The 72,089-nt window shown below is 45.8% G+C and overlaps 1 protein-coding gene across 1 annotated transcript; it reads right to left on the reverse strand.

Moving 5' to 3' along the window:
• Nucleotides 1-18,891: 18,891 nt before the first annotated feature.
• On the reverse strand, nucleotides 18,892-54,943 carry C13H8orf74 (chromosome 13 C8orf74 homolog). Its single transcript, XM_045799388.1, has 4 exons — nucleotides 54,896-54,943; nucleotides 53,085-53,277; nucleotides 21,483-21,886; nucleotides 18,892-19,131 (listed from the first exon to the last, which is right to left on the reverse strand). Exons 1-4 carry the CDS (start codon nucleotides 54,941-54,943, stop codon nucleotides 18,892-18,894), a joined length of 885 nt encoding a protein of 294 aa, XP_045655344.1.
• Between the last annotated feature and the right edge of the window lie 17,146 nt (nucleotides 54,944-72,089).

Genomic DNA, 72,089 nt, shown 5'->3' on the forward strand with positions numbered 1-72,089 from the left:
CATTCTAATTCTGTGACCTTGAAACAAATCATGGAGGTCAGAGCTGGAAGGAATCATTGTTATCATGCTGTCAACACCCAGGTTTGATGAGAAAGGAAATGGAGGCCCAGAGAGGTCAGGGGACTTGCCTGAGAGCAGGCTGTGAGAGTAGAAGCGAGTGCAGGGCTGTCAGGGGAGGGTAGCGATGGGGAGGTGAGGGGTGAGACCCTTCAGAACCGAGGTGGTCAGTCTTCCTTAGCCAAGCAGGGGGGCTAGGACAGGGCTGTGGGCGAGGGTGCCCCCCACAGCTCTCTCTGATGGATGCGGGGGGGTCTCAGCAGTGGGCAGGGGCTAGTGGCATAGGTGCAGGGGTGCTGGGTAATGGGAAGAAGGAGTCCTGGGAATAGGATGGGAGGGGAGGCAGGAGTACTGTGGGTTAGCAGGCCTTCAGAAGACCTCCGAAGTTTCTTCTTGTGCTTCTTGAAACCCAGCTGGTCTTGGTGGGTGCTGGCCCAGGAGAGGGAGGCTGGAAACAAGCCTCCCAGAGGACAAAATCCCAGTGCACTCTGCTGGGAGGCAGGCACACAACCCTAGGGTTCCCAGACACTTCAGGGGACAAGTGGTGGCTTCCAAGGGCCAGAGGCTGGCTCAAAGGGGCCCAACAAGCCCACCCAGACCTGTCTGGGAACAAGTAGAACCCTGTGTTGTGTTTCTGCCATCCCTGACTACACCCCCCCACACTCCCTGCCTGTGTCCTGGCTGTAGGGGCCCTGAAAGGCAGCAGGGGGGTCAGGGGTGGCAGAGTGGCTGGGAGGCCAGGGTGCCAGGGCACAGCTCCAAGGGCAGCAGGCCACGGCACTCCACGCCACCTCTCCAGTGACTGGATGATGAAGAGAGCAAAGGCGTGGAGGAGGGGCTTTGAGAGGGCGGAGGAGCAGCCAGGCTGCTGAGTATTTTCCTGCCCATGGGAGCTGCTGTGACCAGGAGGAGGAGGAGGATGTGGCCCAAGCCCAGTGTTTCCTGCCTGATAAGCCAGCCCCTCCCTGGGAGCCCTGGCTGGGCCTACCTTCTCGCCCAGAGCCCTGCCCAGGGAGGGACTGGCTGAGGAGGAAAATCACTTCTCCAGATTAGCTCGCCCAGGCTGAGCCTTCCTCCCCCGCCCCTGTCCCCACCGCAGCCACAGGAAATGAGGCTGGGGCCCAGCAGCCCAGAGGTTCCCACCTTCAGAGCACTCAGGCTCCAGGCCCAGGGACTCTGGTCTGTCTCGGGGCCCCACCGTCCAAATCCCCCAAGAGCGGAAGCCTTCTTGCTCCAAAGTCAACCATTTCCAAGGGGGGCAGTGACTGCAAAGCTTTCATGTGTTTGTCAGATCTCATGCCTGGAGTTGGGGCCTAGGAAACTCGTCCCTTTACTCACGGTCAGTCCATACAGCAGCCCCCTCCCACCTGGCCAACTGTCCAAGGGCACCGAGTGTGGAGGGCTTGGGAGGCAAGATGCCAAGAGGGCCCCAGAGACTCAGCCCCTGCCCTGCTCTGCCCTGACAGGCTGTGTGGCTGCGGTGAATCTCTGACCCTTTCTAAGCATGCTCCCCGCCTGTAACTAGGAGGGGCGAGCCATGTGGGAGCTAAAGGCCTGCCTCCCTCCCAGCATTCATTATCGAGGCCTGGACTCTGGGCAGTCCTGGAGCAGCAGGAACAGTGGCCATCGCTGAAGAGGGTTGGGCTCCCTGAGGGCAGTCCATCCCCACTGAGGGAAGGAGGGGACTGGAGGGAGAGCACCTACTCTTCAGGGTCATCTTGGGCTGGCCTGGCTTCATGTTCTCCTCTCTTCTGCCCATAGAGAACATCCTCTTCTTGTTTCCCACCCACCATCCTGTCCCCCGAGGCCAGTCTCCACCCTAGGAGCCTGGGTACCTTGGCTCCAGGTTGGAGACAAGGGTTGTGCGTAGGCTCCCAAGGCAAGGGAGAGATGCTTTTCAGAGAACACTGTTTCGAAATAAGGACAGAGTCCCAGAAAGTGTAGGGGCACTGCTCACAGACACATTCACAGACACAGGCCACCCCAGGACTTCAGACCACCGGTACCAGGTGGACCCCCTACTATACTGATAGGCACTCCCATGGGCCCAGGCCCCAGGTGGGCCACCGCCCTCCCCGCAGCCCAGACCTTCTTCCCAACCCACTGGTAAAGGCACCCCTCCTCTCCCCCGCCCTCACTGGGAAGCTGATTCTTGGTAACCAAAGTTTCCAAAGGGAGTATTTAATGCCCAGTACAGATGAACACGCACTCGCCTAGGAGAAAACATCTATATTGGTGTGGACAGATACCTGAGTAGGCACACTCATGTGGGTGACCAGGCAGCCCCTCTACTTTCACGTTTGGGGATGCACTGCCATTTATAAAGCACTTTCACATCTGGTATTTCATGTGATCATCACAGCAATCCCGACAGAGGTGCGGTGATACCCCATCACAGGTCCCGGAGCTGATGCTCGGGTAAGGCAAAGGGGCTGAGTAAGGTCACATCGCGGGTACGTGGACAGGGACACTGCCCGAGGATGCTCCCCGGGGCCTGCTCCCTGGGGTGAGCATCTACACAACCACGGCCGCCGAGCCTGAACAGCCCAGGGATAGCACAGGAAGTTGTGGAATTCCCTGGGCAGCAAGACTGCCTGCATCCTGGCTGAGCTCCCACCTGAGCTGTCAGGTCTCTGTGGTCCTCCCTGATAGGTGGTCTCCTGGTCATGGGATACCCGGAGATGAGAGAGGTGGGGGAAGGGAGAAGATTGGGGTTTATGCCTTTTTATTTTATGCTCTGCAGGGCTGGCCTGCTGTGTTGCTGTGTGACCTAGGGTAAGTCACTTTCCCTCTCTAGACTTCCATAAATTAGGAGCTTATACTCAACAGTTTCCAAGCATCAGGATGCTCTGTGTCTCTGGGCCTGTGAAAGAGAAGCAAAGGAAAGAGGGGAGTTCCCCTCCTTTCTGTTCCTGGCCTCAGCACGGGGAGTGGTCTTTAGGGAGGTGGTCGTGGTGGGCTGTCCCTGGGCAGGCATCACACTGAACAGAGACGGAGCTGTGGTTCTGATATCCAGGCCCTGAGCACCTCCTACCACATCATCCCGTCCTGTCTCAGCTCCCCTGGGGGGCCCCCCAGCCTCTGTCACCAGGCTACATCATGAGGCCCCCAGACACCTGATCTGGCCCTATTCCCATATGTCACCTGGCCCCACCTCCTTGGGACTCTGCCCCATCATAGTCATATCACCTGATCTTTCTACCTCTCCACACAGGCTATTGGGTTGGACAGGATGAGGTAAGGGGCCTCTGTCATCTGAGCCCGGCCTGGCAGGTCCTCACGTAACCCTGACACAGTAGCTGCTCTCCCCCTCAGGCATGATCTGATGCAAAGGCTGCAGCTGGTCTCCATACGGATGCTGGGATTCCTCCATAGTTCACGGAGACTTCTGGGCCCTGTGCTGTCAACCCCACTCCAGGCTCTCACCACTGTCACTCACTGGCTATCACCCTGAGCCTCTCCCCCTCCAATCCTGCTAGAGGTTCTGTAAGTCTGGAAATGTCACCCTTTTCCTTAAGGTTTTGCCTACAAAATGAAGCCCAAACTTTTCAGAGAACAAACTTTTCAAGCTCCACTCTCCTGGCCAGCCTCTTCTCCTCTGACTCACTCCCCATAGCACAGCCTGTGTTCTGGGCACAGCAAATTTCCAAATAGGACCTGTTTCCTCATACCCCAGTGCCTTTGCACAGGCTGTTCTCTCAGGCTGGAAAGTCCTTCTTCTCATCTTCACTCTGTAGATCTGTCCTTTATGTCTCAGGACCCAGTTCAAGTGTTCCCCCTCCCAGAAAGCCTTTTCCACACGCCCTCCACCCATCTGACCTACCCTGTGCCCAGTCCTCACCTCAAGAGAGTTTGCAGCCCCATCTTCTGCATATTCCCACAGCCCTCTCACACAGCCTCTATGGTATGATGAGGCACTTGCTCTGTTTTTGAGCCTCTAATCCTCCCACTAGTCTGGGAACGTGTTTATCTGGGAAGGCGTCTTATTTATCTCTGACTCCATGGGACCTACTTTGTGTCAGGCACATAGTAGGTGTCCCATCAACCTCTGTTGGATGATAGGACAGCTCTGTATGGTTCAAACACTTACAGGTCTGTCCTCTGCCCAGTGTTTGATCTTAGACAAGTTGCTTCGTTTCTCTGTGACTCAGTTTTTCTGTCAGTTGGTACTGGTTTATGTCGAGTTTTCAGATTAGGGTAATAAATAGAAGCAATGGGAATAGCTCAGGAGATGATCAATGGTGAGATAGGAATTTCTATGACAATCACCTTTTGATGATCCCTGGAAAAATTTAATTCTACACTGGCTCTCTGCCACCTCCTAGCCCGCGTTCATACCCCACCCTTGGCCATCAGTCAGGAATGAAAACTATTTGTAATAGTGTCCCTACCAGAGCAGATTAGGAAGAAAATTGGTGCTGCATTGCATTTGGGAAGATTATATATATATATATATATATATATATATATATATATATATATGTATATATATATATTTATATATATGTGTGTGTGTGTGTGTGTGTGTGTGTGTGTGTGTGCATGCATAGCATTTATCACAGTAAGGAACTGGCTGTTAATTCCACAGTAATAAGGATGCTAAGTTCACTTTGGAAGTAAATTCAGCCCTTTGGTAAGTTACCTTTCTAGGCCTAATTTAAAAACCTTTTATTATTTCCTCTTTTAAACATGCTGTGTAGGTACATACAGAAAACTTGGAAATACACAGATACAACGAGAGAGAGAGAGAGATTCCCCCCTATAATCTCCATGCAAAAGACACCTGCTGTTAACATTGTGTGGTATTCCTTCCAGACTTTTTTTCCTCTAGATGTATATGCGTGTTCACATGAGTATTTTCATACTTTATTTTAGAATGTTGGGATTACGTTGTTTGGTAACTCACTTTTTAAGAAAGTGAAAATGTAGCCTGAATATGTTTCTGCATTAATGCATGTCTCTTACTGGATGATGATCTTTCTGTTGTGGGCTCTTCTAGAAGTTGCTTTTCCATTGCCTATGTTACTGGGCCCAGTGAACACCCGGTGGTCTGCTGAAGAAGTCTGAGTTGCCCTAAATGAGGACCTACCTCTTCCACCAGAATGAGCAAAGTACACAATCCCCACCTTTCGAGGTCTCCAGCCACCCCTAGAACTCCCTCCCATGCATGTTCCCAAGCAGTGTGTGGAGCTTTCTTTCCAGTGGTGTGTATTATGAGAATAAATAGGCATGGTTTTCACTTTCTAAGTATGGGTTTTATGTTCCCCTCTGAATGTCAGTTTTCCAACAACACATTTCCTCCTCTCCCACATCATACAGCCCTCTCCCCACACAACCAGCTGCCAGTCAGCTCTGGTGGGAAAGGCTGCTCTAGCACAGGGAGTGGAGGCTCAGATCTGGGAGGCCAGGGACACAGGGATGCCCACTTTCATTGCCATGCTGGGTGCCTGGGAGGGAAGTGACTTGTCTGGGGTTTGTTTAGTGAGTCAGCAGCTTGGCCCGGCTGCCCTGAGAGTGCTGGGAATCGGCCCCAGGCCCAGGGCTGCCAGGCCTCAGCCTCTGACATGCACAGTCTTGCTCAGGGCGGAAACCTCTCTTCCTGGGAAGGAGGGGCAAAGGCCCTGGGGTGCGCGCCTGAGGCTGGAGATGCCTCCCTCCGCTAGAATCTGCACAGGGTGCTTCTGGGTGGTATTTTCCTGTGTGCGTCTTCTCTGTCCAGCCAGACTGTGACTGGGCAGGACATGGTCTTCCTGTCTCCTGTACCTTTCCAGGTTGAACCCCTTCCAGCACATTGCTGCAGGGGAAAGAAAGTGTGCATAGAGGGCAGAGACTTGGACCTGGCTCTCAGCTCCTCCACTTGGTAGCTGTGAGAGCCAGAGTGAGTCACCTCATTTCCTTGAGTCTCAGCCTCAGTTTCCTCAGCTGGAAGAATGGGGATACTGAGACCCCCCCCACCCCTGCGCTGGGTGGATAAGTGGATTGAAATCTCATGCTGTCATCTAGTGACTCAAAGCAGGCGCTTAATAAATGAGCACAGCTCCTTTATGCTTCATCTTGCCATGGCCCATCCAGGAATCACAGTGGCTCCCTACCCTGAGCACATGGCCTCACATTTAGGGCCCTTTTCCATCCTCCTCTCCCCAACCCTTGTCTGCACCAAGACAGGCTTTGTGGAGGGAGCATGGCGCCTCAGTGAACACACAATTTATAGAACAACAGAGCTTGCTATGCAAATGCAGCTTCAGGCCAGGCTCCCCCAGTCCCCTTCTTGAACTTCGAGAACAGGAGACTCCCAGCACTCCTACACAGATATCCTGAGCCCCTGGGATTCCAGAAGCCAGACTTAGGTCTGACACTGCTGCCAACTCTAACCGTCCACCCTTCTTCCCAGCAACGAGCCTTTGCTCAGGTTGGTGCTCCACCCACTCAGATGCCCCGGCCTGCCCTCCCTCCCTCTGAAGCCTCTTCTCCCTGTGGGGGCCTGAGTCCTGCCTCTCCTGTGACCTGTCCGCCCCTGCGTGCCTCTGGGCCTGCCACCCTCTGTCACATACTGCCCTATGGTGTTTTGGCTTCTCCTCCAGATGGAAACTTTTAGAAGAGACAGATCAAATCAGTGTGATGGCTGATTTAGGGGAAAGGGTGGAGAGTTAGGGTTAGGTCAGGGTTTGAATCTCAGAAGGTTACATACCAGCTCAGGCGGGAAGCACAGGTAAGTTCCCTGACTCCTCAGAACCTGTTTCCCTGTCTGTGAAATGAGGATAACGAGATGGAGTGCCTGGCCCTCGGGAGGTGCTGAGTATCAGGGTGAAGACGGCTTTTATTGTATTATGTCTGCATTCTCCTCTGTGCCTCGCACACCCCAGGGGGTTCCTCAAATGCTCCCCAAAGGAGGAAGCAACACACTGTGGATGGGGGGTAGCTGGTGTGAGTGGCGGGGCCGTGGGGCCGTGACGGGGACACAAACTGCACAGAGAGGCCTTATTGGGGCCAGTCGGAGCTCCACCCAGGGTTGACACCCTCAGTCCTCTCACGGGCTCCCTTCCACACTCAGTTTTAGAGAGTTTTCCATAGCTGCTCACACAGATCGGAGGGTGGCATGTCCAGGGATAGAAACTGGAAAGGGACTTAGAGGCAGAGCTTCCTACCGGGAAGGCAGCCCTTCCTGCACAAGCGCACACACACGCGCACACACATACACACACACACACACACACACACACACACACACACACACACACACCTGCCAGCATCACAGTGTGGTGGGAAGAGTGAGGCTGGAAATTTTGGAAATTTGAGCCATGGGTTGGTGTTTTCCTTGCCAGTGGCCATGACAGTAACCTTGGGCAAATCCCTTCCTTTCCCTGGGACTCACTTTCCTCCCCTGTACTGTGGGGTGGCTGAATTGGATCCCTGCAGCTCTAATATTCTGTGACTCTGAGGTCAAACTTTCGGTCTCAAATAAATTAGTGTCAAGGTGATAGTTTACTCTAAAATTTCAGATAGGGTGACAGTGGCTGTGTGGGTGCAGGGAAGATTACTGTTGAGTAATGGTCGACAGCATTAATTAGTTAATTTGTTTATGTAATTATCCATTTATTTAACCCTTCATTTACCTAGTGTTCTGTGCCAATGTGGCAGATCAAATATGATTAAAAATATGTCACTTCCTATGCTGAGAGGCATGTCTATTTTCCTACTCCCTTGATTCTGGGCTGGGCCTAACACTGCTTTGGCCAATAGAATACAATGGAAGTGAGTCTCTGTGTGCTCCTTCCACTTCCTCCTGCTTGGAGCCCAGCAGCCATGTTGCGAGAAAATCCAAGAAGCCACATGGAGAGGCCCACTTGGAGGAGAATAGGGGCTCAAAGTCAACAGCATCAGCTGAGCTCCCAGTCAACAACCAGCATTGACTTGCCAGCCATGGAGCTCAAGCATCTTGGAAGTGGATCCTACAGCCCTGGTTGAGTTGTCCTTGTTGATCCTTGTGGAGCAGAGCCAAGCTGTCCACATGGACCCTACCCAAATTGCAAAATCATGATTGTTGTTTTAAGCCCCTGAGTTTGGGGATCGTTTGTTATGCAGCAGTAGATAATGGACACAGACAGAGCTAGTGCTGGTATATGGGGATCCAAAGATGAAGACAGATGTCTTAGCCTATGCTCTTCCCCAAACAGAACCTAAGACAAAGGTTCGCTGGCAGTGTACAGTGTTTTTGGGGAGTGATCTCAGTGAGCAGGAATGAAGACAAAACGGAGGAAGACAGAGAAGGAGGAAAACCAATATCGGAGGTGCTTCTGAGGTGTCCACCACTGTGGGTGACTGGTGTTTGATCCCACTGGGACATTCTGAGAAGCCCTACCAATTGTGTCTCAATCCTGCCTGCCTGAGGGATGGGAGTGAGAGGCATTTAGCCATGGGCTCCCCACTTCGAATTGGCTGGGTTGTTTCCCAGGATGTTAAGCCCCCTGTACTTTAAGGATGTGCATGCCCGAATGCTGTGCAGGTTCCTGATGGTGCCCCATGCCATGACTTCAGAGGGGTCCCCAGGCAGGAAGCAGGAGGCATTTGGCGTATGCTGGAGCTGAGGTGTTGTCAGCATAAAGTAGACAAAATCTGCATGGGAGAGTTTTTTGTAGCCTTGGCACAACTCAGAGCTGGGATCGTGAGAAGAGTAGGTGGCTCACAAGAGGTGTCTAGGATGACATGGACCTTTGAGGAGCTGGCCGTCTAGTGCCACCTCTCAGCCTGTGGTAGTGGCCATTCCATGAAGCTGTCAGCCTATCTCAGCTGCCCCTGAAGGCTGGAGTTTATCCTGGGGTTTGGGTCACAACCACCAGCTGTCTCCTGGTTCAGATTTTGAAAACGAGTGTCCTCCAGACACCTAAGATGTCCAACTGGTATTGTTCTTGAGACAGAAGCCACTGACTCAAGTTAGTGCTTCTTGTCAAGAGCCTTGAGCAGCACCACCCCACTTTCACCAAAAACTCTATCTTTTTGCTAGAAAAGTTCCAAGCCTTTGTCCACCTGCCTGGCCTAAATCGTTCACAAATGCATTAGGGACATTTGGGATTCAGAACCCAGATGCCAAGGCTGGTTTGCTCGAGAGGCTCTGGGCAATTTTGAACTGTGCCACTTCCTCTGCTGTGAGGTCATGGAGGTGGCATTTCCAGATTCTGCTGGATGTCCGGAACCCACAGGAAGGGCAACATCCCAAGAAACTCTTCTGGGATGATGGGGGGAGGTGGATAACATAGTCTTACTGTATCAGGTTCAGAAAATGATTTCCCTGTTCTCACTCTGGCCCAGGTGCCTGGGAACCTTGGCTGAGAGCCATGCTGCTATGTTCTTAGAATGTTGGAGAATGTAGGAGCCTCAAAAGGCATACGAGTATCACCTCACACCTCATTTCACACTTGTGGGAACTGGGAATGGTCTCTGTTTTCTCAACCCTTTGAGTAGGTAAAAATAACTACAGAAAATGTTAGAAAGCCCTTTCAGTTCTTTAGAGGATGTTTTACAAGTACCACTGTGAGGTGTTATAATAAGGCATTAAGAATTGATAGAAGTTTGGACTTAATGCATGTTATGGTCAACACCCTATTAAATGAGTAGAGGGTGATGACACTGCTGTTGGGGGAGACGTTTCCTGAAGAGGCAACAATGATGACTGGTGAATTCTGTGTAGTGTTGCTCAAATCCTCCATTCGCCTTTGACTTTGTGTGTGCAAGTTCCCAGGGCAGAGGTTCAATCCCCTGGGTCCTGAATGAAGAGTAGATGCAGTGGCCTCATTCTGTGTCCAAGTCCAGACCAAAAAGAGTGGCTTATACCCAGATGCCATTGCACAGGTGCACAGAGTGGTAAACGTGTACAGAGACTGTGCCCTTTGAAGCGGTGGATGAGCCAAGAGCTCTCATCTAGAGGAAAGAAGTTCTGGTTGCTTCTGCTAAGGCTTCACTACCTATTAGTTGCGTGATCTTGAGCCATCATTTTACCTCTCTGTCTTCGTGTCCTCCTCTGTCATGGGGGAAGCATTCCCTGCCCTGCCTGTCTTACTGACCTCAGTCAGATAATGGATGTGTGCACATTGGCTCAAACCATTGACAGGGGAGAGATGCCTCTAGGGTGACAAGATAAAGGAAGAACTTTTCTTTCTTTCTTTCTTTTTTTTTAAAAAAGATTTTATTTATTTATTTGACAGAGAGAGACAGCCAGCGAGAGAGGGAACACAAGCAGGGGGAGTGAGAGAGGAAGATGCAGGCTCCTAGCAGAGAAGCCTGATGTGGGGCTCGATCCCAGAACGCTGGGATCACACCCTGAGCCGAAGGCAGACGCTTAATGACTGCTCCACCCAGGCGCCCCGAGGAAGAACTTTTCAATCAATATCTCCCCCTTCTCTTTTGCTTCCCTTTGCATATATTCTTCCCTCTCCCAGGCTGGAATCATAGCTACCGGCTGCTCTGATCAGAACACTTCCTCCTCTCTAGGAAAATCCATGAATTAATCAACGAGGCTGGGGGGCATGGTGGGTGGGGTGAGAATAGAATATTTTGATTAGTCCAGCTTGAGTCATATGCCCATGCATGGCCCTACCACTGTGGCCAAGCACAATGGAGTACCATGCACCCATCCTTCAGCCTGGAAGGGAGGCACTGTGGCTAGGAACCCCTCTCAGAAACACTTGATTGGGGCAGAAGAAGCAAAATAGTTCTTCAAAGGAGCTCTTGACCTAGATAGTCAGAACTGTAAATGCCCACTGAGGTGCAGGGCTACTTTGCAAGCTCACCTGTAAGCCGGGTAACTGAAAGGTGGCATCGGTGTCTCTGTTGTTAATCCTGTACCTCAGTTTCTTTTTTTTAAAAGATTTTATTTATTTATTGGACAGAGAGAGACACAGTGAGAGAGGGAACAGCAGCAGGGAGAGTGGGAGAGGGAGAAGCAGTCTTCCCGCTGAGCAGGGAGCCTGAGGTGGGGCTCGATCCTAGGACCCTGGGATCATGACCTGAGCCCAAGGCAGACGCTTAACAACTGAGCCACCCAGGCACCCCAAGTACCTCAGTTTCTATGGGAAGGAAGAGGGACTGGGACCCTGCTCCACTTTGAGTACCCTAGCCAAGAAGGATGAGGATTTAATTTCTTTCCTGTCACTGAAAATGCTGATGTCTTTTAGATAAAACAGTTCTCCCCTTTGAAACAGAGAACACAGGATGAGTGCTTTTTCCCATCTTCTCATCGTGGTTCTTCTTTCCTAATCCATCCATGCAACCACCCTGAACTGGTGGCCTTTGGCAACACTCCAGTCTCTGAGCCTGCAACATGCCCAGATGTGTGAGGTGGAGAAGACACAACAGAGGTACAATGGCTCCTGGCTCTCATAGGAGTTGCAGACTAGCTGGTGGCACAGCTGGCCAGCAAGCAACAACAGTGCAAAGGGATGAGTGCTTGAGAGCTGCTGGGCTAGAGGAGCTTGGGATGCCCGGTCTGGGGAGATGCAAGTCCCCGCTTTTGTGGACTTCTCCTCCTCACCCCCTGTCTTTGCCAGACTGCCAAGCCTTGAAAGGAAGTAAAATATGGACGTGAAGAGTATGAACGCTGTCTATAATGCCTGGTATTATTTAACCCCTGCTCATCAGTTTTCTCATTTATGCAATGGGCATCATAGGATTGTCATGAAAATAAATTATGTGACTACGTAAGAAGTGCTTACCAGAGTGCCTGGCACACAGTGTGTGTTCAACGCATGTAACTGGTTACCATGTGTCACACCCAATATTTTTACTTGTTTATTCATTTTCTCTCACTCTTTCTCTGTCTCCCCACTAGATTAGAACATTCCTGAGCAGGGACTTTTTTACTGTTTGGTGAAGTATTCTTAGGGCTCAGAAGAGTCGCTAGCACACAATAGGCACTTACTAAATATTTGTGTATTGCATACGTGATAGCTAATATTATACTTGGCTTGAATTATTTTAATAACCTCCTTCCTGGTCTCTTTCCAGCCTCTATGTCCCTCCAATAATTTTGCTCCCCTGCCTAAGCCTTTTTTTTTTAAATATGAGGTATTTTCTTTTTTTAAAAAAGATTTATTTTACTTATTTATTTGAGAGAAAGAGAGTACGTGAATGTGCATGGGAGCGGGAGGAGGGGCAGTGGGAGAGAATCTCAAGCAGACTTCCATGCTGAGTACAGAGCATGACACGGGGCTGGATCTCACAACCCTGAGATCAGGATCTGAGCTGAAATTGAGAGTCAGATGCTTGCCAACTGAACCACCCAGGCACCACTCCCCTGCCTAAACCTTTTCTTTTTTCTTTTTTTAATTTTTATTTAAATTCAATTAGCTAGCATATAGTATATCATTAGTTTTTGGTGTAGTGTTCAAGGATTCATTAGTTGCCTATAATATCCAGTGCTCATCACATCACGTGCACTCCTTAATGTCTAAAACTTTTAAAGGCTCCTTTCCTCACAAGTCGAGTCCACAGTCTCTCCCTCTTTGTATAACCTCCCCACCCCCATACCCTACGTGGATGGCTTTGTCACTTGCCCTTGTGCTATCCGTGTAGCCACCTGGCACAGCCCACTTGCTGTCCTGGCTCCTGCTTTTCCTCTTCCAACCACAGCCTGTAATATGCTTTTATTTTCTTGCTGTATAATGTGCTTTCTCCTATTTCCCCTTCACTTAGAATCTTAATTATCTTTCAAAGCCCATTTCACATTGTCCTTCATTTGAGAACCTCTCCTTGATCCCTCCTTTAATACTCAATTTCTCCCCCTTTCTGTGTCCTTTTTAGCATTTTTCTCCTTCTTCCTAGTGGTAGCATTAGCGGTGTATGCATCTGCCTCCTGTTTGGACCGCAAGCTCATTTAGGGCACTAATTGCCTTTTTCGCATCTTTATATTCACCACCTATCCCAATGTCTGGCATATAATGGCCACTTAATATGTGCCTGTTGAACAGCCTCAGTAACAAAGTTCCTGTCACCCCAAAGTTACTTGAGTTCTGCACCTGCTTATGGTCTTCATATCTGGCATGCCAGCTGGTGAATATCTTGTTTATTTAATCGCTTCTCCATGCTCTGCATTTGAAACTGAGCTCAAGGATGGCAACCTTGTCTATCTTGTTTACTCTTGAGTCCCTAGTGCCTAAGAGCATCCGGAATGAACAACTAGTCAAGTGATATTTGGGGAATGAACAAATGAATTCCAACCGGCTCTGAAGCGCAGTATGTTTGTGGGAGAAGTCTGACTCTGTCCTGTGGAGTTGTTCTTCACTTTTTCCAATCCCTCCTCCACCCTCATTTCTACTTTCTGACCTTCTTGGTACAGGTCTGACCTCTGTATGCCCAACAACAAATTCGAGGTATATTTCTGCTCCATGTTTTTTTTTTATTTAGTAAGAACATTGATTTTACCAACATTTATATATTGGAAGTGATATTATCACCTCAAAAACAATTACTTGTGTCTGTCATGTTGAACTTTTAAAAAGCGAATTTCCAACGGTATTCACAATATTAAGACATGGTTCATCTTGAACAAAATGAATTTCTAAAAACTTTACTTTGATTGCCTGAATTAAATGAAAAAAAGTGAATTGTTGTTGGAATTACCAGATTTTTTTCCCTATTGATGCACATGATTCCATGAATGTAACACTGGCATCATTTCACCATGTGTGACATTCTTCTCTGGGTGGTCCTAATCAAATAAACAGTTACCACTTCACTCTTAGCATGTGTGCAAGAAAACTTGGAATTGACAAATGTACTAGGCAGGTTCCCCAGAAAAACACAACCAATCAACAGCAGATTATATATATTCATGGAAGAGATGTCTTATGAAGAGTTGGCTCACATGATTATGGAGGCTGGCTAGTCCCAAATCCTCACAGCTGATGTCACAGGCTGGCAAGCTGCCATAGAAACAGGAAATGCTCATGTTCCATTTCAAATGCTGTGAGGCAGGGAACATTCTCTCTTACTCAGGGCAGGGGTGGGGCGGGGAGGTCAGTGTTTTGTTTTATTCAGGCCTTCAACTGACTGGATAAGGCTCATCCACATTAGGGAGAACAATCTGCTTTATTTAGTCAGCCAATCCGAATATTAGTCTCATTCAAAAACACCCTGACAGACACACCCAGGATAATGTTTGACCAAGATTTTATTTTATTTTTTTTAAGATTTTATTTTTTTATTAGATTGAGAGAGAGAGAGAGAGAGAGAAGGAGCAGGGGGAGGGGCAGAGGGAGAAGCAGATTCCCCGTTGATCAGGGAGCAAGATGCAGGACTCGATCCCAGGATGCTGGGATCGTGACCTGAGCCGAAGGCAGATTCTTAACCCACCAAGCCACCCGGGTGTCCCTGACCAGGAGTTTAGACAGTGTTCTTAAAGTCACTGACGACCTTTGAGTTAGGTGCTGATGCTCCCTGAGCAGATTTGAGTCTGCTTTTTATGTAGTGATATCACCATGGTTCTCAGGGCAGATGGTAAATGTTGATAACCATTTTGGGCATGTTACAGTTTTGCCATTAACTTTATTGAAAAAGAGAAACATATTTACATTTTCATGACTCATGCACTTTCTTTTTTTGTGGAACTCATTGCTACTGAGGGTTTATTGAAAAATGAGAATGCAGTAGCAAACACTAAGATAAATAGTTGTAGATTGGTACTACATGGTAAGTAGGAAAGTAGCTGCAGCAAGGCTGCTCCCATTACTGTCTATGAGCCCTGGAGCAAGACTGCTGCCTTCTAGATCCTGCACGTGGTGCCTGTCCCTGCTACTTTCCCCACTGACCTGGAGCTTGGCGGCCTGTGGCTTCCTGCACCTTGAAGACCATGGCATAACTGGCAACAGCAGAAACATTGGGTCTGTATCTTCCATCTGTCTCAGGGGGGAATGACTCTCCTCCATTGCTTGTGTCCATGTGCATTTCAATGTCTAGGGGGAGCTGCATGTGGCAGCCCTGAGAGGGTTGCACTGGGTTGGGAAAAGACTGGGAAGGATAGGCAGGTCAGCCCTCATCATCTTCCAGATTTAACCTGGAGTTTAAGTGAAAACTCACTTGCTCACTGCACACGTCACTCACACACCAAGAGATGCAACTGTGGCAGAAGCTGGAAGTACAAGGGAGGTGTACTGATCCGATCTTGGCTTCTTTTAAAGCCATTCTTAATAGGACTCCATTAAGCAATGACAAACTAGGCAGAACACCAGGACAACAGGCAGCAACTGGCACCATCCATGACAAACAGAGCATTTGGTCACCTGACCTACAGAAGCTTTATCCTTAGGCTCTAAGGGATGATCCAGTCTCAGCCCAGTTTTAGGGTAGTTTCTCTGTTTGGGGTTTCCATGTCTGTGTTGTGTCAGCATCCAGGCCTTGCATGAGCATGGGGGCACAGGTGGGGACTCTCCCCTCCACAGTAGACTTGGGGTCCTCCAAGAGTTGCAGCAGAAGCCTGCTCAGTGCTCCTTCCTCGGGTGAGTGGGAGGGAGGGGTTTCCCAAGGGGACCACCCATTCTTACCTTGATGTCTTACCTTGATGTAGAAAGCCCAATTTTAGCTCCCAGTGTATATGGGGCCTGAGGCCTCCACTCCCATCCCCACGGAGACCTTAAATCCACTTGTTGCTGTGGCTTCTTTCCTCACTTTCTCATTTCTGGTCCCTTGTGACTTCCCTGTCCCAGCCTCCCTCTCAAATGCAACTCAGCTACCCATGAAATGGATATTTAATAAGTACTGATAGCAGAACATCTACATGTTTGAGTAGGAGCTGGGGGAGGCACAGTGCTTAGGGTGTTCCCCTCCCTCACAGACACCAAGCCCCCAGGCCTCTTCTGTTTGTCCTTGAGTAGATGACACCAAATGATTGTGGAAGTCAGATGGGTACAGGGGTGTTTGTCTTCCTTACTAATTGGGGAGAACTTTTTTCCCCCCTTTTGAGAGAGCGAGAGTGCACACACAAGCAGGACGGAGGAGCACAGGAAGGCGGGTGGATATTAAGCAGGCTTTATGCCCAGAGCAGAGCCCAATGCAGGGCTTGATCTCACAATCCTGAGATCGTGACCTGAGCCTAAATCAAGAGTCGGATGCTTAACTGACTGAGACACCCAGATGCCACTGGGAGAGCTTCTTGAGGGTAGAAACTTCTAGCACAGGGCTGAGCCCAGTGCAGGATTCCATAGGGAAGGCAGGGCAGGAGAAATTCCTACTTCTGTCACATGGTAGAGCCTACAACTCTGCTTTTGACCTTGGCAGGAAGGAGGAGTGTTTTGTGTCTGAGAAGTTTGGTAAGATTCTCAATACCTCTTTGGACAGAGAAAGGAAGTTCCAGGATTTTCTTAACATTTTCATTCATTCGTTCATTCATTCTTCCTTCACTCCCCAAACATTTTTTAACATCTACACCTCGTGTGTGGTTGAAACGCTAGCCCTGACTCCAACTGGTTAGGGAGAAGAGCTGCCCCTGAAGGAGGGGGAGGGCCCTGCAGGCTGACTGTGTGGACACAGGGCTGCAAGAGCCACTTTCTACTCCTTCACAGCCACTACAGGGAGCACCCGCCCCCTTGCTGGAGGCCTGGCTGGTGCTAGAGGAGTATTCTAGCCAGGCTGTGGGTCCACCCATGGGGATGGTGACCAGGGGCTCCCTTGGCAGGAGTGCTCCTGGGGAAGGTCCGGGTCCAGGGGAGGACAAGACCAATAGACCACTGTCCATAGCTCAGGGTCCGAGTGTCCTGAGACTGAAAGTGTTCAAAGCCTCAGGGGTCCTGCACATCTATCTGGACACCGGCAGGACAAGGCTGGGACCCTGGGTATGGATGGGATGGTTGAGCCCCCATCCATGTGGGAGGAAGGCAAGGCAAGAGGGAGCTATTTATCCTTTTATACTTGATTGACCGAGTCCAGTGTCAATCATTACTTCCTGTGTCTCCTGGACATGAAAACAGTGCTTTCAGCCCAGCTTCTTGTCAGGCTGGCCAGGGCATCTGATTCTCTGCTGCCCCAGCATCAAGGGTCTCCAGCATATGGCCTGGACTGGAGCAGTGCCCACCTGTTGCATCCACTTCCTTCCAAACACCTACACATACTCATGCACATGCATGCACACATACTTACAAGCATAAGTACACCATGCATGCACACATGTGCATACACACATACACGTCTCATCCACACAGGCTGCAGGAGAGTTTTGCGATCCTGGTCAGGCCTGGGCAGAATAGGATGGCAGCTCTCATACTTCCCTCTGGGTCACCGTGGTTTCAGCCACACAGAAGATGTGGATGTTAAAAAAATGTGAAATATGGATACATTAATGGATGAGTGGATGAAGGGATGGATACTTTAAGAAAAACCTGGAATTTCCTTCCTCTGTCCAAAGAGGTATGGGAAAGCTTATGGAACTTCTCAGCTATAAAGCACACTCCCTGCAGCATCCAGGTAAGACAGGAGTGTGTGTGTGGGGGGTGCTCCTGGTGAGGCCCCTTCCCAGCTAGGGACCTCTTATCTCCTGGACTTCTGTCAGAGAGCTCCGGGTTGGTGACATGTCCCCTTGGGGCTCCCTCTCTCTACCTGAATCCAGCTTGGCCTCCAATAGCAGGCTGATTTTGCCTGGAAACACATGGAGCCAGGCATACTTTGGTTACAAGACCCCGAAGACAGCAGTGGCAAAGGAGAGATGGTGGACATGAGATGGGTATGGTGCACGATGGCCCATCCTGTCTTCAGCAAGGACACAGGGCAGATGACAGAGGTGGGCAGAGCAGGTCACTGGCTTGGGAAGAGGCAGTGAGTGGTAATGACCTTTCCACTCTGATCCTGGAGGCCACAGTCCCCTGTCAGTTACATGGCTGCTATAAGCCAACTATTACAGGGTTTGTGCCCCTGTCGCCATGAGGCATGAGGCTGTAGGGGAAAGAGCACAGAAATAAGAGTCCAGACACCTTAGTTCTAGTCCTGATTCTTTCACTGCCTCTTGTGTGACTTTGAAGTGGGTACTTGACCTTCCTGAACCTTGAACCCCTTGAGAAATGGGAATAGTCAACCTTGGCTCATCTTTCTCCTAGGGAAGATGGGACCCTCCCAGGTTAGAGTGGGAGAAAGACCTGACACCGGCTGGCAATGCCCCCACCTGACAGAGAGAGAGAGCTGGGACCCAGAGACTAAAGGGATGTGGGCAAATTCACACATCAGACCAGAGGCAGAGCTGGGTTCAAAGTCAGGTATCTGGCTTCTAGGGCAGCACTGGGTCCCCTGCTTCAGTCTAAGTGATGTAGGTTCTTACAAAAGGAAGAGTTTTGCAGAGGCTCTAGGCAGCTCTAGGTCTTCTAGCAGGGAGATGGACACGTGCATAACAGGCTGCAGGCAGGCAGTCCTGTTGTACAAACTGCAGAATCGAAACAGAATCCCAGGTCCTGTTCCCATGCTAGCCAGAGAACCACTGTATTAGCTGGAAGGCCTTCCTGGTATCTGGTGTCACCCTCACTCTTACCCACCTAAACCCACTCTTCATGGTTCTGTCTTTAACATCTAAACTCAGCCTGAGTCAACAAGTGGTGTTTGCCTGCCCATGGAGCACGAATTCTGTGCTCAACATAGAAAGACAGCTTTCTTCCCCCATGCAAGGAAACTCTGTTTGGGTTGGATTTTCATAGGGTAGAATATGGAGAGAGAAAGAAGAGAGGGGAAATCTGATGACTGTTGTTTTGTTTCTTTTAATCGCTAGAAATCTCTGATCTACTGGGTGCTGAGCATATCACATAATGTTTTCATAATTGTCAATTGCTTTTCCTCAGTCAAAGTCTTCAGTCAATGGACACCAGGGGCTCTCTACTTCTTCTTTGCTTTTGCTTTCTTTCCTTTGCTTGCTTTGTTGAACTTAAGAGATTCATCTTGGCCTTGCTGGCCAGTGATTGCAAGTGGGAAAGGGATAGGAGCATTGAGGTTCAATGTCTTCTTCTGAAGTTTCAGATCCAAAATATCAAAAGTTATTTGTATCTCATACTGAAGCAGCTCCTTCAGGCATTCGATCTGGATATGAATGGCCTCACTGATGAGATTTTCTAACTCCTGGAAGAAATGGAACATGGCTGGTGATCAGGGCTCTGGGGAAGGCTGAGGCCATCTGCACATAGAGTCCCTCCACAGGATCCTATTCTGAACACATCATCTCCTTTTTTTGTATTCTGGAACTTTCCATTTCCACCACCAGCTTTCTTGGCCACCCTTCTCCACCCTACTCTGTGCTCTGAAAGGCTGACTTATAAGGGCTTACCTCTGGCTTTAGGTTGAGTTCAGCCAACGGGAGGCCCTGGCAGGAGATCTGAGGCTGGAAAAAGAATGAAGTGTTTCTCCTCCTTCCCGATCTGCTGTGGGTTGGCCATGGCTCTAATCCTCTACCTACAGCTACACCTCCTACCCCATGGCCCTCTCCCATAGCTCTCTTTTTGGGTTCCAATGACTTTCTTTCCTTTTCCCTTCAGGCCTACTGTGCAATAATCCTGTTTGAGTGGGTCATTTATTATTAATATTGTTCTGGGCCTTTAGGCCAGTCCCGTATACCCCTACCTTCATCAATGGATGTTCCTTTTGGATATCATCCCCCTTCCTTACCCTCCTGCCCTTATCTCATTCTTACATCTCAAAGTTCTAGTAGCAGGCTTCATCAGAAGAAACAGGGCAAGTTGCTCAGAGAGTGGGCATGTCCCCAACCAGCCAGCCATGGGAAGAATGGAAATTCAGCCCCTATCTGCCATGTTAAAAGGAGACCCTCTCTGTCATCTCAGTCAGGACAACGACATCATGGAATCCTGGAGACATGGACCACGTATCTGTGTTTTTCCAAATTCCCTGACTGAGCAACCAAACATCTGAGGAAAGTTTGTGCTGTCTTGAGGGGCGTTGGGGGACGTACTTGGAGTACCTGATTGCCTAGAAAACATCTCTTTGAGATCTCACATTCTAATTTAAAAACTCATGCAAGATCTTACATTTGTCCCAGAATATTTTCTTGGTTGTTTTTCTATAAAAATAATGTTCTTCCCCTAAGTCCTTGGGGAGGATTGTGCTCCAAGAGGGATACATCATGTTTATCCTATGGTGGTCAGTGTCCCCAGCTCAGGCACAAGACTAGAGGCACGCAGTGGAGAGGACTCTAGTCCACAAGCTCCACCAGGCAGGGACCAGCAGCAAAGTAATGAGGGCTGGCAGGGGAGATGGGAGGGGCAGGGAATAACAGCTGTGTGAAGAAGCAGGAGTGGGAGGGAAGGCAGCCCCTTGCATTTGTGGCCTTGTCCACATATTCTAGAGTAAGGAACCCCAGAGTGGGTGGAGACAGGCTGTAGTTTAGTTCTGTTGGGTCCTTCCTTGCTGGACATTTTAATGCACTAAGATTGCATGGCAGCCTGATGTGCTATTTCTCTGGAAGACTTAACTTTAGAAGAGCCTCATTTGTTCTGTTGTGTTGATTTCTCTTTAGAGATTTTCTCCATGTTTTATATATATATTTAAAGGAATACTTCATAGGACCATTCACTCTTTGGCTGCCAATTTAGAAACCTTTTGGAACACATAGGCTCTGGGACTCTCCACCACCTCCCAGCCCCAATCCCACCAACACACGCACACAGTTGTGTATACACATATGCACAGACTTGTCTCTATGTTCAAAGAAGATGCAATAGTTATGATATAAGTGCCTATGTCTAGCTTAAAAAATGAATTTGGACTCTGCCAGGCCCTTAAGAAGTTGGTTGCCCTGGGGCCATGCTAGTTACCATTTAGTAAAGACCTGGTCATTGAGACTCTGGCTCCTGGAGCCTCAGTGGTCTTAAGACTGGTCAACAGGGCAGCCCAATTTCTTAGATCCATGCCAGATTCTTCTAGGTTCTCTCTGACCCACCAGCCCCACCCCTTGGCCTACCTCATCATATCCCCACCTTGGGCTGTCCCCAGTGGTCCTTCCCTCATCATCTTCCCCCACCCCCAGGCCTTGATGGATGAAGGGCACTGAGAAAATCTGTGGTGATTCAGAGCCTGGGGTCTTCTTTAGTGGAATTTGTCACCGATGAATGTTGCAGTGGAAAGAACTTGGACTTCAGGGTCAGCCAGGCCTCAGTCCAAATGTAAACTCTACCACTTGCTAGCTTGGTGACCTTGGGCATGTTAATTAAATTCTCTGAGCCTCACTCAGAGAATACTGAAATGGGGACAGGAATAATACCTCACAGAGATGTTTTATGAAACATGCACACAAGTCCTGTGGCCCATGCTCAGTGACTGTCCCCTTCTGCCCCATCCCATGTATGCAGACAATGGTGTCCTGGCTGTGAGTGTGACTCCAGCTGCCATGTTTTCTTGGTAGGAACAGGCATCTGTATGTGGCAAGGGAGCATCCTCCTACCTCACAGGCACAGCCTTACCTCTCTCTTCAGAACCCGGCTGGGCTGCTCAGACCTCTCTGAGAACGTTCTCTGTAGCTTGTGCTCCTGCTCCAGGTGCAGCGCCTCCTTCAGGAGCAGCACATTGGTGCGTTTTTGCACCTCAGCCATATTGAGCTCTGCCACCTGCTGCTCAAGCTGCCAGATGCCCCTGTCCATGCCCTTGGCCAGAGGGAGGGGTTGGGGAGGCGCACACACTTCCAAGTGTGTAACGGTCAGGTTGACTTCCTGGTCCTGGCCCAAGACATACTGATAGAGTTTGTAGTGGCGGATGAAAGTGTTGTGAAAGTAGTCGCAGAGGGCCAGCAGGTGGGTGGTGTTGAACTGCCCCTGGTAATCTCTGAGTTTGTTTCCCAGGATTGTTACAGCCTCAGTGATGGAGCAGCCTGCGGGCACAGAGGGGCCGAGTGTTGAGTGTGAACAGAGGTAGAACTGCATTAATAGCTGATAAATAGAGGCTCTGAACCCAGGCCCTATGAACCCAGAGTCCACGTCATACCAGCTATCCTATATTAGCATTTATTAGCTCTTAAAAGCTATGGAGTATATCACATTTCCCCTTTTGCCTTGGCTTCTGGGAAGCTCAGTGCCAATTTTATGTCGTAACTTACATTTACCTCATTTTTATAGGATTATCCCACTCCTTACCTATATTTGGACTTTTAACTCTCATTTAAAAGGTTTACTTCAGCTGTGCTTTATATTGTTTCCACTTCAAACCCTTTGGAAAGGAGATGAGGGTAAAAAAAAAAAAAGGATTCTGGTAAGAGTGGAGCATGATATGACTAGAGAGAGAGATGTCCAGGCAACTGTTATCCTTGAGATGGTGTCACAGAGTTAGGTAAATATTATGTCTAACATGCAAAAATCTGCTCCAGAGTTACACCATGGGCAATGCTTTTCTGAGCAAACCGTCTTCTCCCATCCGCTCCCATTCATTCCTTTTGCTCACAACTCCATCAAAAGGGGTAGTGACTCTTCCCAGCATATGATTGGGTCTTAACACAGGGGGTGGTTCAGTAAAGGGTCATGGCTAAATGTTGTGTATGCCCTGGTGAACAGACATCAGGTAGAGTGAGAGGCAAGACAAGGGACGGAGAAAGAACATGCCCCAGTGTAAGGGTAACTGGATCCTCATACAGATGCCATCCCTGAAGTGCACTGTAAACTCAGTCAACTGTCTCTTGCCCTCTGACTCAGTGTCTACATCTGCAGAATGAGAGCTTGGACCAGCTGACCACCAAGTCACATACTTTTGAGGATTCCACAGTTTCATCTACTGAAGATAGAGACCAAACGTTGGATGCAGGGAGCCTGGCTTTCCTCCTGGAGTGGAAGCCCAGCCTATGTGTAGATCCCTTTCCTTGTTTCTCTTGTGTGAGACCCCCCTGGGGCCCTGGAAGAGTCTCCCACCTTCCTAGCCAGAGGGCTCCATGCTCCTGTAGGAGGGGCAGTCTTAGTCTTGCCCACGTGGTTGTTTGTAAAGTTCTCCATACCCCACCCCCATTGTATGTTCATTTTTGTTCCTCAATCTTGGCTCTGTATGGGAATATTTACCTTAAATCTCCCCAGATTACTGAGATGGTAGGTCACCACTGTCTTAGAAAATAGTAGTAGATGGAGCACTACTCCACTTTGAGCCTCATTAAAATGTGCTGGGAAGCATGACTTGGACGTAGACTTTACTGTCCTGTGGAAGAGATGAAGAGGGGCCTCCACACTGTGCTGAACTGAAGGTTGGTGGGCTGTGTTTTCCCCTTCTTTCAAGGCAAATCAGTAGTCTCAGAGCCCCAAAAGAGTGCTTCTGTTTCAGAGTGGTGTAGAGGAAGGGTTTGGAGGCCTGGGACAGCTCTGTCCCTTTCTAGCTGTGACACTTGGGCCTTCATTGCCACAGATGTAAAATGGGGGATAGTTATATTTAGTTGATAGGATTGTTATGAGGATCAAATGGGATGATATGTCCAAGTGCCTTGCACAGAGCCTGCTACAAGGTAGTAATTAAAAAATGCTGTAGGAAAAAAAGAGTTTGTTTCTGCACTGTGAGAAAAGTCTCTTCTAGCCACATCTATAGTTCCTTCCTTCCATCTCTCCATCTATCCATCCATCCACCCATCCATCCACCCATCCCTCTATCCATCCATCCATTTACCATCTATCCATCCATCCATCCATCCATCCATCCATCCATCCATCCACTCATCCACCCATCTATCCACCTACCCACCCACCTACCCATCCACCCAAGATTAATTTGTCAACTGTTACTGAGTGCTTATTAATTACTAGGCACTATGCTAGGTCTGGCAATACTATGATAAATGAGACATATCCCTTGCCTTCAAAGTGCTCACAGGAGAGACACACAGGTAAATGTTACATGTGTAAGAGAAACAGAATCAGGTGAAGGGGAAAGTTCAGTTGAGGACAGGGATTCCCCCTGAGAAGATAATGCACGAGCTGCATCTCAGAGGCTTAGTGGGACTGAGCCAGTAAAGATAGGGAGGTACTTCTTGGGTACAGCCTGTGCGAGAGCACTGGGGCAAGAAGCTGCAAGGCATGGGTGGAGAACAAGACCGGGTTTGTTCTTGTTGGCACTTAAAGATGGAGGCAGAATATGGCAAGCACTGAGTGGAGAAGTAGGTGGAAAACAGATGGGTGGGACTTGGAGGCTGTATTCAGAATCCAGCGATTTGCACTATAGGCAGTCCAGGGTCTGCCCAGTGTTGTAAGCAGGTTGTACACATGGCTAGGCTTGCCTTGAACAACTGATGGTCATGTGGTGCTGGTGCATGGTGTGGCCCAGTCCAGATGGGAGTTGCTGTGGCCTGAGAATGCCAGGTCAGCAGGTGTGGGCAGGAGCAGATTGAAGTGGCAGGACTGATGGTCAGACATGGAGTGTGGTAGAAACCTGCACAACTCCCAGGTGCTTACTCTGGGATACTTGGAGGGTGGTGGGGCCACCAATAGAATATGATATAGGTGGGACATTTACCTCTGACATGATCCCTGCCCTCAGAGAGCTTCCAGTTTGTAGAAAAGGTAACAATTACACAAATGCTTAACCCCCAGCACAGGGCTTTGTGCACAATAAGGGCCAATGGGTAGCTAGCAAGTAAATGGACAAATGTTGATATTAAGTGTGTTGATGGAACTGTTCATTAACCACCCAACAAGTATTAGGGGCCTTCCACACGTCAAGAGCTCTTCCAGGTTCCAGGGAGGCAATGAGGGGCTAGGAAGAAAACACACGGAGTGTAACTCTGCTCAGGGCTACACAGGCTGGGTGGGCACAGAATAGAAAGAAGTGACTTTGTCAGGGAAGTCAGGGAGCAATTCTCTGAGGAGGTGATGAAAGAGATGAGATGAGCAGTGTCAGAGCAGTTACTGGGTAAAGAAAGGTAAGAAAGAGTGAAGCAGGCAGGGACAACATCATGTGCAAAGGCCCTGTGGTTGGAGAAAGCATGGCCCATTTGAGGAACTAAAAGGCTGGAGGTGAGGGGTTAGCAGGTTAGAAGACAGCTGGTGAGAGGTGAGGTTGGATTCTAGATGAGATTGGGAAGTGGATAGCTGCCTGATGGTGCTGGGCTTCCTAAGCCCCTATGGGAGGAGTTTGGTCTTCAGCCTAAGAGTGGTGTTGTGAAAACAATGCCCCTTCCACAACATGAGTCAGATGGTGGTCCTCCTCTTTCCCCCTCTCCCTCTGCTCCTGCCTGACAAGCTGGCCTTCCCCTATTTTTCCACCATACCCTGTATACCCTGGTGCCAAGCCTTGGTCTAGGATGCCCTTCCTGACTGTGGACGTACTCCTCACTCCCACGGTGCCAGCTTCTCACAGACACCTCTGGGACCATCCTACCCCCACCCCATCTTTTCCATAAACTAGTTATTTACTGTATGAAGCAAATGTTGAAAGTTAAGTTTACTGAAAATAATTTTAAAAAATTAATTTTGTAAATTTTTTTGTCAAAGAAATGGCAGTTTTGCATGACATTTTAAGATTTGATTGCATTTCTATTATCATTATGTATCAATATAAATTGCTTCTTTGAACATGTAATTTGATAATTACAATTTGATAAATTACTTTAAAATTACTTAGAAGGTACAATTGTAATGTTAAGTTAGATGTGATAGCTTTTTATTTTTTATTTTTTAAGTTTTTTTAAAAATTTATTATTTGAGAGAAAGAAAGAGAGAGAGGGAGCATGAGTGGGGGGTAGGGAGGGACAGAGGTGAGGGAGAGAGAAAATTCCCAAGCAGACTCTCTGCTGAGCATGGAGCCTGTAATGGGGTTCAATCCCAACCCTGAGATCATGACTTGAGCCAAAATCGTGTCAGATACTTAACCAACTGAGCCATCCAGGTACCCCCATTGATAACTTTTTAATTTTTAATTTAACTTAAAAATTTTAGTAATCTTTAAAAAGTTTTTTTGAATTTTTAAAATTTAAAATCAATTAGCCAAGGTATTTTTGATATAATGTTCAATGATTCATTAGTTTAACTCTGAATTAAATACAAAGAATAAGCTTTATATATGTATAAAGCAGATGTACATACAATATGTAATCAGAATATTTATGATGTTAAAATTTGAAAGGGTGGATCATTAGGGAAAAATGTCTAAAATGCCTCCTCAGTATGATCCAGCAATTCCACTTCTGAGTATATACCCAAAGGAAGTGAAATCAGGATCTTGAAGAGCTGTCTGTCCTCCCATGTTCATGGAAGGGTTATTCACACTAGCCAAGACACCTAAGTGTCTGTTGATGCATGAATGGTTAAAGACATTGTGAGACATATATAAATATAGATATAGAATATATAAAGAATATATATATATAAAGAATATATATATAATATCTCTCTACCTGTATACATAGAATATTACTCAGTCTTAAAAAAGAAGGAAATCCTGTCATTCCCAATGTGGATGGACCTGGAGGACATTATGCTAATTGAAATAAGCAAGACACAGAAAGACAAATGCTGCATCATCCCACTTACATGTGAAATCTAAAGAAACAGAGAGTAGAAGGATGGTTGCCAAGGGCTGGGGGGAGGGAGAAATGGGGAGATGTTGGTCAAGGAGTATAAAGTTCCAGTTATGCAGGGTGAATAAGTTCTGGAAATCTACTGCATGGGATAGTGCCAAGAGCTAGCAATACTGTTTTGCATATTTGAAATTAGCTAAGAAAGTAGATCTTAAATGTTCTCACTACAAGTGAAAGTGGTAACCATGTGAAATAACTTATTAGCCTGATTGTGGTAATCATTTCACAATATATACGTATATCAAAACATTACATTGTACACTTTAAATATTTTTCAGTATTTTTGTCAATTATACCTCAATAAGGCTGGGGGTATTTCCCACAGAAAATACTCAGAAAATAAATAAAACGGCTTCTAGGGGAACGAATAATGGAAAGAAAAGAGATGTTGTTTTAGCATGCTGCAGTGTGCAATGCACTTTTCCCCCATTTTCTGCTTTGATTCTCAGACCTTCTCACCTGTGTCACAGAGAACCAGTAGGCACTGGGACAGTGGCCCATGTGTTCCTTGGCCCGTCTCTTGTGCTGGGAACTATCTGGCCAGGCAGCTGATCCTGTGGAACCCTTCATTCCTGAACTTGTGTCCCAGGTCAGCAGTGGGGAGGGGCACAGGGCCAGTGGGAGCTCTGTGTTCCGTAATCACTTGGGGCTTTCCAAAAATACAGACCCCTCCCTGCCCACCACACACACACCTCAAAAAAGGAAGTGCTGAGTCCAGAGTAGGGCTGGCTTGGGAATGGCTGCTGCTCAGTTATGAGCCAGATTGAGCCCAAAGAACTCAGACATTGACATGCAAGGAGTCATGAAATGCCCACGTGGTAGAAGGATGAAGCCAAAACCCCCAGATGCCCCATTCTGCTGAGTGACCTTTACACACGGCACCTGTTCTCAGGACCTCAGTCCCCTCACCTGTCATATGGCCACTGGGTCCCTTCCTGCACTGGTATAAGCTTTGTGCTGCTTGGATTCGGTGGGCCTTTTGTTCTGTACTTTTTTTGCTTTTGGAGAGGACACAGAATATGACACCGAATACACAAGTCTCCACTGGTTTTTTTAAATAGTGCTCATGTCCGTTACATAATGACATAATGAAAGTTGAAGACTCCTCTAAAAGCAACATGCAAACAAGTGCCCCGGGTGGAGGGCAAAACCGGCACCGAAGCGCAGAAAGGAGGAAGGAGAAACACAAGGAGAAGGGGTAAGTGCTTGCATTGGGAAGGCATCCTGACCCAGGACGCTGGGTGGGGGGGCAGGAGCCATGGAGGGCTTCCTGCAGAGAGGACACTGGAAGCCCAGAGTGGAAGAACGGGGAGGTTGGCAGGAGATGGTGGTGAAGGGCGCTCCTGGAGAAGGGACCGCAGGGATAAAGGCTGGAAGCAAGTGGGGTATAGTGTGGGCATGTGCATGATTCACATGGCTTAGAGTTTCTGGGAGGAAAAGTTGGAGTCTGGGGGACTCGCCTGGGGGCACAGAAGGGCTTGGTGATGTCTTCAGTTTGCAAAGGGCAAACTCGTGTATGTCACATGAAAGAGTTGGACTTCAAAACAGAAGCTGGGCTCCTCAACCAGAATTCATGGACCTCAAGAACATCCAAGGATGGTCCTCGGGACCCACTGGCACCTTCTGAAATTGCATCCAGAATTTCACATGCACTTTTTTTTCCTGCTGGGGAGTGTGCGCATAGAAAAAATCATCACATTTCTGAAAGGAAATGAAGAACCGTGGCCTAGAGCTGCAGAGCCACTCAGAGGTCTTAAGCCAAGCAGGGAGAGGTCAATTGGGCATTTCAGAGGCATTGGTGGTGGTGTGCAGAGGAAGGCAGGTATGATCAGTAAAGGAATCTCAGAGGCTGGGGGCCTAAGGTGAAGTCATTGTTTTCTGATAATCAAAGCCGAACTCCAGGTTGGTGTAGAGGCGAAGGTGTGTGAAATTCCTGAGGTGGATCATTGCATCTTCTCTGGGCTCCGTGGAACCAAATGAACATACTGGCAAGTGCTCTGTCCCTCCTCCAGCCTGGCCTGGCATTCCATGGGGCTGGGATCACCCGCATCTTCCAGATGTGGGTGGCCACAACTGCTTGGTTTGTCAAGGCCTGCCCTTGGTCTTCTCTGTTCGGCTCCCTGCAGCTATGCACAGAGCTCAGGTATGAATCAAAAAGTCTGAGGGTAGGGCACCTGGGTGGCTCAGTCAGATAAGCGTCTGCCTTCAGCTCAGGTCATGATCCTGGGGTCCTGGGATCGAGCCCCGCGTTGGGCTCCCTTCCCAGTGGGAAGCCTGCTTCTCCCTCTCCTCTGCCACTCCCCCCTGCTTGTACTCTCCCATGCTCTCTGCCCCCTCTCTCAAATAAATAAGTAAATTCTTAAAAAAAAAAAAAGAGGTCTGAGGGCCCAGTCATGCTGAGTGACCTCAGCAAACGTTGGCAGGTGCTCCCGGCTACCTGTCATCCTGGCAGGTGCCCTGTTATGGGCATGGATTATAGCCTTAGCCTTAAGGTCATAAAGCCCAAGTATGGACCTCCTCCAGGGTCACTGAAGAAGGAGTCCCTGGGTTGGATTCTAACTTCCAGTCCCAAGCCTCTTTTGACCAGCTCTGGTTTTCAGCAAAGATCATCCCAAGCTGGCTCCTAAGACACACTTTCTTGGCTCTCAGACCATTCTCCATTTGCTGCAGGTTGAGGAGGTTCTGATGACTCAGAAAGCCAAGGATTAAGTCTCAGAGAGAAGCCTCTGGCTGCCAGGGGACAGATCTGTACGTGCAAGTTGCTCTTCAATAACAGGGAGTGGCTTTCATTTGCATTGGCTGATGGAAACTTCCTGAAGATGGTCCCCAAACCCCTGGAGGCCAGCACCTGCACGGGGACGCAGGCACGGGAGTGGAGGAGAGCAATGAGCAGGGATAGAACGGGGTGGGGTGACAACAGCAGATGCCCCAGAATCAGGGCAAAAAGGCACTGAGCTTGGACCAGGCACTGTGGGTGCCCTCCTCCCACTGTCCCTCATAGGCGAGGTCTGGGGCTGGGTGAGAGCAAGGGAGATGCACCACGTCCCAGAAGGGTTGGGAACAGTGAAGAGGTGCTGCTACTTCTGGGTGGGAGTGAGGGGGAGGATCTAAGTGCCACCAGTGCCCCCTGACAAACCAGTTTGGTTGCCCCTGCCTTGGCTTGAAGGGGAGGAACCAAGTCGGGCTGCAGCCTGGCTGGTTACCTTTCTGAGCACCTACCAGGGCTGGCCTGGAATGGTGGGAAGCAGACAAAACACAGGACCTGCCTCTCTGCCCCCATCCTGCATCCTTGAACCCTGTCCCCTGCCCATCTCTCTGCTCATAGTAAGGTTCTGCCAAACTCATTTACACCAAGGTGCTAATGACAGTGACAGCTCAGAAGACAGGGTATGCTTTCCTTGAGGCAGCAGAGGACTCTTGTTTGGGGAGTTCTCACTGGGACTCGTGTGCCCTGGGTCATCTCAGGCTCCACCCAACCCCTCCTAGCTCTGTGAGGAGAAGAGTAGGCACTTTACCTGTGAGAGAAACTGAGTCTCAAGGAATCAAAGGATTTGCTTAAGAACATATAGCTGGTGGTGTGGGGAAGCCAGAATCCAAACCCAAGCCTGACCCAGCCATCCACTTCCAAGCAGCCATGGGCTCTCTCTGTAGACCCTTGGAGGTGGACACTGGAGGGGACCCCCCAATCCTTTCCACCATGATTTTCCAAAGGATGTTCTGCAATCAGTATTACATAGAAATGAATGCTCTGCAGCCAGAGACTTTGAAGATATGTTGAACAGAAAGAAATCAAACAGAGCCCTTAATATGCTAGTGGACTCAGCAAATGGCCAAAAAAGGTTGAGCATATGCAAAATTTCTCAAATTTATTTGAGGCAAATAGTCTCTCAGACCAAGGAGCCGATTGTGGCAACTATTGAACTAGTCTAGCCCTCTCATGCTAGAGATGGGAAACTGAGGCCCCTTTCTGCCTCCACGAACCTGACTAGAAGTTCTAGATACCTCATGCAAGTGCAATCCTATGGTACGTGGCCTTTTGTAGCTGACTTATGTCACTTAGTCCTCAAATGTCATCCAGAATTTCCTCCCGTTGTCAGGCTGAGTAGTATTTCTTTTTATGCATACATCCCATTTTTTTATCCATTCACCTGCTGACGGGCATGTAAACCCATATGGATGGGTTGCTTCTGCCTTTTGGCTGTTGTGAACAATGTTGCCATGAACATGGATGGACATGTATCTGTTCAAGTGCCTCTTTTCAGTTCTTGGGGGGTTTATACCCAGAAGTGGCGTTGCTAGGTCACATGGCAATCCTATGTTTAATTTTTTGAGGAACCTCCCTACTATTCTCCTGCCTACCAGGTGTTTTGTTTTTGTTTTTAAGATAAACCAATAGTCACATTAAAGAAAAAACCTACCCCAACAGCAGGATTAGAAAGATTTTGTTGACCTTGTGAAGATTTCCTGACTCTTCACTATCCTGGAACTCAAAGGGCAAATACAGGGCCATGTATTTTAGACTGTCATGGGCTTTTGCCGAAACTCTTCTCCTTACCTAAAGTGGTCCCCCAACCTCACCTGCTTAGCATACGCACCCCCTCACTGTTTCACACCCCCATTCCTCAAGAAGTTGATGTTCTTTAATAAGGAAGTGTTTTTATTTTTTTGAGGTTTTTATTTAAATTCCAGTTAGGTAACATACAGTGTTATATTAGTTTCGGGTGTACAATATAGTGATTCAACACTTCTGTACATCACGTGGTGCTCGGTGCTCATCACAAGTGCCCTCCTTAATCCCCATCAGCTATTTCATCCAACCCCCACTTACCTCCCCACCGTAACCATCAGTTTGTTTTCTATAGTTGAGAGTCTGTTTAAGAAGTTTGCATGCTTAGGGGCGCCTGGGTGGCACAGCGGTTAAGCGTCTGCCTTCGGCTCAGGGCGTGATCCCGGCGTTCTGGGATCGAGCCCCGCATCGGGCTCCTCCGCTATGAGCCTGCTTCTTCCTCTCCCACTCCCCCTGCCCTCTCTCGCTGGCTGTCTCTATCTCTGTCGAATAAACAAATAAAATCTTAAAAAAAAAAAAGAAGTTTGCACGCTTAATGCTAAAGAGCTTTGGCAGAAAGAACAAACTCCGGGGCCAGAAGATCTCAAGGTTAATGATGGTTCTGTCCTTTACTGTGTGATAATTTGCAAGTTACCTAACCTCTCTGAACTTCAGCTGCATCATTGTGAAATGGGTACAGAGTACCCACCCACTTACAATTACTGTGAGCATTAAAGAGATGATTTATGAGGAGAGCTCAGCACATAGGGACGGCTGAAGGGACATCCCATCTTTTCCATCCTCTAGCACAGTGCCCTGGCAATGTTTGCTGCAGAATGGCTGAGTGAGTGGGATGGATTAGACCGATTCAGGGAAGAGGCTTTGGCGGGCAGAACGGAAGTCTTCAGGCAGAAGGCTCAAAGAGACTCATTTTATTTTTTTCATAATAATTTTTTATTATGTTATGTTAGTCACCATACAGTATACCCTTAGTTTCTTTTTTTTAATGATTTTTTATTATATTATGTTAGTCACCATACAGTACATCCCCGGTTTCCGATGTAAGGCTTGATGACTCATTAGTTGTGTATAACACCCAGTGCACCATGCAATACGTGCCCTCCTTACTACCCATCACCGGTCTATCCCATTCCCCCAACCCCCTCCCCTCTGAGGCCCTCAGTTTGTTTCTCATAGTCCATAGTCTCTCATGTTTCATTTCCCCTTCTGATTACCCCCCCTTTCTTTATCCCTTTCTTCCCCTACCGATCATCCTAGTTCTTATGTTCCATAGATGAGAGAAATCATATGATAGTTGTCTTTCTCTGCTTGACTTATTTCACTTAGCATTATCTCCTCCAGTGCCGTCCATGTTGTAGCAAATGTTGAGAACTCGTTCTTTCTGATAGCTGAGTAATATTCCATTCTATATATGGACCACAACTTCTTAATCCAGTCATCTGTTGAAGGGCATCTCGGCTTTTCCACGATTTACCTATTGTGGACATTGCTGCTATGAACATTGGGGTGCATATGGCCCTTCTCTTCACTACGTCTGTATCTTTGGGGTAAACACCCAGTAGTGCAATGGCTGGATCATAGGGTAGCTCAATTTTTAACTTTTTAAGGGACCTCCACACTGTTTTCCAGAGTGGCTGTACCAACTTGCATTCCCACCAACAATGTAGGAGGGATCCCCTTTCTCCACATCCTCTCCAACAATTGTTGTTTCTTGCCTTGTCTATTTTTGCCATTCTAACTGGCGTAAGGTGGTATCTCAGTGTGGTTTTGATTTGAATTTCCTTGATGGCTAATGATTTTGAACATTTCTTCATGTGTCTGTTAGCCATTTGTATGTCTTAATTGGAAAAGTGTCTGTTCATATCTTCTGCCCATTTTTTGATTTGTTTATTTGTTTCTCGTGTATTGAGTTTGAGAAGTTCTTTGTAGATCTTGGATACCAGTCCTTTATCTGTAGTATCATTTGCAAATATCTTCTCCCATTCCGTGGGCTGCCTCTTAGTTTTTCTGACTGTTTCCTTGGCTGTGCAGAAACTTTTAATCTTCATGAAGTCCCATAAATTCATTTTATCTTTTGTTTCTCTTGCCTTTGGGGATGTGTCATGAAAAAGATTGCTTTGGCTGATGTCTTGGAGGTTGCTGCCTATGTTCTCCTCTAGAATTTTGATGGATTCCTGTCTCACATTGAGGTCTTTCATCCATTTGGAGTTTATTTTTGTGTATGGTGTGAGATAGTGGTCAAGTTTCATTCTTTTGCATGTAGCTGTCCAATTTTCCCAGCACCATTTATTGAAGAGACTGTCTTTTTCCCACTGGATGTTTTTTCCTGCTTTATCAAATATTAGTTGCCCAAAGAGCCGAGGGTCCATTTCTGGGCTCTCTATTCTGTTCCATTGGTCTATGTGTCTGTTTTTGTGCCAGTACCATGCTGTCTTTGTGATCACAGCTTTGTAGTACAGCTCGAAATCCGGTATTGTGATGCCCCCAGCTTTGTTTTTCCTTTTCAACAGTTCCTTGGAGATTCGGGGCCTTTTCTGTTTCCATACAAATTTAAGGACTATTTGTTCCAGTTCTTTGAAAAATGTCCTCGGTATTTTGATCGGGATAGCATTGAAAGTGTAGATTGCTCTGGGTAGCATGGACATTTTAACTATGTTAATTCTTCCAATCTATGAGCATGGAATATCTTTCCATCTTTTTATGTCTTCCTCAATGTCTTTCAAGAGTGATTTATAGTTTCTAGAATATAGGTCCTTTACGTCTCTGGTTAAGTTAATTCCAAGGTAACGTATGGTTTTTGGTGTTATTGTAAATGGGATGGATTCCCTAATTTCTTTTTCTTCGGTCTCGTTATTCGTGTATAGAAATGCAACTGATTTCTGAGCATTGATTTTGTATCCCGCCACATTACTGAATTGCTCTATAACTTCTAATAGTTTGGGAGTGGCTTCTTTTGGGTTTTCCATATAGAGTATCATGTCGTCTGCGAAGAGAGACATTTTGACTTCTTCTTTGCCGATTTGAATACCTTTGATCCCTTTTTGTCATCTGATTGCTGTTGCAAGGACTTCTAGTACTATGTTGAATAATAGTGGCGAGAGTGGGCATCCTTGTCGAGTTCCTGATCTTAAGGGAAAGGCTTCCAGCTTTTCCCCATTGAGAATAATATTTGCAGTAGGCTTTTCATAGATGGCTTTTATGAGATTGAGAAACGTACTGTCTATTCCTACACTCTGAAGGGTTTTAATCAGGAAAGGATGCTGTATTTTGTCAAATGCTTTTTCGGCATCGATTGAGAGGATCATATGGTTCCTGATTCTTTTCTTGTTGATATGATGTATCACGCTGATTGATTTGCGAATATTGAACCACGCTTGCATCCCAGGTATGAATCCCACTTGATCATGATGGATAATCCTTTTAATGTACTGTTGGATTCTATTAGCAAGTATCTTGTTGAGGATTTTGGCGTCCATATTCATTAGGGAGATTGTTCTGTAATTCTCCTTTTTGAGGGGGTCTTTGCCTGGTTTGGGGATCAAGGTAATATTGGCCTCATAGAATGAGTTTGGTAGCTTTCCTTCTGTTTCTATTTTTTGAAATAGCTTTAGGAGAATAGGTATTATTTCTTCTTTGAATGTTTGGTAGAATTCCCCAGGAAAACCGTCCGGGCCTGGAGTTTTGTTATTTGGAAGGTTGTTTATCACTGACTCAATTTCTTCATAATTAATTGGCCTGTTTAAGAAATCAATTTCTTCCTGTTTCAATCTTGGTAGTTTATAGGTTTCCAGGAAGGATTCCATCTCTTCCAGATTGCTTAGTTTATTGGCATATAGCTGTTGATAAAAATTTCTAATAATCCTTCCAATTTCAATGGTGTTCGTTGTGACCTCTCCTCTTTCATTCATAATTTTAATAATCTGGGTCCTTTCTCTTTTCTTTTGGATAAGTCTTGCCAGTGGTCTGTCAATTTTATTGATTCTCTCAAAGAACCAGCTTCTAGTCCTGTTGATCTGCTCTACTGTACTTCTGGTTTCTGCTTGATTGATTTCAGCTCTAATTTTGGTCAACTGCTTCCTCGTGCATGGATTAGGCCTGTCCCTCCGTTGCTGTTCCAGCTTCTTGAGGTGAGAATATAAAAAGTGCATTTTAGATTTTTCTATTCTTTTGAGTGAGGCTTGGATGGCTATATTTCCCCCTTAGGACTGCCTTTGCAGTATCCCATAGGTTTTGGACTATTGTATATTCATTCTCATTGGTCTCCATAAATTGTTTAAATTGATTTTTGATTTCCTGGTTTATCAAGTCATTCCTGAGCAGGATGCTTCTTAGTCTCCAAGTGTTTGAGTTTCTTCCAAATTTTTCCTTGTGGTTGAGTTCCAATTTCAGAGCGTTGTGGTCTGAGAATATGCAGGGGATAATTTCAATCTTTTGGTATTGGTTGAGACCTGTTTTGTGTCCCAGAACATGGTCTATTCTTGAGAATGTTCCATGGGCATTAGAATAGAATGAGTATTCTTTGGTTCTGGGGTGTAGTGTTCTATATATATCTATGAGGTCCAACTCGTCGAGTATGGCATTCAAAGCCTTTGATTCTTTGCTTAGTTTTTGCCAGGGTGTTCTGTCTATTTCTGGTAGTGGAGTGTTGCGGTCCCCTACTATTAATGTATTTTTATCTATATGTCTCTTTATTCTGGTTAAGAGTTGGCTTGTGTATCTTGCTGCTCCCCTGTTGGGGGCATATATATTTATAATTGTCATATCCACTTGTTGAATACTTCCTTTAAGAATAATATAGTGCCCTTCTGCGTCTCTAACTATAGTCTGTAGTTTAAAATCCAATTTATCTGATATGAGAATTGCTACCCCAGCTTTCTTTTGAGGTCCATTTGCGTGAAAGATGGTACTCCATCCCCTTACTCTCAGTCTGAATGCATCTTTGGGTTCAAAATGAATCTCTTGTAGACAGCAAATGGATGGGTCATTTCTTTTTATCCAATCTGCAACCCTGTGGCGTTATATGGGAGCATTTATGCCATTAACATTAAGACTGAGTACTGAGAGATATGATTTTAATGATGCCATGTTGCCAGTAAAGTCTTTGTTTGTATTGGCTGTGACTTTCTGTTCTGTATCACTCTTGGGGCCTTTTTACTTTTATAGAACCCCCCGTAATATCTCCTGTAGGGCTGGTTTCGTGGTTACGAAATTGGTTAGTGACTGGCGATTCTGAAATGTCTTTATTTCTCCATCAATTCTGAATGACAGCCTTGCTGGATAAAGGATCCTTGGCTGCATGTTTTTCTCTGAAAGAGCTTTAAATATGCTCCCCCAACCCTTTCTCTCATTCCAGGTCTGTGTAGACAGGTCTGACGTAATTCTGATGCCTTTGCCTTGGTACGTGAGAGATTTCTTTGCCCTGGCCACTTTCAATACTGTATCCTTGGATCTAATATTTGCGAATTGCACTATGACGTGACGTGGCGTAGGTTTGTCGTGGTTGAGCTTGGGAGGGGTCCTCTCTGCCTCTTGGACATGAATGTTTGTTTCCCTCGCTAGATTAGGGAAGTTTTCAGCTACAATTTGTTCAAATATCTCTTCTAGACCTCTGTTTTTCTCCACCCCCTCGGGGATACCGATGATTCTAACATTGGATCGTTTCATTGAGTCAGTAATCTCCCGTAACCTACATTTGTGGGCTTGGATTTTTTTTAAGAGCAGCTTCTATTTTGGTTTTTTCCTCTATTAACCCATCCTCCAATTCACTAACCCGTTCCTCAGCTTTGGTGACCCTGGCCGTCAGAGCCTCTAGTTTTACCTGCATTTGGCTCATAGAATTTTTAATTTCTGTCAGATTCGCTCTCATTTCTGTCCTTGAGGATTCTATATTCTCAGTAACCTTTTCGTTAATAGTTTTTTCAATTCTACTCATCATTTTGACCATCGTTACTCTGAATTCCATTTCTGATACTTTGGTTACATCCATATCCATTATTTCTGTGGCAGAGGCCACAGACTCACTGTCTTTTCTTTGCTGGGGGGGGGCTTCTCCTTCTTGTCATTCTGATGAGGAGAGGTTGCGGGGTTGTCCAGAGCCCAAAATATTGACTGGGTCCCAGGCTGTGCCCCTTGTTTTATAGGGATCTTAGGGATGTGGGCTTCTTCTTTAAAGATTTTATTTATTTATTTATGTGGCAGCCAACCAGCGAGAGAGGGAACAGAAGCAGGGGAGTGGGAGAGGAAGAAGCAGGCTCCCAGCGGAGGAGCCCGATGAGGGACTCCTTTCCGGAATGCCGGGATCACGCCCTAAGCCGAAGACATGCGCTCAATGACTGAGCCACCCAGGCGCCCGGGTTGTGGGCTTCTTGATTTTTCAGCTTGCCTTCTGTGTTCTGGGGGAGGGGCCTGCCACGCTGATACTCAGGCAACCCTGTTTGGGTAGAGTCTCTGCGTCCCCTGCGAGGGGGGATGGGGATGGGCATGCTGTGAGCCGGTATTTCCAGGCTTTTTTCTCTGGCGGCTTTCCCTGGCCTTTCTTCTGAGAGTCAGAGCAGCAACGGCCGAATTTCAGCCTCTGTCACAGAACAGAGGGATTGCGGCCCGTTCTCTAATGTTCTGGCCACTTTAACTCTGTTACTATTGGTGCTGCTCAACCCTGCAGCGTCCCGGGATGTGCGCCCCACACCCGGCGTCCCAGCCTTCACTTCCAGGGCCAGCGCGTCTCTATCCTTTGTGTTTCTAACGCCGCCAGCAGCCAGCCACCCCGCGTGCCGCGCGCTCCCGGAGCTCCCGGTCTCAGTCTGGATCCAGTGAGCACACCGGGATTCCGGTGTTCCGTGAGATGCCTGGTGGCGCGCGCTCACGGCTCACGGTCTCAGTCCACTCTCTCGAGGGTGCCGGTCCGCGAGCCCGCCCGCTCCCCCGTGCAAGTGGCTACCGCTTCCCGGCGCCTGAATGCGGCGGCTCCCTCCCCCTTCCGTTTATCTTCCGATATCTGTGCACGGTTTCATGGCTCCCTGCTTCGTACCTCAATACTCAGTGCTGGAGATGTTCATTTGTAGAGATCCAGATGCATCTTCCTGCACCTCAGGCTGGTTCTGTGGTTGTTTAGGCTGGTCTGGTACCTATCCAGCTCGACTCGGGGGACCGGCTGAAAAAGGTGTCTCCTACTCCTCTGCCATCTTAACTCCTCCCTTCAGTATACCCTTAGTTTCTGATGTAGTGTTCCATGATTCATTATTTCCGTAGAATACCCAGTGCACCATGCAATATGTGCCCTCCTTAATACCCATCACCGGTCTATCCCAATCCCCCACCCCCTTCCCCTCTGAAGCCCTCAGTTTTTTCCCCAGAGTCCATAGTCTCTCATGGTTCATTCCCCCTTCTGTTTACCCTCCCTTCATTCTTCCCTTCCTTCTCCTACCCATCTTCCTATTTCTTATGTTCCGTAAGTGAGTGAAACCATATGATAATTGTCTTTCTCTGCTTGACTTATTTCACTTAGCATAATCTCCTCCAGTCCTGTCCATGTTGTGCAAATGTTAGGTAATTGTTCTTTCTGATGGCTGAGTAATATTCCATCGTATATATGGACCACAACTTTTTAATCCAGTCATCTGTTGAGGGGCGTCTTGGCTCCTTCCACAATTTAGCTATTGTGGACAATGCTGCTATGAACATTGGGGTGCATATGGCCCTTCTCTTCACTACGTCTGTATCTTTGGGGTAAATACCCAGTAGTGCAACTGCCGGATCATAGGGTATCTCAATTTTTAACTTTTTAAGGGACCTCTACACTTACGAAAAAATGTTCAAAATCATTAGCCATCAGGGAAATTCAAATCAAAACCACCTTGAGATACCACCTTAAGCCAGTTAGAATGGCAAAAATGGACAAGGCAAGAAACAACAAATGTTGGAGAGGATGTGGAGAAAGGGGAACTCTCTTACACTATTGGTGGGAATGCAAGTTGGTACAGCCACTCAGAGAGACCCATTTTAATTCAGCAGCAGGAAGAACTTTCTAGAAGCAAGGGCTTTATTAATGGAGCAGTCTAGCCTTGAGGAGTGGAGGCTTTTGGCTGGCGAGAGGATTCTTAAATAATGTGTGTGTGATGGTGTTGGTGGGGCTTGAGTCAGGTGATCTCTTGGGTCCCTTTTTGATTCTAAGGAGTTATGGTGATTTCCACAGAGCTGACAGTCTTCCACAGCCACATCTAAGGGGCGGTGGGTGCCTCATGGCCAAGCTCTGCAGCTGTTGCAAGTTTAGTGAACGGAGTTCTGACTTTGGATCTTCATCATCATCCTTATTGTCATCATCCTTGAGTTGAAAATGACTAAGTAATCCCACAGTCTCAGGGACATGGGACTGCGCTTAGACTAAAAATAGGCTATTTCATACCCGTGCCTTGTCCCCTCTGATACCGGGGGACTCCGAGACTGACAAGCCTGTCCAGATGACTGGGAAGGACATGGGAAGTTAGAAGTAGAGCATGAGGTCACTCCAAAGGGTCAGAGGTCAGGTTTGAGGGCACCGGTACCACCCACCCACACACAGGTGACACATCTGGGCCAGAACACACTAACCAAAGGACACAGCTCCTCTTCTCAGCTGGGCCTGTGCCACCCACCACCTTGGATCCATCCTGCTGGGGGGCAGGATCCCAGGTACATGCTGTAACTCCAGGTGACCCAGTTAGGAGCCCCACCCCCAGGTGTTCCACACCTTGTTCTTCCAGGTGCTCAGCTCTTCCTGCATGCCAGCAGTCTCATTCCACTCACCATGGGGTGCTATCCCAGGTTTTATGCTTCTCAGACCCTCATATACCCCGTGTACAGATCCCTTTGGTCAAGGTGGAAGGTCAGATGGCAGGATGTGTTCTGCTGTCAAGCAGACCTGGGTTCAAATCCCAATTCCATCTATTGGAGGTGTGACCTGGGCCAAGTTACTTCAACTCTCTGGGCCTCAATTCTTTATCATTAAAATAATGTCTATGATGCAAGAGCACAGTGAGGATTATAGATGCTACATGCAAAAATGCCAGGATCATAGAGTCCTCACTCTTCCTCCCTCTGCAGGATATATGTCCCTTGGGGAAGGCTGAGGGAGGTTTCTATGGCACAGTCTTGATTTCTGGCCTACCTACAGTCTCACCTGGAGAGCTGTGACCTTAGTGTATAGGCTGAATTAAGTGTCCCCATAATTCATATGTTGAAGTCCTAACCCCCTGTGCCTCTAAATGGGACTGTATTTGGAAATAGAGTCTTTAAAGAGATAATTCAGGTTAAATGAGGTCATGTGGGTGGCCCTAATTCAATATGACTGGTGTCCTTAAGAAAAGAAGAGATTAGGACACACAGAAACACACAGAAAAGGCCATGTGAGGTGCACAGGGAGAAGATGGCCATCTATGAGCCAAGGAAGGAGGCCTAAGAAGAAATCAACTCTGCTGATACGTCAATCTTGACTTCCTGCCTCCAGAACTGGGAGACAATAAATGTCTGTTTTTGGAACTGCCCCATCTGTGGTACTTTGTTGTAATGGCCCCAGCAGACTGATACCCTCACGGAAGTATCTCTGAAAGAGCAGTTGCCCATTTGTCCCAAGAAATGGCTTTCTCAAGATTTCAATCGATGGCCTTTGTGGAAGCTTCCACTCTCCAGCAACAAAGAAGTTGCCGCCAAAGGCCCCTCCTCAGGATCTAGTGGGAGAGGCATGGGGTTCCGGCTGCCCTGGAGAAGGATGCTGGAAAAGCTACTTTCCAAGATGAGTGAAGGTGCATTTTTTTCTCAGCTTGGGCTGGTCCTAAATCGTTGGAGGCTCCCTGATGTGGGGTAGGGTACTCAAGGGGCTGGTGGAGTAGACCCTGGGCATGGCCACGTGTGTTCTGGTAGGAAGAGCTTGTGCAGGGTAAGTTGGGAAAGTGATGCCTCCTGCCAGCCCCAGGTTGCTGGGGGCAGCTGGTGTGGCTGCTTTCAATCCTACGGCTGCCTAGATGACATTTCCTGGAGAATCAGGAGTGGCCATGGATGGAACTACAGATACGGTGCTATGACCCACTGGGCAGTCACCTGGCTACCTCATGCCTCCGCCAACTGGTCATCAAGGCCCACTTCCTCACAGCCCCAGGATATGGGGCCAAGTCAGAAGAAAAGAAGTTCTTCTAGCCCAGATGTGTAGGGAAAGCATCAGAGAGTGAAGGCTGAGGCAAGAGAGGCTATTCCCCTCCCACCCCTTACCCACTACAATGCACCAGTCCGAGATAGAATGCACAGGGCCTTCTGGGTACCCCAAATCTCTGCCACTCCCAGATGCAAAGTTGGAGACCTCAGGGTTCCCATATGCCCCAACACCTCTCTCCTCTCCTTTCCCAGAGATTCAACAAGGTGTGCAAAATCTGCCCACTTCCTACGATTTCTTTCCATCAGGACAGAGCTGGCAACTTATTGTTTCTCTGTGGTGTGCCTGGTGACTTCACTCCAGGCCCCATGGAGACAGCAGGATGGGATCTGCCCAGGGCTTCCTGCAGGCTGGCAGAGGAGGTGAGGTCGACAAGACTCTCTCCTTTGGCCTGGGGTTGAGACCAGAACATCCTGGTAAGCCATTTGCCAAGACAGAATCAGCTTGTGCTTTTGAATAAAGGGCAGCTCTTTCCCTCCTGGTACTAAGGCCCTATTGGGCCAGGAGATAAGCTGGGCTGGCAGCCATCCTGTCAAAGCACTGAATCACTGTTGTACAAACATGAGCCTCCTTAAATACTATATGCCAGCTTTGTTATCTAGTATGCAAACAGAGCTCAAACTTCCTTAGCTTCAGATGAACAACAACAACAACAACAACAACAACAACAACAACAACAACAACAACAAGAAATCCCTGGAGAAGCTCCCTTCCGAGAAGAGTGACAGTCCACTGTGGACATTAGCCGAAACAGAAGCTTGCATGTGAGCTGGCCAGCCTGGGAGACCCCATTGTCTGCATCCTGCACCCCACCACCTGTGATAAATGGAACGTGTACCCCAGAGCAGGGACAGGGTGGAATGTGGGATGGGAAGGGCTACAACTCTTTTGGGACCTGACCTGCTGTCTTGCCAGCTCTTCCTGCCCCTTGCTGCCTGGATCCACTAACAAGGGTAGTGAATAGACGCCTTCCCCCTCATGCTGTTGGGCAGTGGTGCTTCTTCCCAAGGGCAGGTCATGGATGTGGAGTGGCTCTATTAGGGGCCAGGCTTGAAGTTGTCTGGACCTCCATTCTCCTGGCCTGTGATTTGAATGCATCTGCAGTCCTGCCTGCAAGGTGAGGGGAAGACAAGAAATGATGCAGATGGTGAGCCCTCTGAGAGGCAGCCTGCAGCACCTTCTAATCCTGGACAGCCAGCACTTTCTGTCCATCCCATCTCCGCTCCGTGTGTGATGGGCACATGGGAGCTAACACCAGTTGAGCATTTACTATGAGCCTGTCACTGTGCTATACATTTTGCTGGCCCCGTCTCATTTAATTCTCCCAACTGCACTAGCAGCTGGAACTATTATGCCCCTGTTTTAGAGCCGAGGAAATGAAGGTGCGGAGAGGTATAGCAACATTTCCAAGTTTACACAGTAATAAGTGGTGGAGGTGGGATTTGAACCCAACTCTTCTGACTGCAGAGTTAAGTGCTAATCCCCCTGTTATGGTGCCTCTGACATCACCTGGACATTCAACCCTCAATGAGGTCACCCTGGAAGAGTCAGGCACCCTAACCTCCTCTCAGCATACAGGACATATCATCTCCAGGGACACCAAGAATCATTCATTCATTCATTCATTCATTCATTCATTCATTCATTCATTTTCTTAATGTAGCACCTACTCTGTACCACACTGTGTTTGGCACAGGGGTACAGATAGAGTGAGAAAAGTGAAGTAGGCATAGACCCCTCTCCAGAAGATCCAGCCTCCTCAGGGTCTAGCCTTTCTTGCTGTCTAACCATGGCTCTTTGGGGAAGAGTTTAGATCTGAATAGAGAAGGAAGGAGGATACCTCCATGGATGCAGGGTTTGAGAAGGATGAATGAGGCAGCCACTGCTGGTTGGGTAGGGGGGAGGGATGCTTGCATGCATGTGGGTGCCCAGAGAGGATACAGCTGCAGAAATCCAGTTATGAAGTATTGAGAACCTTGGGAAGGTGTGGCCATGGCTGGGAGAGAGTGGGCTAAACTTGGGCCTGATGTGGGAAGGTTTGAGACTGGCAAAGTCTGGGGACCTGGAGGGTGAGGTGTTGGCATAAGGTGTGGGAGTGTGAGAAGGCCCTGGACTCTGAGATCAGCATGGGGGGCCTCTCAGAGGTGGTGGACATGAGTGGAGAGGGCCTCGGCAGGAGAAGGTTGAACAGAGAGAACATTTGGAAACACCCTCCAGCAGATGGGGCTGATGTGAGGTGCTCCTTTGTCCAGCTGGACACTGGCTCAGTTGGCCCCCAGTAGGTTAGATCCCAGGTTAGGAGGGGAATTTACCCAGAGCCGGTAGGCACAAGAAGGAGCAAAGGGTACATGGGCCAACTCCTTAGAGAATGTGTTCTAGACTTAGGTAGTGCGGCTCAAACAACACCAGGTGGGAGAGAAAGAGAAGATCAAGGTTGGGTTGGGAATTGGGAAGAATGGGAACAGAACTAAGTTAAGCAAAGACAGGGGTTTTGGGAATAAAGCCAAGAGGAACAAACCAGACACCTTCAATGAACAGTGCTGAAAGGCTGCTTCTTGCTGCAGGGGTTAAGATCTACATTTCTGGACAGACAGTGGAGCCCCTGGGAGTGCATGAAACCCTTGAGGAATGGGTATTATAATAATAATGGCCAACCAATTGCACATTCACAGGGCTTCCTATGTACCAGTCACTGTTCCAAGTGCTTTACCTACATGAACTCATCTAATCCTTGCAATGATCCCATAAAGTTGGTGCCATTCCTGTTCTCATCTTGTCCTTACAGTCATCTGAAGCACAGAGAGGTTAAGGGACACTCACAAGGTCACACAGCAAGGAAATAGCAGAACCAGGGCTCCAGGAATGTTGAGAACCAGTCCAGCCTGAGACTGGGTTTGACTGTAAAGTGAGGAGGAAAATCCCGGGAAGAAGGAGGCTTTAATTCCATTCCCTATATTCACAGTACTGATGAGCTTGTTCAGTGCTCTTGCAAGTGTCCCTGTACTGGATTTCTGAGAAGCAGTGTGGGCTTGGCTGTCATGGAGGTGCCATCTGGGCCAGGTTTCAGGAGCAACAGGCATCATCCTGAACAGCACCATGGGGGACCCAACGTGAGCAGGACCTAGCTCAGGAGGTCTGGTTCTAGTGTGGCTCTGTATCCATGGGTGCTCCCACCACACCCCATCATCTACTCCCTACAAACCACAGCCAGCCTGGTACTGCTCTCAAGAGTTGGCTCTCACAACAAGTCAGTTACCTGGGAGAGGAGCTGGAAACAGTCTTGTCTGCCTCTTTCTCGCCTCCCCAGTTCCCAAACAAGTCTGCCAGTTACCTTTAACTCCTGGGCCTGCCTCTGGCTGAAGTGCCAGCCCCTTTGCTCTCAGCCCATTGTCCTCCCCCACTTCCTGTGCTGCAGGGTCAGCTGCGTTAGTGCTGGCATCTGAGGAGAAAGGGCCTCAGATGGTCTCTGCTGCCCTTGGGAGGGAGCTGATGCTGCTTCTGTATGTGTGGAGGCAGATCTGTACTGGGTGCTGCGTCAACATGCATGCAGCCACATCTGATCAAGCCATCTCTGAACCACATCACTCTCTCACGTCTTGGGTCTTTGCCCCTATAGTCCCCTCTTAAGAATAACAGCTGGTGTGACTAACATAATATAATAAAAAAAATTAAAATAAAATAAAAAAAGAACAACAGCTGGCTTTCACTGAGTCTTTACTAGGTACCAAATGCCACATTATGGGCTTTATGTATGTAACATCATTTAATCCTTAAAACAATCCCAGGAAGTGGGTGTTCTTGCTTTTCCCATTTTCTAGATGTGTAACCAGAGGCTCAGAGGTACTGTGACTTGCCCAGGACCATACATCACGTAAGGGACTGAAATAGGATTGGAATGTTCCCTTTGGGAGCTGAGCCTTCTGATGGATTCTGTCTTCAGTGAGTCAAATTTCAGGCGTGGGGGCCCACCCAAGAACTTGTGCATATTCAGTGTTTGTACCAACCATGTTTCTCAAATTTGGGGATGATTTGAAGGTAAGAGGAAGAACGCATAAGCTGAAGAGCCCAGGATCAAGATTTAAAAGATGTCAGGAGGAAGGAAAGATAGCCAACACTGACAAGATGGAATCAGTGGGGATAATTGTAAAGTCTTGCATGTGCAATCAAAATTCCCATTGCACAAGGGGAGGATGGGGAAAAATGGTTCCCATGTGAGACTGTCTGCCCAATATAAACCAATGTGACTTTGATGTTGATAAAGTAAATGTACCCATAGGCTATATAAACAGGAACATCATTACCAGGACAGAGGAGATGATAAAATACCTAATCACAATTCACTGATCAAATTGCAGGCTGTTTTGTGATTGAATTTGGATGCGTATTTTCAGAACAATATTGACAAACACAAATATGACCAGAGAAGGGCAGAAAGAAAGAGGACAGTGGTGGGAGGTAGGGGGAAAGGGTCTATGGAAATGATGCCATATTAAGAATGACAAAAGTAACTGTGGACGTCCAGTCTAAATGTAAAGACATGGTAGTCAGATTATATAAAGCTAATGAAATATCTGCAGGGCCTGCATTCTGGTTCTAAAGGACAGACTTTGAGCATTTGAATGAAAGGTGCAGAAGGAAGATGTAGCTAGATAGGAACATCTAAATAACAGGAGTGGTTGTACAAAGGAATGAATTGCCTCAAAAGGAGGGAGCACCCTGTTGCTTGGAGGGTGTCGGCAGAGTCTGGAAGAAACTTGTTGGCTGGTTGAGGGGGCTCCCTGCAGTAGAGAGAATTAAGTTTCCAGATCACCAGTGTCCTTCCAACTGCAAGGTTTTAGAAGTTCACAAGGCAGAACCAGTCTGCACTGGCAAGTTATGCGATAACCAGAAATGCTGAAAGCTCCAGCGTGATCTAATCTGCATCACCATTGACTGTTTTTCGTGGACTCAGCCTGTGGAAGGCTCTGATGGAAACTTGAAAGAGCCCGAGTTCCCACCTGCTTGGGGCTGACATTCTTCTTCCTGCTCGTCAGTGTTTGTTCTGGCTTTGAGCCACTGCAGGGCTCAGCCAACGGGGGTGAACTCTGGTACCTGTGCATTGCTGTGAGCAGCAGGGAGGAGAACCAGAGGGATGCCAGGAAGGCCCCAGGGGTGAGGATTGAGTGGGTTCTGGGGTGGGATGAAGTTTCCTGAGGCTCTCTGAAGCCAGCCCAGGAGCAAAGCCATGTCTGACTCAAGCCTACAGACTGGGATCACTGGTTTGGAGGAGAGAAGTGAAAGGAAGGGCACACGAGCAGTGCAAGAAATAAAAAGAGGCTGATCCATGTTCACAGAAGATGTGTGATTCAGTGCCAGCCACGAAATGGCTCGAAACACAGGAGTGATGGGATTTTATTTGTGTCTGAACAAAATCACCATGCTGTTCAGTGAGAGGATGCAGTACAAGATTTGAAAGCAGTGGGCTGGTTAAGAGGTGGAGGTGGGTTAGAAAGTGGTGGACAAGGAGCTGGTGAAAAGTGGTGAGATTAGGGAGGGACATGGAGGTACTGCTGCTTGGACTGCTGGGTGAGCTCTGAGCACGTAAGGGATGGGGATCTAATGTACAGGGGACAGGGCATTGTGTGTCCGATTTGCTTGGCAGCTTTTGGAGACCTTCGGCAGAAGTCCAGAGGAGGAGCTCAAATATGCCATAAGTTAAAATATTATACTTAAAAAATTTTCAGAATAAAAAAATACAGAAAAGTTTCAAAAAGAGAATGTAATCAAGGCAGTGTGGTATTGGCAAAAGAAACAACAAATAGATGAATGGGATAGACACAAGAGAGGGCCCAGAACAGACCCACAGAAATATAGGCAACTGATATTTAACAGAGGAGCAAAGGCAATACATTGGAGACAAGATAACCTTTTCAACAAATGGTGCTGGAACAACTTGACATCTACATGGAAAAAAATGGAATCTAGATACAGACCTCACATCCTTTACAATAATTAACTCAAAATGGATCATAGGTCTAAGCCTAAAATACAATACTATTAAACCTCTAGAAGATAACATATAAAAAAACCTAGGTGACCTTGGGTTTAGTGATGACTATTTTATTTATTTATTTATTTATTTATTTATTTATTTATTTATTTATTATATTATGTTAGTCACCATGCAGTACATCCCTAGTTTTTGATGTAAAGTTCCATGATTCATTACTTGCGTATAACACCCACTGTACCATGCAATACATGCCCTCCTTAATACCCATCACCAGTCTATCCCATTCCCCCACCCCCCTCCCCTCTGAGGTCCTCAGTTTGTTTCTCAGAGTCCATAGTCTCTCATGGTTCATTCCCTCTTCTGTTTACTCCCCCTTTCTTCTTCCCTTTCTTTTCCTACCGATCTTCCTACTTCTTATGTTTCATAAATGAGTGAAACTGTATGATAATTGTCTTTCTCCGCTTGACTTATTTCGCTTAGCATTATCTCCTTTAGTCCCATCCACGTTGCAGCAAATGTTGAGAAATCGTTCTTTCTGATCGCTGAGTAATATTCCATTGTATATATGGACCACATCTTCTTAATCTAGTCATCTGTTGAAGGGCATCTTGGCTCCATCCACAATTTAGCTATTGTGGACAATGCTGCTATGAACATTGGGGTGCATAAGGCCCTTCTCTTCACTACGTCTGTATCTTTGGGGTAAATACCCAGTAGTGCAATTGCTGGATCATAGGGTAGCTCAATTTTTAACTTTTTAAGGGACCTCCACACTGTTTTCCAGAGTGGCTGTACCAATTTGCATTCCCACCAACAATGTAAGAGGGATCCCCTTTCTCCACGTCCTCTCCAACAATTGTTGTTTCCTGCCTTTGGTGATGACTTTTTTAGATACAACACAAAGACATGGTCCATGAAAGGAAAACTGGTAATTTGGACTTCTTTAAAATTTAAAATTTCTGCAAAAGACATTGTTAAGAAAATGAGAAGACAAGCCACAGACTGGGAGAAAATATTTGCAAAAGACACACCCGATAAAGGACTGTTATCAAGGACGTTTAAAATTCAACAAAAAGAAAACACCCTGCTTGAAAAATGGGTAAAAACCTAAAAAGAAACCTCACCACATATATATCCATATATGTATGGCAAATAAGCATATGAAAAGGCAATACGCACCTTATGTCTTCAGGAAAAAGCAAGCTACCACTACACAGCTATTAGAATGGCTAAAATCCAGAAAACTGACACCACCAAACACTAGTGAGGATATGGAGCAATAGGAACTTTCATTCATTGCTGGTGGGAATGCAAAATGGTGTGGTTACTTTGGAAGACAGTTTGGCAGTCTCCAACAACACTAAACATATTCCTACCTTACAATCAAACAATCTCATTTCTTGTTATTTACCCAAAGGAGTTGAAAACTTATGTCCACATAAACCTGCACGTGGATATTTATTGCAGCTTTAAATGGCCAAAATGGGGGCGCCTGGGTGGCTCAGTCATTAAGCGTCTGCCTTTGGCTCAGGGCGAGATCCTGGCGTTCTGGGATCAAGCCCCACATCAGGCTCCTCTGCTGGGAGGCTGCTTCTTCCTCTCCCACTCCCCCTGCTTGTGTTCCCTCTCTCGCTAGCTGTCTCTCTCTCTGTCAAATAAATAAATAAAATCTTTAAAATAAAATAAAAAAATAAATGGCCCAAATGTGTAAGCCACCAAGATGTCCTTTGGTAGATGAATGGATACATAAACTGTGGTGCATCCAGACAATGGAATATTATTCAATCCTAAAAATAAATGAACTATCAAACTATGTAAAGACATGAAGGAAACTTAAATGTATGTTACTAAGTGAAAGAAGCCAATATGAAAAGACTGTATGATTTTAACCATATGACATTCTGGAAAAGGCAGAAGTATGGAGATGATAGAAAGCAGTGGTTGCCGGGGTTGGTGGAGAAGGAAGAATGAATAGATGGATCACAGAGGATTGCTAGGACAGTGAAACTATTCTGTGTGATACTTTAACAGTGGACACATGTCATTATACATTTATTGAAATCCATAAAATGCACAAAACCAAGAATGAACCCTAACATAAACTATGAACTTCGGGTGATAATGATGTGTCAAGGTAGATTCATCAGTTGTAACAAATGTCCCACTCTGATGGGGGGTGTTGATAGTGGGGGAGGCTGTGCATGTGTGGTACAGAGTTTCTGTGGGAAATCTCTGTACCTTCTGCTCTACTTCACTGTGAGCCCAAAGCTATGTTAAGAAATAGTCTACCAAAAAAATAACATAACTGAAGCCATAAAACTCCTACAAGAAAACAGGAGGAAACCTCCTTGACATGGGTCATGACCATGATTTTTTGGATATAACATCTTAAGTATAAGAAACAAAAGCAAAAATAAACAAGTGGGACTACCTCAGAGTAAAAAGCTTCTGCACAGCAAAAGTAATTATCAAGAAAGTGAAAAGGCATCTTATGAAATAAGTGAAAATATTTGCAGAGCACATACCTCATAAGGTGTTAATATAAGGCACTCATACAACTCAATAGCAAACGCCCAACTAATCTAATCAAAATGGGCAATGGACAAAATAGGTATTTTCCCAGAGAACATATTAAAATGCCCAATAAGTCCATGAAAACAGGCGCAATATCACTCATCACCACGGAAATGCAAATCAAAACCCCAATGAGATATCTCCTCACACATGTTAGAATGGCTAGTATCATGTGTCTGTTAGCCCTTTGTATGTCTTCATTGGAAAAGTGTGTGTTCATGTCTTCTGCCTATTTTTTGATTTATTTATTTGTTTCTTGTGTACTGAATTTGAGAAGTTCTTTGTAGATCTTGGATACCAGTCTTTTATCTGTAGTGTCATTTGCAGATATCTTCTCCCATTCTGTGGGCTGCCTCTTAGTTTTTTTGACTGTTTCCTTGGCTGTGCAGAAGATTTTTATCTTGATGAAGTCCCACAAGTTCATTTTTTCCTTTGTTTCTCTTAACTTTGGAGATGTGTCATGAAAAAAGTTGCTGTGGCCGATGTCAAAGAGGTTGCAGCCTATGTTCTCCTCTAGGATTTTGATGGATTCCTGTCTCACATCGAGGTCTTTCATCCATTTGGAGTTTATCATATGGTTTCACTCATTTATGGAACATAAGAAGTAGGAAGATCAGTAGGAGAAGAAAGGGAAGAAGAAAGGGGGTTAAACAGAAGGGGGAAGGAACCATGAGAGACTATGGACTCTGGGAAACAAACTGAGGGCTTCGGGGAGGGCGATGGGATAGGCTGGTGATGGGTATTAAGGAGGGCACGTATTTCATGGTGCACTGGGTGTTATACGCAAGTAATAAATCATGGAACTTTAAATAAATAAATAAATAAATGTAGAAAAAGAAAGATGAAGGCAATAAGTTGAGGAATAGCAATTAGCAGATAATAGGGTTTTAGAGAGAATGTATAGGATTTAATTTGCTTTGCAGGACAAAATCACTTTTTAGACAGAGAAGAATGGGGAAGTTTTGAAAACGAACAAATAAAGAACCAAATTAAAAAAAAAAGAATGGCTAGTATCAAAAAGACAAGAAATTAAAGTTGGCGAGGATGTGAAGAGGGAACCCTCACGCACTGTTGGTGGGAATGCAAACTGGTGGAGCCACTGTGGAAAACAGCATGGAGGTTCCTCAAAAAATTAAAAGTAGAACCACCATACGATCCAGCGATTCCACTTCTGGGCATATATGCAAAGGAAGTGAAATCACTATCTTGAAGAGATATCTCTACCCACATGTTCGCTCCGGCATTATTCACTGTAGCCAAGTCATATAAACAACATATGGTCCATCAGTGGATGAATGGATAAAGAAAATACGATATTTTTCAGCCGTAAAAATATTACTCAGCCATAAAAAAGAAGGAAACTCTACCATTTGCAACAGCATGGATAAACCGTAAGGGTATCAAGACAAATACTGTATGATCTCATATGTGGAATTAAAAAACAAAACAAAACAAAACAACTCATGGAGATGAAACAGACTGGTGGTTGCCAGAGGTGGGTGGGCAAAATGGATGAAGGTGTTTAAATAGTACACACTTCCAGTTATGAGATAAATAAGTCCTGGGAGTTAATCAGCATGGTGACTGTAGTTAACACAACTGTGTCACATATTTGAAAGTTTGTAAGAGAATAGATCTTAAAAGTTTTCACCACAAGAAAAAAATTGTAACCACGTGAGGTGATGGATGTTAACTCAAATTACTTTGGTAATCATTTTGCAATATGTACATATATCACATCATTATGTTGCACACCTTATACAATGTTAAATGTCAATTATATCAATAAAACTGGAAAAACATACTACAAAGTAATTTTTCCCAAACTACTTAAAGAATAAGCAGCCCACAAAATGCCCCATCATCAGATTGCTTTCATGTACGTTACCTAACACAGGGCATTCATAACCATAACCATCAGAATCGGGAGATAACCCTTGACACACCACTATTGCTTAATCTCCAGACCTCATTCGAGTCTTCCCAGTTGACCCTTATATACATCCTTCATAGCACAAAGGACTGAAACTGAGGCCACATGTCACGTTTAGTGGCCACATCTCGGTGTCTTTCAGTTTAAAACAGCTCCTCTGTCTTACCTTAGCTCTCAGGACCTTAATGTTTTTGAAGATCACAGGTGAGGGACATTGTTTAGTGCCACTAAGTTAATGCTTTTTTGTGATTAGATCAGGTTCTGAGTCTTTGCTAGAACCATCACTGAAGGATGCTGGGTTCTCCTTTTGCATTCTACCAGGTGGAATATGATTCTCAATGTGTACTTTTAGTGATGACGGTGACTTGGATCATTTGATGAAGGAGGTGTCTGCCGGGCTCCCTTGCATAGAAGTATCTTTTCCCCTTTGTGATCAGTAAGAATGTTGTGGGGAGGAAGTATGTAAATATCCCATTTCTCAACAAGCTTTCACCTACTGGTTTTAGCACTTATTGATGATTCTTGGCTGAGTGCTACTATGATGGTGGCCAAAGAGGGGCTGTTCCAGATATTTGCTTAATGAATAAATCTGTGTGCTATGGAGTCACAGGGAGAGAGGCTCTCCCTCTTCTCATGAAGCCAGGGCAGGGGTGGGAGAGATGTTCCCTCTATAAACTCACTTGACTTCTTTTACCCCATCTCTGCCAGCAAGCTGATGCCTGTAAAGGATTCCTCCAAGACATTCAGCAAACTAAAACCTGATATGTGAAACAATTTGCAGTCTTTCAGGAATGCAATGGGGAGTCAGTGAAGGGTTTTAAACAGAGGAGTCACATGTTTATGTTAAGTAAAAACAAAATGAAACAAAAAAAAATTATGAATCTTGGCCCCTACTCCTTCCCTAAAATAAAATCTGACTCCATTCTGAGCCTACTCTCAGCCAGCTGCCCCAGAGGTATTGATCTGATAATGAGAGTCATACTAAATTGCAAATAACCGACCAAGAGACAAACACCCTAACTGCTGTGTGAACAGCGCGGAGTAGTGCAAAATTTTCAGCAAGGGAGATGAGTAAAAAGACCCAGGAAGGACATTCAGTTTGTTTCACTTTCCGGAAACCTAGACAGGAACCTTGTTTACGAGCATGTGAAGATGCTAAATGTCGGAGAAAGAAAAGAATCTTTCAGCTCCTCAGAGGGTTCCTGAGGCTATGGACCACAGACGGGTCCTGTGCCCCCCATTCCCCAGCAAGCCTCGCTGACTGCTGCTCCAGATGCCCCATACCTTTGGTTTCCTTGAGCAGCTCTTCTGTGAACTTGACCACCTTGGCCACTTCCACCCATGGGAAGCCTTTGCCTACGGCAAAGATGATGCTTTCGTAGAGGGTATCCAGCAGAATGCTTCGGCGGGAGTCTCTCACTTCATCAAACTCCTCCCAGTTCAGCAGTCTCCGTAGGTGCTCCCTACCTTTTGGTTTCTGCAGGACATGATATGAGGGATGGAGGGTGAGACTGAGGAATCAAGATGCCATTCTCACTGTGCAAACCACTACTGGGGTCTTCACAGGGCTCCCCATCGTCCTAAAGAGTGACCAGGAACATGGGTATGCCTGGGCAGAATTATGCTTTCATTTCTGGACAGCTTTCCCTCCCTTTTCTAGGAATGTGCTTTTCTTTCTAGCACTGCTCCTTCCTCTGAGAGTTCTCATGCTAGTCACTGCAGCTTCCAGGTTTATATGCCTCCAGCAGGCTTCAAGCCCTGACTTATGGTCCCTCTTTTCTCTTTCCTAAAACAAAATTTGACTTCCCTCTGAGTCTATTCTCAACTAGCTGCCCCAGGGGTATTGATCTGATAATGAAATTCATGCTGAAGTGTAAATGACTGCAAAGAGGCTTGGTGAGGCTATGCTTTAGGGGAAGAAATATGTCTGACTTGGTGAAAATTCAAGCACTTTAGCAGACTAGCAGGGGAAGCTTGATCAGAGTCCTAACTGTTAAGAACCGAATTCACCTGAGAGTTTGGACCTTCCAGAAAGGTTCTTATAGAATGTCAACAGATATAGGAGAAGCAAGTGCCTTTTAAGGAGGGGGTAAGACAAGGTGTGGCATGAAGTGGAGACCCACTGAAAATGGGAGTGTTGCTTCTCTGGGGTGAGGGGAAACTCTGGCTGGGGGAACCCTGTAGGGGAACTGACAGCAGAATTGCTGCCAGGTCCAGAGCCCTTCCTCATCCCCCAGAGACTCCTCTCTCACCACCTGACCCAGTCAGCCCTTGCCTGCAGCACTCACAGATCCCCAGGTTGGTGTCTGAGGGGACAGCTGGCTGGGAGATCTAGAACAGCTGGTGAAAGCCCATGCCCCATCCCACCGAGAAAGCCTTTGCCTGGTGTCTGCCCATCAGCTCATGGCTGCAGGTCAGAAGCTGATCTGTGCATATAGTCACATGGGGTCCTCTTGCCTGGGCTCTATAGCAGTGCCGTGACACCCCTCTGTGGACAGCCCTGCTCTGGAAGGTGCTTGCAGAGAGCTCCAGGCCCTGCTGTTGGGTCCCCATGACTCCACAGCCCCCCTCCCCTTGCTCATGCCTTTCTGCCTCAGAATTGGTTCTAAGAAATCAACAAAATCTGCCCCCTCCCTGCATTAAAGCAACAACCCCTTACCCACCTCCACCCCACCCCACAACCGCACACACACAACCACACATATTTGGGCATACAAGCGCAAAGTGCTCACAGGGCCCTGAGGCTCTGAGGTGAGAGGTGGCATCTCATGGTGACCAGCCCCAAGGGCCTCCCTGACCCTCCTCAGAGTAGAGTAAAGTAGTGTCTTTGTGCTCGTCTCCTACTTTGCTCCAGGCAGGCTCTGTCCCTGTAGGCTGAGAAAACAACCTCCAAGCTCCAAAGGCTGCTAAGCCTCTGGCCTGGTATTCCAGCTGGCACACATCAATTGGGGGACTCACAGGTGGTGTGTTGGGAAAGGAGTCATATCCAAGGTGTCTGTCTGAGGACGTACCATCGAGGCACCACTTCTCACACACACATCTCACCATTCCACCAATCTGAGCAACTCCTTTTAAAAGCTGTCTTTTCTCTTCACCTGAAATTGGAAGACTTTTTTTACTCCCTGGGGTGTTAAGAGTGCCATGGCCCCTGCATCCAGTTGCTAGGAGACCTAGCCAGGACTGACTCAGAGTTTCTGGAACCCTGGGGGTGAGTGTGCCAGCTTTGTGAGGTCATGAAGACCTGCTTCAAGGTGGCTTTTTCCTGGCTTCTTCCTCCTGGCCCCTCTTTCCCATCTGGGCTCTGGGTCTCATCCCCTCACACCTGCTTTGATTCCTTTCCTACAATGTCCAATCTCTCCTTCACAGGAGGTGAGCTTTCTCACGCTCTCTTGTGAACACTCACTGATGTCCCCCATCTTACATCTCCTTTAACCCAAGCCCCACTTCTCTCCTTTCTTTCATGGTCAAGGATTTGTCTCCATGAAAACACTGGCCTCCAGTTGCTGTCTTCATGTCCTCATGGACTTTTCTCCCACCAAGATCTGGTTTCAGATTCATTCTTCTTCACTGGCCAGTAGCAACTATGACTCCCTATTTCCGGCATCTCACTTCGCTTCAGGGTGCAGAAAACAGTTCTGTGGGGGGTGTCTTCTCACTTGGTGCCCAAGCACCCACATGCCGAGATGAGTAGGGATCAAGTCTCTTCTTTTGGTGTTGGTAGCTGAGCTGTCTGATCATGGGGCTGCCTCCACTGGTACCTTCCCAGGCCTCCTTTTTGGTTTGGGCCTGGCAAGGGAGTTTATGGCCAGAAGTGAGAGCTTCCAGGTTATAGCTCTTCCCTTCATGGGAGAAAAAGTAAGAGCTCCCAAGCTTCCAGCATCCGCCACTTCAACCATTCAAAGGCATTATTCATGTTAGACCCATGACTCCGTCAAGCTGGTTCCGTGGCCCACCTTTGTTACCCTCATGGACATATTACTTCAGGACTCTTGGTACCTTTCCTGCCATGAGGAAGAAATTGGTTAGGGTCACTTACTTCCACTCCTGCAAATTACTAGGGACAAAAGGATGGGGAGTGGGTGCCTTTCCTTCCCATAAGGTCCTTGGGCTCCTCATGCCAACTTACCTATTCTCTTTTTAGCAAACCTCACACTCTGGTTAATGTCATGGAGGGTGTCCCTTTGCAACGTGTGGTTGCTTCATCATGGTTCCCTTTCTATCCTCATCATCCTCAGCTGATGCTTCTTGGCTTCATTTCATTTCATTTCATTTCATTTCATTTCATTTCATTTCATTTATTTCATTTCATTTCATATTTCATTTCATTGTATTTTATTTCTTTTTTGGTTTTATTTAAATTCAAGTTAGTTGGGGCGCCTGGGTGGCACAACGGTTAAGCGTCTGCCTTTGGCTCAGGGCGTGATCCCGGCGTTGTGGGATCGAGCCCCACATCAGGCTCCTCCGCTGGGAGCCTGCTTCTTCCTCTCCCACTCCCCCTGCTTGTGTTCCCTCTCTCGCTGGCTGTCTCTATCTCTGTCGAATAAATAAATAAAATCTTAAAAAAAAAATAAAAATAAAAGTAAATAAATAAATAAATAAATTCAAGTTAGTTAACATATACTGTAGTATTAATTTCAGGGGTAGAATTTAGGGATTCATCAATTGCATATAACACCCAGTGCTCATTACATCAAGTGACCTCCTTAATGCCTATCAACCAGTTATCCCATCCCCCCCACCCTCCATAAGCTGCTTTCTCCTGAATGATCTCTCTTTCCACCCTTCCCCTCTCTGCCTTCTCTGAAAACTTCTCTCCCTCTATTTGCTCCTTACATGTTGGTGCTGTCCATTGCTCTATGTTTACCCATTTATCCTTCTAAGCCACACAATTTTTTAAAAAACTCGAGTATGGTAGCACTTAACACAAGATCTACCCTCAATACATTTTTTTTAAAGATTTATTTATTTATGTGACAGAGAGACAGCCAGCAAGAGAGGGAACACAGCAGGGGAGTGGGAGAGGAAGAAGCAGGCTCCCAGCGGAGGAGCCCGATGTGGGACTCGATGGGATCACGCCCTGAGCCGAAGGCAGACGCTTAACGACTGCGCTACCCAGGCGCCCCTACCTTCAATACATTTTTAAGTGCACAACATAGTCTTGTTAACTACAGGCATTCTGTTGTATGGCAGGTCTCTAGAACTTATCCACCTTGTGTAACTGAAACATTATGTCCGTGGATGAGCAACCCTCCATGCTCCTCTCCTTCTAGCCCCCAGCAGCCACCGTTCTACATGCCGACTTTATAAGCGTGACTACTTTAGCTATCTCATATAAGCAGAATCGTATGGGGATTTGCCCTCTTGTGACTGGCTTCTTTCACTCAGCATAATGTCCTCAACGTTCACAGGTCACGTATTCTTGAGGGATTTTTTTTTTCTAGTTGCATGACTTTAATGTCCATCCATAGCAAATGACTTCCAAATTTGTGCAATGGATGTGTCCACTCTCTTCTATCCCCAGCTTGGGGTGTGCTGATGTGCTGTCTCCTCTCAGAAAAGGATGACTGGGGAGCTCACCTACTTGTTAGGTTTGAGGTGCTCAAGGGGTTTCAGGGCTTCTGTGGAGCATGTTGCTGGGGGGAATCCTGATGCAATGGTTTGAAGGGGTGAGTCCCCAAGTCTAGGCCTACTCAGTGGGAGCTGTCCCTGAGTGTAGTTCTGGGGTAAATCCTGAAGGCCAGCCACTGTGCCTCGACAATCTGATGCTCTTCCTTGACTTCTCTCCCAAGTGGCATTGGGCTGGGGCTCGATACCCCAGACCCAGAGCCCCTTCTCATCTCCTTTCCCATCCCTCTCAATTCTCCTTATGATCACAACTGTCTTTGTTACATCAGAAACTCAAATGGGCTTAGACCAAATGAGATTTTACTGTTGCATGTAACTAAAATGTCATGGGGTATGTTTAAGGGGAAGCTAGATCAAGGTGTGAAAATTTCTATTCAATCTCAGGATCTTCCTTGAGATTTTCCTTTACCACCCCTTTCCTAAAATGTACTTTTCACTCCCCTCACCCGGCTAATTCTCATGGATTTTGCAAAACCCAGCCTGCACATTAGCTTTTCTGGAAAGTCTTCCAGATCCTTCTTCCCCAGGCTTGTTAGGTGTCCCTCCAATTGTTCAAGCTGGCAATATTGTGGGGCATTCCTGACTGCTCCTCCCCCTGTTCCTTCCCAGACACTCCAAGATTTACCAACTTTATCTCCTAAATATTTATTGAGTTCCTTCTCTTCTCTTCATCCCCATTGCTACTTACCAAGTAGAGCCCCCTTCAATTCTTGCCCCCACTCCCTTCACCCATTCTCCATACTGTCGCCTGAGTAAACAAACAAACAATTCTGATTATGAGCTGGAAACTGGCAAGGGGGAACTTGCTAGGGTGATCATAATGTCCTGAATCTTGTTTTAGGGGTTGGTTACTCTGGTATATATCTTCACTTAAGATCTCTGAATTCTATCTTATGTAAATTACATCTTCCCCTTTCTCTACACATGCAAATACGCGCACACATAAAATTGGATTATGTCAGTTTCTTGCTTCACAACTTTTAATGGCTGCTCATAGAGCAAGCCCCAAAGGCTTCATGGGGCTTGAAAGGCCCTATAATGATCTGGATCCTTTTTCCTTGTCCAGCCCATCCTGACGGCTCTGCCCATTGCCACTTTTTCAGTCCTCCTCTGTGCTCCCTCCAGAACTTTGTACACGCTATCTTCTCTCCTAGAACACTCTCTCCTCCCTCACTCTGCATCCATTATTCTTATACCTCATGTCTCAGCTAATCATTGCTTGCCCAGGGAAACCTTTCCTGAGCACCTATGACATGGTCTTGCAGTACTAAATGCATCACCAGTAGCACTTTGCTTATCATAATTGTTCACTTTGATTAACCATTTTGATGTTTTAATGCCTGTTTCCCTCTAGACTGTAAGGCATGATGGCATTTCATTTTTTCTTAAAGATTTTATTTACTTGACAGAAAGAGCAAGCGAGAGCACAAGTAGGGGGAGCAGCAGGGGGAGAGGGAGAGACAGGCTCCCCATTGAGAAGAGAGTCCATTGCGGGGCTCAATCCCTGGACTCTGGGATCCTGACCTGAGACGAAGGCAGTGCTTAACCAACTGGCCATCCAGGTGCCTCCGCATTTCATTTTATTGATGATGATTTTACTCCCTGCTCTCCAAGCTGTAGTAGGCACAGCTGCTTGTTGAGTGGGTGTGACTATCTTTATCATAACGACAGGATATTTCACCTGTTTATTGAGGGCTTCCCCCTCTAGCCTGCTTTTCCCATGAAGACATGGACAATGTCTTCCTCTTTGGGGCCCCACTGCCCTGTGTAGGGCCTGGATGATGGCTGGCAGTAAGTGTTCGCAAGATGAATAACTGCAAACATCATGAGGTGATATTGAGGAGGAAAACAAGTTATGGACCTACCTTTGCACTTGACTCATTTTGGCCACACCCAATGTTCTTTAGTAAAATATGGACTTTCTCAGATCTCCCCTGAGATCCATACAAAAGCAACAGAGTCCGGCACTCTTAAACTCAATGGTGTTTGAGGTACCTTTTCCTATTTAACGTTTGTAGAATGAATACATATATGTCAACTCACCTATCTTAAAGGTCTGTTTGGTCCTAAGAATGATTTCATATACTTATCAAGCAAAGCTAAAGAGTGTTTTCAGTTAGTAAATAGAGCTACATTTCAGGAGCTTTAACTATCTCTTTTAATCCTTGCAATAATTCCATAGAATAGATATAATAATGATCATTCTCATTTGGCATATGAGGAAACTGAAGCTTAGAGAGATTAAACACCTTGTACAAGATCTCACAAAACTAGTGGAACACTGACCTTAACACTCGGTCATACTAATGGCTATTGCAGGATTCAAGGGTTTTCTAGATCAGATCTGGACATTTGGGTTCACGGACTCCAGTTAATGTTCAAGTAGAGTTTACATAACTTCTCACTTCAGGCTACAATAAACACCATAATCTAGAGATTTCAACTACCTTTGAATGATTCAGGGCAGATCTGACCATTATTTTCCTTTTTATCCTTTATCTTCATCAAAAACTTTTTTTGTAGCTGTCACCATGTTACCCATTAGATCCTCAGACCTTATTCATTTCATATCTGGAAGTTTGTACCCTTTTACCAGTCTCTCCTCATTTCTATTTCCCCAACCCCAGCCCCTGACAACCAATCATTTTTAAAGTCTCTGTTTCAATGAGTTTGCCTTTTTTTTTTTTTAATTCCGCATATAAGATAGATTATATAGGGGGTGGCTCAGTTGGTTAAGTTTCTGCCTTCAGCTCAGGTCATGATTCCAGGGTCCTGGGATGGAGTCCCACATCGGGCTCCCTGCTCAGTGGGGAAACTGCTTCTCCCTCTGCCTGCTGCTCCCCCCACTTGTGCATGCTCTCTCTCTCTCTCTTGTTCTATCTCAAATAAATAAATAAAATCTTTAAAAAAATAAGTGAGATCATATAGTATCTGTATTTCTGTCTGGCTTTTTTCACTTAGTATAATGCCCTCTAATTTCATTCATACTGTCACAAACAGCAGGATTTCCTTCTTTCTTATGGCTGAATAATATTCCATTACACACACACACCCCACAAATATACCATGTTTTCTTTATCCATTTATCCATCAGTAGATACTTAGGTTGTTTCTATACCTTGGCTATTGTGAATAATGCTGCAATAAATATGGAGATGCATATATTTCTTTGATATCCTGTTTCATTTCCAGAAGTGAAATTGCTGGAACACTTTTAATTTTGGGAGGAAACTTCATACTCCATAATGTTGATCAACATTGCTTTTATCACCTTCATCATCATACTAAGGCATGACTGTGGATGCTAGAAATACAAAAAGGTACACAGTAAGGCAATATTTAAAAATATTTAATATTAAATATTTAAATTAAAATTTTAAATATTTTAAATATTTAATATTTAAAAATATTCCATCTGGAAGTGAGCATAGAGATATTCTTGTCCATGTCCTTAAATTTCTAGATAATGGAATGAGGCCCAGAGCAAAGGGAACATCACTGGTTAGATATCAGAGTCCAGACTGAAACTCAAACATCTGACCCCAAATTTAGTGCCATTTTCTCTATATCATGTTACCTGCCCATGATGGTCAGTTTTATGTGTCAATTTGGCTGGGCTCTAGTACCCAGTTATTTAATCAAACACTAAGCTAGGTGTTGCTATTTAGGTATTTTGTAAGTGTTATTGACAGCTACAATCAGGTGACTTTAAGTAAAGATTACTGTTGATATTATTGGTGGAGCTCTTCTTTTTTTTTTCTTTAAGATTTTATTTATTTATTTGACAGAGATAGAGACAGCCAGTGAGAGAGAGCACACAAGCAGGGGGAGTGGAAGAGGAAGAATCAGGCTCACAGTGGAGGAGCCTGATATGGGACTCGATCCCAGAATGCCGGGATCACGCCCTGAGCAGAAGGCAGACGCTTAACCGCTGTGCCACCCAGGTGCCCCTGGTGGAGCTCTTCTAATCAACTTAAGGTCTCAAAAGAAAAACAGAAGTTTCCTGAAAAAGAAGAAATTCTGCTTCAATGCTGCAGTATCAACTCTTACCTGAGTTTCTAGGTTGCCAGCCTGTCCTATAGATTTTGGACTAATACACTGTAATCACATAAGCAAATTCCTTAAAATAAATCTCTTAGTATCATCTCTATCTATCTATCATCTATCTATCTACTATCTATCTATCTATCTATCTATCTATCTATCTATCTATCTATCTCTATCATCATCATCATCACGGTCTATCAATTATCTATCAATTTATCAATCTATCAATCTACTATCTATCATCATCACTTATCAACTATCTATCTATAATCATCATCTGCCTATCTCTTCTCTTGGTTCTGTTTCTCTGGAGAACCTTAACTGATAATGTGCCCTTAAGGAACTTAAATGGCACACATAACTTTCAATTACATATATACAGCATAGGTACATTTAAAGAAAATACATAAAAAAACAAAATTGTCTAAAAAATGTGATCTACCTACTAAGAATGACCAAGGTAAGGTGAAAGCAGTCTAATAGGACAGTTAACAGATTGGCTATGAGATGCTGGCTTGTGGTGTCAAGAGAACTTGATTCTTTATTCTGTTCCACTGGTCTATGTGTCTGTTTTTGTGCCAGTACCATGCTGTCTTTGTGATCACAGCTTTGTAGTACAGCTTGAAATCTAGCAACATGATGCCCCCAGCTTTGTTTTTCCTTTTCAACAATTCCTTGGTGATTCAGGGCCTTTTCTGGTTCCACACAAATTTAAGGACTGTTTGTTCCAGTTCTTTGAAAAATGTCATTGGTATTTTGATCGGGATGACACTGAAAGTGTAGATTGCTCTGGGTAGCATAGACATTTTAACTATGTTTATTCTTCTGATTCATGAGCATGGAATATTTTTCCATCTTTTTGTGTCTTCTTCAATGTCTTTCAAGAGTGATTTGTAGTTTCCATCTTTTTGTGTCTTCTTCAATGTCTTTCAAGAGTGATTTGTAGTTTCTAGAATATAGATCCTTTACGTCTCTGGTTAAGTTAATTCCAAGATAACTTATGATTTTTGGTGCTATTGTAAATGGAATGGATTCCCTAATTTCTCTTCTTCAGTCTCATTGTTTGTGTATAGAAATGCAACTGATTTCTGAGCATTGATTTTGTATCCCACCACATTACTGAATTGCTCTATAACTTGTAGTAGTTCGGGGGTGGAGTCTTTTGGGTTTTCCATATACAGTATCATGTCATCTGCAAAGAGAAACAGTTTGACTTCTTCTTTGCCGATTTGGATACCTTTTATCCCTTTTTGTTGTCTGATTGCTGTTGCAAGGACTTCTAGTACTATGGACCCTCGGCTCTTTGGGCAACTAATCTTTGACAAAGCAGGAAAAAACATCCAGTGGAAAAAAGACAGTCTCTTCAATAAATGGTGCTGGAAAAATTGGACAGCTACATGCAAAGAATGAAACTTGGCCACTCTCTCACACCATACACAAAGATATACTCCAAATGGATGACCTTGATTCCTGATGTGACCAGGAATCCATCAAAATCCTAGAGGAGAACATAGGCTGCAACCTCTTTGACATTGGCCAAAGCAACTTTTATCATGACACATCTCCAAAGGCAAGAGAAACAAAAGAAAAAACGAACTTGTGGGACTTCATCAAGATAAAAAGCTTCTGCACAGCCAAGGAAACAGTCAAAAAAACTAAGAGGCAGCCCACGGAATGGGAGAAGATATTTGCAAATGACACTACAGATAAAAGATTAGTATCCAAGATCTACAAAGAACTTCTCAAACTCAATACATGAGAAACAAATAATCAAATAAAAAAAATGGGCAGAAGATATGAACAGACACTTTTCCAAAGAAGACATACAAATGGTTAACAGACACATGAAAAAATGTTCAAAATCATTAGCCATCAGGGAAATTCAAATCAAAACCACATTGAAATACCACCTTACGCCAGTTAGAATGGCAAAAATGGACAAGGCAGGAAAAAACAAATGTTGGAGAGGATGTGGAGAAAGGGGATCCCTCCTACATTGTTGGTGGGAATGCAAGTTGGTACAGCCACTCTGGAAAACAGTGTGGAGGTCCCTTAAAAAGTTAAAAATTGAGCTACCCTATGATCCAGCAATTGCACTACTGGGTATTTACCCCAAAGATACAGACGTAGTGAAGAGAAGGGCCATATGCACCCCAATGTTCATAGCAGCATTGTCCACAATAGCTAAATTGTGGAAGGAGCCGAGATGCCCTTCAACAGATGACTGGATTAAGAAGATGTGGTCCATATATACAATGGAATATTATTCAGCCATCAAAAAGAACGATTTCACAACATTTGCAGCAACATGGACAGGACTGGAGGAGATAATGCTAAGTGAAATAAGTCAAGCAGAGAAAGACAATTATCATACAGTTTCACTCATTTATGGAACATAAGAAATAGGAAGATTGGTAGGAGAAGAAAGGGAAGAAGGAAGGGGGGTAAACAGAAGGGGGAATGAAGCATGAGAGACTATGGACTCTGGGAAACAAACTGAAGGCTTCAAAGGGGAGGCAGGTGGGGGATTGGGATAGGCCGGTGATGGGTATTAAGGAGGACACGTATTGCATGGTGCACTGGGTGTTATACGCAAGTAATGAATCATGGAACTTTACATCAAAAACTAGGGATGTACTGTATGGTGACTAACATAACAATAAAAATTATTATTAAAAAAAAGAACTCGAATTTCTTCAGTAGAGATACAGAGAATGCTAGTTGTTCTCCAATACTTATTCTCTGCCTTTGCATTACTAACAGAATTCTCATGTTTGGGGAAAGGGGCAGCACTATGTTCAGTTAAAAGCTACATTCTTAGACTTTTTCATATAAGGCTGGCCAAATGATAAAGTTTTTCCCCAATAAGATATAAGCAGAAGTTCCTAGCTGGACTATCAGGGAAGGATAATGCCTTTTAAAAGGAGCATATCCACCTGGAACACACATTTTTGTCTCTTTTTCCTCCTTTATTCTTCCTGCCTAGAACATAGATGCTGTGGTTGAGGCCTCAGAAGCATCTTGGACTATAAGAAAAAGGCTAATCAAATCAGAGAGGTAATAACTTTGACACACCAAACCAACACCATCAGTTATCTACTTGTAGACTGTTCATTGGACGACAAAAACATATCTGTATTTAAACCGCCATAAGTGGATCAATGGTACTCACAATTCTATCAGTTCCTCCTGAGGCAGACCACAGTACCAGGAGTGGGATGCTATAATTAACAACCTAATATTTGAAAGTGACTGAATGAAGAAAGTAGGTCAAAAGATACTAATATATCAGATATTACAGAATAAAAGCTATGTAATACACATTTAAAACTGTCACCTGCTGTACCTTGGAAATGCATACCACATGTCAACCAAAGTTGTAGCACCAGGGAATATGGTAAGAAAAATCCAGACTTCTGGCAGCAAAATTCAGAGAGAGAGATAAATTTGGACTGGAATAGGACAGTCTGCAAGTAGAGATGGATGAAAATACTGATTTTCTTAGAGATACACCATTCGCCTATAGTCTATAATCTATGTTTGCTGAGAGCATTGCAATTTTTTTGCTTGTATATTTATTAAAGATGATGTTTTAAAAATTATGGCATGGGGCGCCTGGGTGGCTCAGTCGTTAAGCATCTGCCTTCGGCTCAGGGCGTGATCCCAGAGTCCTGGGATTGAGCCCCACATCAGGCTCCTCCACTGGGAGCCTGCTTCTTCCTCTCCCACTCCCCCTGCTTGTGTTCCATCTCTCGCTGGCTGTCTCTTTCTCTGTCAAGTAAATAAATAAAATCTTAAAAAAAATAAATAAAAATTATGGCAAAATACACATAACATAAAATTTACCATTTTAATAATTTTCAAGCATACAGTTCAGTGACATTAAGTACATTCACATTATCATGTAGCCATCGGCAACATCCATCTCCAGAACTTTTTCATTTCATTCCATTTCTCCTGGAACTCTGTACCCAGCAAACAATAACCCCCCATTCTCTTCTCCCCAAAGCTCCTGGCAGCCACCATTCTACGTTCTGTCTCCACGAATTCGACTACTCTAGGTACTTCATATTGTTGGAATCATAGAGTATTTGTCCTTTTGTGACGGGCTTATTTAAGTTAGAATAATGTCCTCAAAGTTCATCCATGTTGTAGCCTGTGTCAGAATTTCCTTTTTAAGGCAGAATAATATTCCATTGTATGGATAGACTATATTTTGTTTACCCATCCATCCACTGGTGGACACTTGGGTTGTTTCCACCTGTTGGCTTTTGAGAATCTTGCTGCTATGACCATGGGTGTCCAAAGAGATCACTGTAATTTGGAGTCTTACAAGATCAAAAAAGCCAATTGCTTCTATACTTCAAAATGAACAATTTTTAAACAGAAACTTAAAAATGGCAGCCACAGTAAAGAAAGACTGCTATCCCGCCAGGCAAAGGAAATGATCTCCTAGTAAAGATAGGATTAAACCTTCCAAATGGAACATTGTTAGAAATTACCTCAAGTCAGTAGTTTTATTTTATGGGTGAAGGTATTACACAGTGGCCAATACAAAAAGGCCAGCAGCCCTAAAAATTAAGTCTAGGTAGGATCTTTGGTTCTGTGTGGTTGGTTGCACATAGAATCAACAGGAACCAATGAGAAACAAAGTCAGTTAAGTTTTTAGAAAACAATATTACCGTTGAAAGCCCAACCTGACCTGCAGCATCCCATGACTCTTAAAACAAATTCCTGTACCTCTAAACCCGAACATTTAAGAGGTAAGTTTAAGGGCTGTGAGTTTCTAAAAAAAGCCAGCCTTCCAAAAACAAAACAAAACAAAAAAACAACAAAAAAACACAACATTCTGAGATGGAGCTTGGGAAATAATGGATGAAGAAAGCTTCCCAGAGGGGAGAACAACGAGGAAAATGCTTAAGGAAGATTGTCTCAGAGGTTGAAGCAACTGGCCAGGAATATGATGCATGGCCAAGACCAAGAGCCCACACTTGTTCGACCACAGAGTATTCCAGGATTGATATCAATCAATGAATGCTATGGGTTTCCCATTATTCTCTCTCCTTTATGAGAGTTTTAAAGACAGTTATCCTCCTTTTCTATCATTGCATATGGAGGATGCTGGGGCAGACTCTTTGACTTTCGGTTTTTAGACCTTGGACTACAGGGATCACATTTAGACATGACAGAAAAGACAGGCTCACCGTTAGTGGGCATGAATATGAATATGGATATGAATATGAATATGAAGAAGGGTTTTATGGATAATGGGTAGCTCAAAGGGGTGGATCCTGACATACTCTTTGCTGTCTGTCCAGTATTTATTCTCCCCTAGTCATACCAATAGGACTCCAATTCTCCCAGGGGAGCAATGTACACAACTGAAAACATTTACCTGCCTCCTTTGCAGATTGGAGTGATTATGTGACGTATACCCTGGATAGGTTTTCTGGGCTTTGGTAATCCCATTTGCCCTTTATCCCTTTCTTTTTCCAATTGGAATTGGAGCTCTAACAATCATGTTGCAAGCACATGAGTGAGAATTCCATCTTGGAGTCCCTGATGATAGCTAAGGCTACTGCACCAGCCACTGACTACCGAAATCTGAACTTTTGTGGTAGGAGAGAAAAAAACACCCACTTCTTAAGCCACTGTTATTTGGGTTTAGAGTTATGTGTATCTACACTCAGTCTCTCAGAAACTAATTTCTGAGGCTCAAGTTGGGTCAAACCAGGTCATGAGATGGATCAGGCAATGGGGGTTTCTTGTTCACAGAAATAAAGCGATTTACCAGAACCAGGAAGTGGGGGCGTTTAAGTTGCAGGATATCTCCCCTGGTCACCAACGTGCATTGCACGTCCTACTTCCTGTCAAGGCCCTGAGAAAGAGACAGTCATCAGTCATCTTGGGAGACTTTTCCACGGCTGGGGGGTGGGTGAGCAGGAAGTCTGCTCATTAACATAAAAGGAGCCCTGTTAAAGACAAATTATTATGATAAGCCAAAGGTCTTCCCTGTTGCGGACACTACTCAGAAGGTAAATTTAGGCTTTGTGAGTATGCAACCTGTTAGACCCTAGTTTCCTTGGGCAAGGACCCCTGGAAGTGGGATGGGGAAGGTACACAGTAAAGAAAGACCATTTTTAGGACACAGTGAACCTCAGCATGTTTCTAAGCAATCATTCATTTATTCATTCACTCAAAAATGTTTATGAAGCATGTAAGAGAAGCCATTTTGCCACAAGTGTGAGATACCTAGATTACTTTTAAAGTCTTTTATGATGTGGCCCCTCGTCCTTGCACTGCCTTGGGGCGTGCTCCTTCTTGGGGATTTTGAACCTTTTCTTGCCTCTGTCCAAAAGGCTCTTCTCTCAGGTACCTGTTTGGCCAGTTCTTTCCACTCAGGACTCGACCACATTTCACATGTGGTCCTCAGAGATGCTTTCCTCTCACTCTCCGTACCCTCATCCTGCTTTATTTTCCTTCACAGCACTTATTACCACCTGCCATATATTCATTTACTATATATTTGTCTTCCCCTTACTAGAATGTAATATCCATGAGAGCAGGGTCTTTGCTTTGCATACTACAGGGACCATGTGCCTATAACAGTGTCTGACACACAGCAGACACTTCATATTAACTGAATGAATGAACACAAGCCTTGTCCCCAAGATGCCTCCAGTCTGGGAGAGGAGAAGATCAAGTCACCAATAGTGCTGTCTAAATGCAAGAACAGCCCTCAGGAGGCTGTGAGGGAAGAGAGGAAGGGCACCCGGACCAGATGGGATGGATGTCTGGAGAAAATGACTCTGCAGACACAGAGCAGGACTAATGGGGGACTGAGGGTCAGGGCAGAGAAAGAGGATGGAGTCTGGTCGATTAGCCAGGTGAGACAGGTTGGGGAGCTGTTCTTTCCCTAAGTCAGGAGAAGTGAGTGGATGATTAAAAAAAAAAAAAGACAAATACCATATGATTTCACTCATATGTGGAATTTAAGAAACAAAACAGGTGAACATGGGGGAAGGGAAGGAAAAATAAAATAAGATAAAAACAGGGAGGAAAACCATAAGAGACTCTTAACTCTAGAAAGTAAACAGAGGATTGCTCGAGGGGAGGTGGGTGAGGGGATGGGGTAACTGGGTGATGGGCATTAAGGAAGGCACTTGATGGAATGAGTACTGGGTGTTATATGCAACCGATGAATCACTAAACTCTGTCCCTGAAACTAATAATACAGTAGGTGTTAACTAAATTGATTTAAATTAAAAATAAAAAAGAATGGTAAGGGGGAGGTGTGGGGTCATGATGGAAAGTTGAGAAAGGCCATCATAAGACATGACCTTAACTTCAATGTAGGAAAGAGAAATGTAGAAGTTAGCTTTAGGGCCAGGGGAGAGATCATTCTGGGGAGATATTTTTTTTAGAATAACTTAATGGTCTTCTTTGGTTGTGCCAAGATGGTTCTCGGGGAATACTGGAGCAGAGCGCGGAAGGCTACATAAATGGCTCTGCATAAAAAGTGGATAGAACATTCAGTATTCGACCCCCAAAAGTGGGGTCTTACTGGCAATGAAGAAAGTAGGCATGGCAGTTAGGTAGGCAATCAACCTCACCTGCCCCAACAATAAAGCCTTTCTGCCTGAGGATAATAAAATTTTCCTGGGGAAAAAGAAGTGGCAGGGCCTTGGGTGTAGAAGAGGTGAGTAATCAGGGGACTCCAAAGAGGACCTTGAAGAAGAGGGTACAATGATGGAAGCTGGGGCCCACGGGGAGAGTCCACCATGAGAATTCCTCACTGGTGGGGAGGATGTGAGGACCAAGGTCTTTGGCACACAAGGATGTCTCACAGTCACATTAAAGTGTTCTCCCTCATTGGGCTGTAACATAACCCCAACTGCCCTTCTCTACCCCCCAAATCCCAGATGTCTATTATGCACAATGGTCTGGTTATGAAGAAATTAAGATCGATGTGGGGCAGAGAAAGGTAACAACTTGAAAGCTACCTGGTGAGAGAGTGGGAATTTGGCTGCAGTAAATGAGACTTAAATGCAATGAGATGAAAGTTCTAGTTCCACCAAATCCCTCCAGAGACAAGGGTGCTAAGTTTCGCATCTATATGGGATGGCGCTAGAGCCTGTTTAACAGCTTCTTTGAGAAGAGAGTGACCCCATTCTGATTTTTACTTTACAGTAGTAGGGCATAGATGATATTGTTGCTAAGGGTGAGGGGGCATGAATGGGGTTTGGGAGGGTGGGGAAAGCAGAGGTTTGGAAGAGCAGCTTATATCCTCCAAACTGTGGAAAACATAATTCAATCAATGTCTTTACCACACCTAGTGAATACATATTGGTCCAAGTCTAAAGTTTCCCTGAAAACCTCTCTTGGAGAGGAGGGGGTGGTAGAGAGGTCAAAACCTGGGGAAGGGCAAGTCGCTGAGGAATAATTTTAATCCTATGGACAAAGACCCCAGCTCCTATTATCCTGGTCAGAGGTCTGTTGAGACAGTGACCTGGAGAAATTGGTGATGGCTTAGAGTAGCTAGAACGAGGACTGGACCTGACCAGAGAATGGTAGAAGCATTGAGGAGTAGCATTAGATGCTCCGATAATGTTGAGACCGTGAGTTGGCAGAAACTTCAGTACACAGGAATGGGTGAATTCCTCCAGAAGCTTCCACCCCCTGAGGGTGGAAAAGAAGAAGGATGTGGCTGGATGGATCAGCAAGACAGTGGCTGAAGTAATGTCCCATGGGCACTAGGCTGGTTGCAAAGTCATCTGGTGCAAGGAAGGGGACAAAGGAATCTGAGGAGAGTGACTAAGGTCTGATGAGCATGAAGAACAGATGTAGTTGGGGGAGGGGGGAGAGCCAGAGCTAGAAGTCCATGACCTGAGACCGATCTCATAGAGTTGAGGTTTCCAGAACCAAGCATGTCTGTCAAGGCGACAAGGAGGCCTGGGGAATGGACACGGTTTTCACAGTGCTGTACCCCTCCTGTTTTTTGACTCTTCTCTCCTGGTTCCCTTTTTGACACTTCATGCTTTTTCTTATTCCTTTAATAAAATCATTCCTTCTCTGGGCCTATGCTGTTTGCCCTACAAAAAGCATAGTATAGTGGTTAGACACAGGGAGGCTGATACCAAGCAGCCTGGATCTAAATTCTGGCTCCATCCCATACCAGCCAAATGACTTTTGCGAAGTTAACCTTTCCAGGAGTCAGTTTCTTCTTTCAAAAAGTACAATAATAATACCTACCTCATAGGATAGATGAATCAGCATTTCTTGAATACCAATGAATGTTATACACTTTGCAGGTACTCAGTGAGCCAATATACATCCTCTGAAATTTATTTGTGTTGTCTATGTTCTACAGTTGGCATGGAGAATCTGGATTTCAGCCAATGACTATTGCATTGGACAATGTCTGTTCTGACTTATTAAGATTACCTGGGCAAGCCCGAGGTGACAATTAATTTAATGTATTGACTTGACTGGGCTAAAGGATGCCCAGACTGGTAAAACTTTACTTCTGGATGTGTCTGTGAAGGTGTTTCTGAAAGAGATTCACATTCAAATAGGTAGAGTCAGTAAAGCAGATTGCCCTCTCCAGTGTGGGTGGACACCATCCAATCTGTTGAGGACCCCAAAGATCGAGAAGGCAGAGGAAAGATTAATTTGTTCCCTCTATTTGAACTGAGACATCCATCTTCTCCTGCCACATCAGTGCTTCTCATTCTTGGGCCTTTGGACTCAGACTGGGTAGCATCATCTCCTTTGGTTCTCAGGCCTTCCGGCTGGGACTAGAACTACAACACCAGCTATTCTGGCTCTCCAACTTGAAGATGTGGGACTTCTCAGCCTTCATAACTGTGTGGGCCATCCCTTATAATTTCTTTCTATATATCTAGATCTCTCTCTATTCTATTGGTTCTGTTTCACTTGAGAACCTTGACTAATACACCTAGCTTTCAAATACAGAGTGATCTTCACTCTGCAGCCCACGTGGATGTACATCTGATTGGATTGAATCCTGCATCTGTCAACCAGAGGCAAGCCTTGAGTGATTTCGTTTGCAGAACTCATCAGTCATGTTGATATTGAATGTACATTGCCTAAGTTGTCACCTTGTGATGGCAATGCACTCTCAGTCCCAATCGTTTCTGCAGATGGCTCTTTCACCTCATTAAATTCCAGTGAGGAAGCCACCAAATATTAGTTCATGTAGTTCATTCCTGCCTCTAGGCAACCCTGCACCTAAACACGAATATTCTAAGAAAGAATAGTTTTCTGCCTTCAGAGAGAGTGGATTTGATAATTCCAGGCTTCCATAGTTCCCCAGAAGTGTTACCAACATAAAGCCAAAATGATCAATTCAGTCTAAAATGAGTAAGTGGGGTCCTCCAAGGGTTGGTAGAGAAAATAGCTGATGGATGGGTTTACCCGTCAGCTGGTTCTTTTAGGCCTTCATACACCTAATTCTTATCTCATGCAACGACACCCTATTTCTGCAAATGCAATGATATTCCTTTTCTGATTTATTCAGGGAGATGGGAACCAGCCAGCCACCTCTCCCCTAGTGTCCCTGACTCAGGACTTGTGTTTCCATGGAGCACCCCCCTG

Source organism: Ursus americanus, chromosome 13 (genome assembly GCF_024610735.1).
Source record: "Ursus americanus isolate L20-20 chromosome 13, mUrsAme1.1.p, whole genome shotgun sequence".
Classification (NCBI taxonomy): domain Eukaryota; kingdom Metazoa; phylum Chordata; class Mammalia; order Carnivora; family Ursidae; genus Ursus; species Ursus americanus.

What these genes read in the sequence shown, in the direction of transcription:
- C13H8orf74 (XM_045799388.1), bottom strand. Translation starts at nt 54,943, where the DNA reads ATGGCACTCTTAACACCCCAGGGAGTAAAAAAAGTCTTCCAATTTCAG. An exon ending in GCTGCTCAAGGAAACCAAAG is followed by an intron (nt 21,887 to 53,084) that starts GTATGGGGCATC and finishes CTGTGCCCGCAG; the next exon opens with GCTGCTCCATCACTGAGGCT. An exon ending in GCCGGGTTCTGAAGAGAGAG is followed by an intron (nt 19,132 to 21,482) that starts GTAAGGCTGTGC and finishes CATTTCTTCCAG; the next exon opens with GAGTTAGAAAATCTCATCAG.